Source organism: Stomoxys calcitrans, chromosome 3, assembly GCF_963082655.1.
Source record: "Stomoxys calcitrans chromosome 3, idStoCalc2.1, whole genome shotgun sequence".
Lineage (NCBI taxonomy): Eukaryota > Metazoa > Arthropoda > Insecta > Diptera > Muscidae > Stomoxys > Stomoxys calcitrans.
Genome location: NC_081554.1, coordinates 190231407 through 190293789, shown reverse-complemented (window position 1 = coordinate 190293789; position 62383 = coordinate 190231407). Strand labels below are relative to the sequence as shown.

General features: G+C 38.7%; 1 protein-coding gene across 1 annotated transcript; it reads right to left on the bottom strand.

Annotated features, from left to right (window-relative positions):
- Positions 1-1885: 1885 nt before the first annotated feature.
- On the bottom strand, positions 1886-55057 carry LOC106085077 (uncharacterized). The gene is made up of 5 exons (XM_013249108.2): positions 54205-55057; positions 11367-11541; positions 9822-9939; positions 2653-3566; positions 1886-2539 (listed from the first exon to the last, which is right to left on the bottom strand). The coding sequence occupies exons 1-5, from the start codon at positions 54589-54591 to the stop codon at positions 1983-1985; spliced, it is 2151 nt and encodes a 716-aa protein (XP_013104562.2). The 5' UTR covers positions 54592-55057; the 3' UTR covers positions 1886-1982.
- Positions 55058-62383: the final 7326 nt, after the last annotated feature.

Genomic DNA, 62383 nt, shown 5'->3' with positions numbered 1-62383 from the left:
TTAGAATCAGCTGGTTTCAGGCTAAGAAAATGGGCGTCAAATGACACACGTTTGTTAAAGGATTTAAATGAAGACATGCTTCTTCCAATAGATTGGTTAAATATTTCCGAAGCTTCTTCGACAAAGACCCTAGGAATTCGTTGGAATATATCAGGTGATAATTTCACTTTTACGGCCCCTACAGTTGAAGAAAAGCAAATGAGCACCAAGCGAGAAGTATTATCAACGATAGCAAGGTTTTTCGACCCATGTGGATGGTTAGCGCCAGTAATTGTTGTAGCCAAGTTAATCATGCAGCAGGTTTGGCTAGATAAGGTAGAATGGGATGACTCGTTGAAGCCAGTGACTCAAATGAACTGGAATAACTTTGTGAGAGGCAGCCATTCTATAGACACTGTATCGATACCAAGATGGGTTCGGTTTACACCTGCTAGTATTGTGGAGATACATGGATTCTGCGACGCGTCAGAAAGCGCATATGCAGCCACAATTTATATACGCGTTGAACACATCGATAAAACTGTAGACACTTTTCTTCTAGCAGCCTAAGATCCCTTTCTTTGGCAGATGCTGACCCTAGGGGCAACGAACCAATCGATGTAGAGGTAGGGGCCGATGCCTACGCCCACCTCCGGAGGAGTGGTGTTGTACAACCCGGATTGGGAGCCGTCTTCGCCCAGGAGACAGATTGGGGATACGTGTTCGTCGGCCCAGTCACCTCACAGGCAAGAAACCAAAATTAAAAAGGTAAGATGTCACTTCGTCACTTGGAGGGGGAGAATGTTCAAAGTACGTTTGAACATGAAGTCATGTGCACCCATGTGCAGACATGCGTTCACGTATGCACATGACCCACTGTGCATAACGGTACATTGAAGTAAGTTCTTAATCGCTGATTCCGCCTTGACTTCATATTTGTTTACCTGGAATTGTTGCTTGTAGCTTGGAAAGTTGACCGTTTTCGCGGGGTCCAAGTGACAAGCAACAACCAAAAAAAGATCAGTCTCGTTTTAAATCTCAAACCCGCGCATCGTATTCTCTCCCCCTCAAAGTGAAAACCCAAGTGAAGTGAAAAGTAAAAAGTGAACATACATACAAACATATATAACTAGAGTGAACATTGCAACAATAAACTTTGAAACAGTGAACTAATATATTTAACATTTTAGATACAAAGTGACACAATAACAACCGACTCAAAAACCAAATCTACACTCGACCCACAATTGCAACATCACAACAACCATAAGTGCGGGACACAACATACAACACCAACTAATTCTAATATTGCAAACCCCCCACCTGTTAAATACAATGTCTATCTACTACAATCAACTATACTCATAATTTAAATTTTAATCTACTTACTACTGCTACTTAAATCTATGAATTGTGCTATCTAAACCTAAATATTTGCTACTTAAACACTACGATCTACTTATAACTAATGAATTTAAATAACATAGAAAAGAACATCACAATAAACAATCACCACCACATTTGAATTTTAAACATAAAACTTCCTATGTTTTATTTCGGAAGGCAAAACCCTTAGTTTGACCCCAAACAGGCTGTATCTCATAAACTATGCTTCCTAGAGGGAAATGGGTCTTAATTCGTGATTCGATCCAAAAATTCAAAAATTGATAGAAAATCCATCCAAAATCGAAATTTTTGGCGGTATCTCCTTAACTCTGCGTTCTATTATGAAGCTTAGTATGAAGTACAAGACAGAATTTTAATTTTTTCCATTTTAATATTTATTCTTTTATTGAAGGAAAAATACACCTTTTTTTAATTTAAAATCTATTTTTATTTCTGGAAGAAAAATCTCTTTCAATATACAATATATAAAATATAATTAATATCTAAAATTAGTGTTTTATTTCATAAATATAAACGATTACACAATCTTATTGATCATACAATTATTGCTTATTATTTGCATTATTAGAAAAAAAGGAGTGTTTTATGACAAATTTCTAAATATGGGCGACCTTATGGGATGAATGAGTGAGTTGAGGCACTTGAAGATATTTTGTATTCTGCGGTGGTATTATCAAATGTGAGATATGGTGAGTGGTGCTGCTCGAAGTGGCGGTGGCATTGGTTGGTCCATGAGTGCCCTGACTGGAATTGGAATGACTGGGATTTTGTGTGTGTGCTGGGGACTGTAGCTGCTGCAGCTGCTGTGCTTGTTGATGTTGCATCAAGGTGGGATAATGTGGTTGATGCTGTGGTATATAAACATTGTGCTGAGTGGAGTGATGCTGCATATGTGGTTGCTGCTGCTGCTGCTGGTGGTGGTGACCATGCTGACTCTGATGATGTTGATGATGATGCTGTGAATGGTGATGCTGCATGGCCGTTGGATAACGTATCTCATCATAGAGATGCGAGTCCATGCTGCCTTTGCGTGACTTTGGGGTGACCACTGAGTAAAGGGATTCCTTGCGGGCATAGGCATATGAATTAATGGTGGGTACTGGCGATATGGTGATGGAGGAACTATTACTGGGCGAATCATACAAGTCGGGTCCTAGACACATATACAAAGAAAAACAAGGGGATAAACATTAAAAAAAAATCATTGATACCTAATTTGCTAAAGGATTTTTGTTTTGGTTATCCAGTTAGTAGACACTTACATACCCTCGATTTTATTGCGTACCATCTGCGTAAAGGCCGGCAGATCGGGCAGGGGCTTTAAAAAACTTTTACCCAAGGAACCAGCTGGGCCTACACCACCCCCTCCTCCGCCTACATTGTTCAGATCCTGCAAAAGCTGATCATTCTTATAGGCCTGTAAGGGCGGCGGCGGTGGTGTTATGATAATGGGTGAATTCGGTGTGGGTACCAAACTGACACTACGCGCCGCCAAAGCTGCCTCTACCTGGGCCTTTTGCAGGTGATATCGCCTATAGACATACAGAAAACCCATGCCTATGGCCAACATTATGATAAGCAATATAACCAGCAGAGTGGTTAGCAAACTATTCTCATGTTCTGAATTGTGGGCTTCATTTGTATTGGATATCTCCTCTTTGCTAGCTGGATGTAGTCCAAAACCGGCCAAATTGATTTTCTCCTCTTGGGTTATATTATGGTGTTGCTGCTGTTGACCCGGCCAACCTGTTATGACGTGTATCACCTCTGGTGTCTTGGCTGCTGTATGCAGATTATCCAGCAATCCCTGACCTGGTTGATGTACAATAATCTTGGGAGTATGTGGCACTTCGCCATCTTGTTTGATGACTATAACCTCAGGCACTGTGGGTATGCTGGTGGTGGTCACCTCCATGAGTTGTGGTATATGGGCCATTTCTGTTGTAGTGCTGGTGGCAATACTGACAATATTTTTCGCTATTCGATCCAGATTGTGGGTTATATTTACAATGGTGGAATTTAGAGTGGCTATCATGGCATGGGTGGCATTGGGAGCGAGTGGAGCATTAGTGGCTGGAACTTCACAGGCGCCCGTTTGGGGGTGGCAAAGTTTATTTTCACATTCACAAGCTTTGCGGCACATAACACCATGGGTGCCCATTGGGCAGGGTTTTTCGCAACTGAAAAGGAAAGGAGGAGGAAGAAGAAAAAATTGGAAATTTAAAGAGGTAAAGAAGTATCGAATTTTGCTTTAATTGTGTATGTGGGTTAACTTATGGTTAATTTTCTTTTGATTTAAGCTATGATTCATTTTCGGAAGGGGGACGAAACCTCGTCCGTTGCCTCAAAAACACCACCAAAAATCAAAAGTAGACCGATAGGGACAAAATGGGCATCAAGTTACAGGTAATGGAGAGTAGAATACGAATATGGTATTAAAAATTGAAGCAAAGTACCCAGCAGGCCATCCTAACCCCAAAACTCCCCTTAAATAAACATATACGTCATACATTTCAACATGGATCTCAAATTAAAGACATTCGGGAGTAGATAACGAATTTGGCACACAAAATTGGGTCCAAGTAATGGAGGCGCCAATTGTGGCTATATTGAACTCCAATGAAAGTTAGTTGGTATTGGATTACAAATATGACATTAGGTTAGGTTAAAAAGGGGGTGCGGAAAGTCTAACATAAATCAAATTTCAGCGAAATCGGGTATTAAATGCTCCTCTTATGGGCCCAAGACCCTAAATCGGTATTTCAGTCTATATAGCAGCTATATCTAAATAAAAACCGATCTCAACCATATAGAGCAAGAATATCGAAAAGCCTAACATAGGTCAATATGCCAGATTTCTGCGAAATAGGATAACAAATGCGCTTTTTATGGGCTCAGGATCTTAGATCGGCACATATGGCAGCTATGTCGAAATATTGGCCGATAGGGGACATTTCGATGTGTTGGAATGACAAGGGGTAGGGGGTATAAAAAGCCAATAAAGCCATAAGCCAAAATCTGACGAACATATATGAGGGAGCTATATCTTATTTTGAACCGATTTCGAGCACATTTCTCACATGATGTGGTAGTCGCCGGAGAAAGCGTTGTGCATAATTTTGGCAAGATTGATCAAAAAATGCTCTTGCAGTGTCTCTTGGAGTGGAAATCTGGCGATATACATATATGACAGCTTCATTTAAATCTGAGCCGACTTGTATGAATTTCACCAGTAATATCTAGAGTCATAAGAAAATCCTTCCTGCCAAATTTCGAGAGAATCGGTTAACAAATGAGCATTTTATTGCAATATTTCCTAAAATCGGACAAACATATATGTGGGAGCTATATCTAAATCTGAACCGATTTCGAACAAACTTCTTAAATAATGTGGTAGTCGTCGGGAAAAAAGTTGTGTAAAATTTTGGAAAGATTGGTCAATAAATGCGCCTGCAGTGGCTCTAGAAGTAAAAATCGGGCGATATATACATATGGCAGCTATATCTAAATCTGAACCGATTTCTATAAAATTCACGAGTAATGTTGACAGTCAAGAGGAAATCATTCCGGCAAAATTTCGATAACATCGGTTAACAATTGACCATTTTATTGCATTATTACTGCAAATCGGACGAACATATATACGGTACCTATATCCAAATCTGTGGATAAATGTGAAAAATTTAGTAAATACTTTGGCGATTTTGAATTAGTTTGGCACTATGCTGCAAGAAATTCACGGTTTGGAAGAGGAATTGGTGGTTGTTTAATCGGAATAAGGAAGGATCTGAAAAAGTTTGGGGTTCAACATACACATACAACTGAACAAGGAATAAACGTAATAAAGATTATTATTAATGGCTTAAAATTTAACATCATACCAATGTACATGAGATTACAAACTTGGAAAGAAGAATTCTTAAAAATCGACTCTATACTCAGGGAATGTAGCATTGAAAATCCCATAATAATTGGCGACTTGAACGTGAGAATTGGATCATTGCAAAAAAACATCGATGAAATTTTTAAGGAGACATTTCATGCTGGTCTTGAGGAAAGGAGATCAAAAGATACGGAAATAAATTCAAGAGGAAGAGACTTCTTGAAGCTTTGTTATGACCACGGGCTGGTAATTGCAAATGGAATGACAAATGGCGATGAAATTGGAGAATTCACCTTTGTAAGTACAGTTGGAACGTCGGTCAATGATATATGTGCGATCTCACAAGAACTTTTGTCGAGAGTACACAGATTTACAGTTGGGAATAAAATCTGGTCAGATCACATGCCAATAATTTTATCGATGATATATAGAAGTGAAAATATACCGGAAAAACTCAATACACTGTTACCAAAGCTTAACTGGGATAATCGCAAATATTTTGAATACCAGAATGAAATAAACAAAATCCTTACAACGCGCAGACAACTCTCCCCTTATTCATTCTCCGAAATAGCGGAAATAATACAAGAAGCACATCGATCTATAGCTACGACAACAATGACATTTTCAGGTCGTGAAAAATGGTTCAACGTTACATGTTTTAACGCAAGGAAAAAATCTTTTGAATATTTGGATAAATTTAGAAAGTACGCTAGTCGTGAAAATAGAGAAAAGTATGTATACTTTAACAAACGGTATAAAGAAATTTGTGAAAATGCCAAAGCCCAATATAATAACAGATTGGAAAGAAAGATAGACGAGGTGAAAGATTCTCATGATTGGTGGAAGATCGTTAGGGAGCTGAGAAACGAAGAAAGGTGTGGTAGCATACCCGTGAAAACGGAGGACTTAAAGAATTATTTCCAACAACTGCTAACCCACACAAAAAATTTTCCAGATATTCATTACGCCTATATACACTGGAGAGATGATGACTTGGATAGGGAAATATGTTTGATGGAAGTTAAAAAGGCCTTAGGCAAAGCAAAGCTAAATAAAGCACCAGGAGAAGATCGTGTGCCATACGAATTTTATAAATACGCAACTGATGAATTGCTACAAGAAATAACATGTACTTGCAACGTTATTTTCGAAAAAGGAGAAGTAGACAAGTCGTTCGTTAGAAGCATTATTTACCAAATATTTAAAAAAGGTGACAAAACTCTTCCCAATAACTACCGTGGAATATCATTCATGAATTGCTTACCAAAAGTGATGATGGGTATTGTCAAAGATCGACTGGCTAATTGGTCAGAAAAACATGGAAAAATAAATGAATATCAAGCTGGATTTCGTAAAAATTACTCTACCGTTGATAATTTGTTCAACTTATCCTCAATAATACACTTAAACTGGCACAAAAACAAAAAAACCTATGCTTTCTTCGTAGATTTTAAAGCTGCGTTTGACCGAGTATCTCGAAAAGCCATGATATACAAACTTCATACCATAGGAGTATCAACAAAAGTAGTTAACTTTATTGAAAAAATATATGAAGAAACTAATTTTTCTGTATGGACAGGCCAGGAACTCTCCAGTGATTTTAATACAACCACAGGTGTTAAACAGGGCTGCTTATTATCTCCTCTCCTATTTGCTTTGTACCTCAATGACCTACATGAATACATTGGTGGTGGTACCACAGTGGATGATCAAAATATTCGACTTCTGATGTATGCCGATGATATCGTCATCCTAGCTGACGAAATAGACGTGATGCAGCGTATGATACAAAAACTGGAGGAATATTGCAAAATATGGAACATGGAGGTTAACATGGAGAAATCAAAAATAATGGTATTTCGGAAGGGAGGAAAGCTTTCGAGTAAGGAAAAGTGGCTGTATAATGGAACAGAGATCTCAATTACATCGGAATATTCTTACCTGGGGTTGACATTTACACCTAAACTCTCACTCCGGAAACAAATACAGGAGAGAAATCAATTAGCCAAAAATAGCATCAACACCACTTGGAATTGTTTCTTATCAAAACCTAATGTGTCCATAAAAACAAAATGGAAACTCTTCTTGGCCATTAGTAGGTCTATACAATCATATGGATCACAAATATGGGGGTTTTCTCACTTTGATGAAGTTGACCAACTGACACTATATTTTTTAAAGAAGGTATTAAAAATGCCAAGTTTTACTCCAACGTACATAATGATGTTAGAGACTGGTGTCGAAAACGGGCATATATACACTTTGAACAACCATCTTAACTATATAACGAGAATTTTGTATGATTACAAAGATGATAGGCTACCTAAAATACTAGCCAAAAAAGTGATGAGACACGAAATATTTTGGAAAACGCATATAAATTCTTTAACTCTGCAAAATAGTACAGAAGCTTTCACGCCAAATCTGTCAAAACAATGTTGGTTACAAAACATTCAAAATCTCCTCCAAAACATACGTGCAAAAAAAACAAATGATGCACTTTCAAACGCAAATAATACACACCGCTTCTACAGTAAGCTCCAACCTACTTTTGGGGGATTATACTTTGTCGAACCCTTGATGCAGGACGAACTGATGTGGATATTAAAAGCTCGAAGTGGGATGTTTTCATTAAATTCCAACAGGTTCCAAACAAATTCAAATCCAATATGTTCAATGTGTAATACAGTTGAAATAGAAAACATTCAACATTTCCTGGGTCGATGCCCAGCTCTCAAAGAATTCCGATTAATGTTCTTCCAAATGCCCATAATTAATGAATCTGATTTAATAAATATTCTCAATGGAAATGTTATACACTGGAAAAGTTTAGCCAGTTATCTAAAAACTTGTATGTTATATAGAAACCAGTTATTGTCTGAATTTAATATATAAAAGAAAGGAAAAACAAACTCGTAAATCTCTAGTATATACTCTATATTTTAATAATGGACAGACGACCGAAGGTCAATGCCAAGAAAATATATACTCAATTTATTCTTTTAGAATGCTATGTTTATATTGCTATATTTATATGAAAACATTAATGAAATTAATAAAGAATACTACTACTACTATCCAAATCTGAACCGATTTTTTTCCAATTTTAATAGGCTTTGTATTTAGACCAAAGAATGTACCTGTACAAAATTTTAAGACGATCGGATAAAATTTGAGACCTGTACTTTGTACGCAAATTAACATGGACAGACAGTATTTCAGTAAAATCGGATTAAAAATACGGCTTTTGTGGAGCCAAGACGTTAAATCGAGATATCGGTCTATATGACAGCTATATCCAAATCTGGACCTATTTGAGCCAAGTTTAGGAAAAATGTCGAAGAGCCTAACACAACTCACTGTTCCAAATTTCGGCGAAATCGGACAATAAATGCGCCTATTATGGACCCAAAACCTTAAATCGAGAGATCGGTCTATATGGCAGCTATATCCAAATCTGGACCGATCTGGGCCAAATTGAAGAAGAATGTCGAAGGGCCAAACGCAACTCACTGTTTCAAATTTCGGCGACATCGGACAATAAATGTGCCTTTTATGGGTCCAAAACCTTAAATCGGGAGCACGGTCTAAATGACAGCTATTTGCAAATCTTCATCGATCTAGGCCAAATTGCAGAAATATGTCGAGGGGCCCAACGTTACTCATTGTCTCAAATTTTAGCAAAATCGGACAATAAATGCATCTTTTATGGGCAAAAAAGCCTTAAGTCGAGAGATCAGTCCATATGGCAGCTATATCCAAATCTGGACCGATCTATGCCATATTGCAGAAGTATGTCGAGGGTCTTAAGTTAATTCACTGTCCCAAATTTCGGCGACATCGAACAATAAATGTGCCTTTTATGGGCAAAAAACCTTAAATCGAGAGATCGGTCTATATGGCAGCTATATCCAAATCTGTACCGATCTGAGCCAAATTGGAGAAGGATGTCGATGGGGCCTAACATAAATAATAAATGTGGTTTTTATGGGCCTAAGACCCTAAATCGGCGGATCACTCTATATGGGGGCTATATCAAGATATAGTCCGATAAAGCCCATCTTCGAACTTAACCTGCTTATGAACAAAAAAAAGAATCTGTGCAAAATTTCTATTTTTAAAGACTGTAGCGTGATTTCAACAGACAGACGGACGGACATGGCTAGATCGTCTTAGATTTTTACTCCGACCAAGAATATATATACTTAATAGGGTCGGAAATGGATATTTCGATGTGTTGCAAACGTGAAGACAAAATGAATATACCCCCATCCTTCGGTGGTCTGTGCAAATTCAATTTCAATTGCATATCTCTAATCCTTCGACCACTATCGAGATTTCGACAGACGGACATAGCTAGTTCGACCATTCTTCAAAATATTTATTCTCGACTCCATAAATTATATGTCGTCGTGGTAAAAACCTAAGACAATCTAGCCAAGTCCTTCCGTCTGTCTGTTGTAATAACGCTACAGTCTCAAAAAATTGTTCATTGTAGTCTAATTTCAATTCGAATAAATTTAAATTAAGTAAAAATTTATCTGCTTACAATTCTCCCGTCCAACCAATGGCACAATGACATGTGCCGGATTTATTATCACAGGCTGCTCCGTTATGGCACTGACAGACATTCTTGCATTCCAAGCCCCAATGGTCGTGGTCACAACCTGAAATAGACAAAGAAATATCAAATAAGTTTAAGCACCACAAAATGTAAACGGCCTATAGAACGTGTTCAATCAGCTTTGATATCTAAGCCAATAGCGAGGTCTGATTACCAGTAATGAGGACTGGACAAAAAAAAATGTCTAACCATCCTACCTTACATAAGAAAAAATGCACTCATTTTCTTCCATTATTTGAATAAAACAGGTGGATATCATGCAACATTAGCATTGGTATTCACAAAACTTACGTAGATATGAAATAGGCTTCATTAACTTTGGGAATAAGGCCCTAGGTATTTTTTCCAATCAAAATTCTACCTTCTTAGCTCAGATCCATCTAAATTTATTAATTCTGTAGCAAAAAGTGTAACATTGAACTGAAAAATTCCCTTCCGAGTTCGAACCCGGGGACTCAGTCTCATAAACTCTCCAAACTAAACCCACCAACATATACTAATCAAGTCATTCCATTTGTAACACCTAGAAATATTGTTCTACGACCCCATACATTCTGAGTGGATCTAGCCATATCCGTCCGTCTGTCGAAATCTTTATAAGAGTCAAAAGCGCAAGGCCAGCTGCTTAAAATTTTGCACAGATACTTCTCATTGATGTAGGTCATTGGAGATTGCAAATGGGTCATACCGGTTCAGATTTGGATATAGCCACCATGTAAACCGATCCCCGATTTGACTTCTTAGAAGCCTCAATTTTCATGCCAAGTATTATCCTAATTGGTCCAAAAACAGATATAGACCCCATATAAACCGATCCCTGGTTTTGACTTCTTGAGCCCCTAAAGCCTAAATTTTCATCCGATTTGGCTGAAATTTGAAACAAAGACTTGTGTTATGACTTCCGGTATCCATGCCAAGTACGATCCTAGTCGATCTATAAACTGATATAACCCCCATATAACCCGATCCCTGGTTTTGATTTCTTGAGCCCCTAGAAACCTAAATTTTCATCTGATTTTGCTGAAATTTGGAACAAAGCGTTTTGTTATGACTTCAAGTATCTACGCCAAGTACGATCATAATCGGTCTATAAACAGATATAGCCCCCATATAAACCGATCCCCAGCTTTGACTTATTGTTCCAAATGAAATCTTAATATTTCCGTATTTGGTTGAAATTTGACCCTAAAACCAATCTTGTGAGTTACAACATCAGTACCAAGTTTTATCGAAATCGGTCAATATGGTGATATAGGTCCCCCAATATCCCGATATGACTTCTTGAGACCATTGAAGCCTCAATCAATTCCCAATTTGATTACTGAAGATAACTCAATTACAAACTTAGTTAATTAGGGTACATTTTTAGCGGTATCCATGGTAGTGGGTACCCAAAGTTCGGGCCGACCGAACTTAGCACGTTCTTACTTATTTGTTCTGACAGTTGGCTTTAATCACCGCTTTACTTACGTTGTGTACAATGCTTTCCCATATAACCCGGTTCACAACTGCAAATATCAGGTTTTAAGCAAAAACCTCGTCCACAACCACTGCGGCAAACAGGCTTGCAAACGGTATCGTTCATCGATAAATTTCCATCATAGCCGGCACAGCAAAATCGTATGGTTCGTGTCTTAGTTACATTCTGAAATAGAAGAAAACAATAAAATTAGATGCCTAGAAGTATGCTATAAATTTATTAAACTATAAGGAAGGTTGTGCTATGATCATATCACTTGAACCATAATTTTTAAACCAATTAATAATATATTTAATTGATACTTTTCTCTAAGATATCAAAAGTAAATGATTAATACCAAATGAGGAACATCCAAGATAATTCCCACATCTTCTTTTATATCACAACTCGTGCCACTGTATTATAAAAGACCACCATCTCCAGAACACCATATCCTTTCTTCTTAATTTGTATTCTTACTCTAAAATTAAACTCTGCAGTTTTTTTTCACCACTCATACTGGCTGGCTGGCCTGTGGGATGAAAGTTCAAGTATCATTTGATCGATATGCAAACAAAGTAATTGAAGTGTATGAAGAAGCAGTGAATTTGAGCAGCAAATCTTCATGCATGGCAATCATTGTCGCTGGTACTTATCATTCCATGGGGAAGTTTTTGCTGTTCGTTAATACAACATTCCATTTATGTTGTATCTGCTTTGCTCTGTTCAGCTCTGCTCTACAAAGGCTGACGATGATGGCCTGTCATTTATTTCTAAGGGAACAAAAAGCATTTAACAGACAGAGAATTCTGAGATTATTTCATGAATTAATAAGCAGGAAATTTCAATGAAGTTGATTTCTGTGGGACTCACTATACGCTGCAATGTTGCAACATTCCTTTGTAGTTTATGCTCCACACATTGGAGTGGACCAAGCACAAGCAAAAATCAAAATTGGATCAAACAAAAGTAGTTAATCTCCACTGATATTCACAATAAAACAAAGAAAATCTAATTGAGCAAAATTTTCCGTATTAGAATTGATGGGGGAGAGGGTGTATGTGCAAGTAGTTAGTGTAGGTAGTGCCTCAAATAAAAGAGGAAATTTTTGAAGGAAAGCGTTTTAAAAATATGGGACTTTTATGAATAAATAAATGACATCATTTTATTAGGGATATATCATGACAAGATCTAACGAATATTGTGAGGATGAACTACAAGCGAATTCAGGGGACGAGGCTAACACAACAGTGGTGAAAGTTCTGAATCCTGACTATGGTCCGGTTTCTACAGATAAATTTCTACCATTGTAAAGCCGCTTCGGAGACACTGAAGGTCCTCCTGATTGCAGGGGGATTTGATGTGGTTCTTATCCAGGAACCATGGGTGTGTGAAGGAATGGTTTGTGGACTTAGAAATCCGGGATTTAAACTACTCAAGGGTACTGCGAATGGAAAACACAGAGCCTGTATTCTTACGAGTATTAATGTAAATGTTTTTCTTCTTCCGTCGCTATGCACTGAAGATTCAGTAGTAGCCAGCCTTGTAGTAAAAAAGTCTCATTACTGTCTGGCTTCCCCATATATGGCACACGATTTAGAGATGCCGCCTTCAAACCTTAAGTTGCTGGTTGAAGCCGCGTCTGTAAGGAAGAAGAGCCTTATTGTGGGAAGTGATGCTAATGCACATCACCAGATATGGGGAAGTTTGGATGCCCCCGAAAGGGGTGGACTGCCTATCGAATATATTTTATGTTGCAATCTGGCGATTTGTACTAAAGGGGATAAATCAACCCTTATTACCAGGAACAGGCAGGAGGTAGTAGATGTTACATTTGTATCAGAAGATCTAAGCCGAAAGATAAGAGACTGGAAAGTGTTGGATGAACACAGCTTCTCTGATCATCGTCATCTTCTCTGATCATCGTCATCTTCTCTGATCATCGTCATCTTCTCTGATCATCGTCATTTTCTCTAATCATCGTCGATCATCATCATATATTAGTTTCAGCCTTGGAGGAAATACTGCAGGAGTGGTCCCTCGGTTAAACAGAAGACAGGCGGATTGGGATAAACTTCGGAAAAAATTCTGCACGTCTATCCTTTCTAGACCAGAAAAGGAAGTGGCAACTGCGCAGAATATAAAAATAATGGTCAAGCGGATCACCAAGGCCCTGAATGACTCGCTTGTGCCAGCATGCCTTGTGCCAAGCTTAGGGGCAAACAGCAACACAGCAACCACCATGTTGTGCCCCAGAGCTGGTTTGTCTAAGGAATAACTGCAGAAACTCTTCAACAGAGCGAAAGCCACAAGAGCACCCCACGATTGGGACATCTATAAGGCTGAGCTAAGAAAATATAAGCGCGAGCTGAGGAAGCCTCAAAACAAATCCTGGGTAGAATTCTGCAACTTCGTGGAGGATACATCTGAGGCTTCTAGGCTAAGTAAGATTTTGTCCTCGAGACCTATTACGGTGGGGTATATTTAGAAGTCAGCGAATGTATGAACAATGTCTAGTGAGGCAACACTAGAACTACTCGTTGATGCACATTTCCTTGGAAATTGTCCAACGTGACGCCAGAAGAGGTTGTCACTGGTATTCATTCGTCGGAGTTTATTAGGGAAATTGTGTCTGAGTCGAAAATCACTTGGGCGATAAGAAGTTTTACCTCCTTTAAGTCGCCAGTTTCTGATGATGTATCACCGGTTGAATTACAAGCTTTGTCTGATAGACTGGTTCCTTGGCTCAGGGAGATATACTTTGATTGTATCAACATGTCATATATACCTGTTTGATGGAGAGACATGAAAGCAGGAAAACCTTACCACACGAAGGCGAAAGATTTTCGTCCTATTTGTCTGTCCTGCTTTATGCTGAAGACTCTTGAGGGGTTGATAGAACCCTATCTTAGGGCAAAGATCACTGGAGATCGCATATAGTTAAGGCAAATCCACTGAAACAACCCTTCAACCCTACATAAGGCGTTCTCTCGCTGTTAAGGAATATGTGATGGTAGCATTTCTTGACATTGAAGGTGCTTTCAATAATGTAAAACCGACGTAAATCATGAAGGAGCTGGAGTTTCTAGCCATCAACTCTACCGTAAGAAAGTTTATTGATTGCTTACTAAAAGAAGCATTACGGCAAGCTTGGAATCTGTGGATCTAAAAAGATGGGTTAGCAGAGGAACACCTCAAGTAGGTGTACTGTCTCCTCTACTCGGGAATATAGCCATTAGCAATATATTATTGTCTCTGAAAGAAAAAGATGTACAAGTGTTCGCGTATGCTGATGAAGTTTCCCGGCACTCTATGAGATAAATTTCAGGATGATCTACGTGCAACAGCAAAATGGGTTACCGAAAGAGGTCTAGGTATAAATTCGTGCAAGACAGAAGTAGTTCTTTTCAGCAGGAGATACAAGTTGTCTACAGTGGAACTTGTCTCCTTGGGTGGAGAGAATGTTCCACTTACAGAAAGCGCAAAATATCCGAGTGTTTTGCTGGACAGAAAATTGAACCTCAAATGCAACATTTTGGAAAGGGCATGAAAGTCAACACTTGCCCTATGCACCTGCAAGAGAGCCTTTTGCAAAAGTTGGGGGTTTAAAACGCGCGTCATGCATTGGATATATACTGCAGTTGTGAGACCTATAATGCTATATGGTGTTGTGGTCTGGTGGACGGCGCTTCAATAGTCTACCTACTGCTCAATACTCAAACGGATCCAAAGGAGCCGCACTGAGGACGACACAATTTGATGCTCTGAATTTCATACTACATCTAATGCCTCTGGACATTGTGGCATTGTGTGCTGCGACCACTGCCGTGAGGTTAAGGGAGCTTTCTCTTTGGCCATGTGGTGACTGCGGATATTGTGTTATCCTTGATCCAATCTCCGATGTTCCAGGCAGTGTGGATTACACTCTACCTGAGCCGCTTTTTGATACAAAGTAGATATCCCTGGTAATAGAAGTTACATAGAATTCTATACAGATGGTTGCAAACTAGATGACCAAGTGGGCTTTGGGGTGTACTCTAAAGATCCACTGCAGTGTGTATCAAGCGGAGTTCCTTGCACTTAAGGAAGTGGTGGAATGACTAAGGGTATATTACTGTATCACTATTCCTGATAGAACCGATTGGAACTAAATACTATATCCCTGGTAATAGAAGTTTCATAGACTTTTTTTTTTTTTTTTTTTTTTTTTATTGTTATTTCTTTTAAACTGTGATAATCTATAACAATTATAATGTTGTCTCAGCGCCATAAAGGCATAGTTGAGACATGCTGGCAGAATAATAACTATTCACAAAATATTCACAAATGTGTAATAATTTAAAGGATTAAATTAAATACTAATAAATAAATAATTTTACAATAAGATACATTAGCTTAGAAGCATCTGTAGTTTAGATTGCAAATATGCTTTCAAGTTTCTCTTGAATATCGGCAATGAGCCTGAGTTTTTTATAGTACTTGGTAAGTTATTATACATATAACTTCCCATATAGTTAATTCTCTGCTTTGTGGTTTCCAACCTGCATCGTACTACTTTCAAATTATCTCGGTTCCTAGTATTAATAACTGTAAGATTTTGCGAAAACTGTATAGTGCGATAGCCAATATTATTCAAAGACTTATACACGTAGATTAATGTCTGATATTGGTACAAAGCATGCACCGGAAGTACTGTTTTACAAATATCACTGTACAGATTTATTGTTGGGTAAGCTAGCGGTAAGTTAAAAGTTGCCTTTAAAGCCTTGTTTTGCATGCGTTGTAACGTTTTTAATACATTTGAATTTTTTGATCCATATAAAGCTGTCAAGTAATTGATATGACTTTGAACAAGTGATTGATATATCAATGATTTAGTCTTAGTGTCAAGGACGTACCTCATCTTATATAATATTCCAATAGCAGGAGCAATTTTATTCTTGACACAATTTATCTGCGCATCCCACGTGAGACTGTTTTGAAGGTTAACACCCAGATACCTCACATTATTAACCTCACTGACCTCGTTCCCATCAAAAAGAATGCTGAAAGAATTGTCGTTATGATACGAATGTGGTCTAAATCTAACCAATTTTGTTTTAGACACATTAAAACATAACTTATTAATGCGAACAAATTCAACAAGCAGCGATAAGTCATGTTCAATTGCAATTTTTAACGGTAGTGCCTGCCTATAAGGATACAAAATACAAATATCATCCGCAAACATATAAACTCTACCAGCTAAATTCAAATTAACTATATCATTCAGGTATATCACGAATAGTAGAGGTCCTAAACAACTTCCTTGAGGCACACCACATTCAACTCTAGCCATATTACTTTCCTCTCCAGAAACAACTACATATCGCATCCTGTTGGTCAAATAGCTCTTAAAAAGAGCAAGTTCTTTTCCACAAACACCGTAATATTGCAATTTCTTTAACAATATTTCGTGATCTACTACATCAAAAGCCTTGGAGAAATCCAAAAACAATCCTGCAACTCCATTATAACCTTGATCCAAAGCACCATATATATAATTCATAACGTTTAGAACTGCCTCTTCTGTCCCACATCCTTGCTTGAAACCAAATTGGTATTTATAGATAAACTTATTATCATCAAAGTATTGAGACAATCGCTGATGAAGAACTTTCTCAAAAACTTTGTCTATTACAGACAATAGAGAGATTGGACGAAAATGTTCTACAGATGATGCATTCCTAATCTTTGGAATAGGTACAACTTTGCTAATCTTAAGGCTATCAGGATATCTAGCTGTTTGCAGCATTTTATTAAATATCTTTACTAACGTTGGTATTACATAATCCTTAATTTCAATCAATGTCCGAGCGTCTATATTATCATACCCTGGAGAGACGTTATATTTTAAGCCCAACACTATCCCCCTTACTTCCAATTCATTCACTAAGTCAAGAACAAATCTATTCTGAGTTTGACATAAAGTACATAAGTCATTACATGAATCCATTGGATAAGTTACAATCTGACTTCTAATTTCTCTTACTGAACTCCCAAAATAGTCATTCAAAATCCCAGCTTTATCTCGGGGGTCCTGAACTTTACTTCCCCTACAGGAAATTATATCAATGTCTGGCTTTCTCTTGCGTCCCAATACTGTGTTTATAAAATTCCAAGTTTTCTGTGAATCGCCATTTAATTTGACCAAGTTATCATGATAGTAATCACGCCGCGACCGTCTCAATGCTATCCGTATAATTCTACTTACCCTTTTTAATAAAATGTGATATTTCTCCTTTTTAGATCTTCTTCTTTTCAAAAGTAGCTTCTCCTTATAAAGAATTAGACGTTGGAGATTCGTGTTAACCCAAGGTGTAATCTCAAACCTCAAAAGTTTGTTAAATCTTATTTCCGTTGTTCCAAATGAGATGGCATTTGACAATCTATCTAAAAACTCCGCCGCATAGTCACTACTATCCTCCAATCTTATGTCAGATACAGGATACTCTTCTAAGTACCTCTTTACTTTCAGAACATCACACACCTTTTTAACTTTCTCAACATACTTAACCTGAGTATGCTCCATTTCAATTTTACAACAGATTAAGTTATGGTCAGTAATATTGCACTCAACAGAATCGATGCAAATATTGCCAAAAATATTACCTAGTACGTAATCAATTGAAGCATCTGAACTTGGTCTAGTTATCAACTCGTGAAAGCTATGCACATCATAATTAAAACATAGTTGCTTAAAATCCTCACAATGGCCACATCTCAGCTGATCAATATTCGTATCCCCAAACAGTACAACGGACTTACTACCGATTCTATCCAAGATATCTTCAAATGCTGTCAAAAAGTCGTGTACCGGACACTTTTGGGAACGATAGAATGATACAATTTTTAAAGGCTTTTTATCGATTCTCACACTATCAAAGGTTATTTCAATAAAGTCCAAAAAGTTCAAACTTTGACAACGTTCAACTGAATATTTTAACTTATTACTAATATATAACGACGTACCCCCATACCCATCAGATCTACAGCAGTGAACATTTGTAAAACCAGGTATTGAATACATATGAGCTAAACCTTCCAACAACCATGTCTCCTGCACTGCAATTACATCTGGAACTTTCGCAAAACCAGAAATTAAATTTTTAAACTTATTGAACTTTGCAATAGACGAGATGCTTCTAATATTTACACTTATAATATTTAAAAAAGCATAATTCAAATTCAAAAGATGTGTATTAAAATTGGAAAAAATTTTAAAATAATGATTTTCATACATAATTTTATAGTAGGAAAGCAAATAGACATACAAAAATAAATCCTTTAGAGTTTATTTATTATTTGGAGATGCATATATTTGATCATCTTCATCTGCACTAGGCCCATCATCGTCTTCGACTGGTATTATCTTTTTCTGCATACGGGTACTATGAGAGTAACGCTTATTTGTTGTTGCATTTAAAATAATTTCATCAACTTCTTGCTCTGAACGAATCACTTGAGGTCTGGAAATTGCACTTCTTTTATACATGACCCTTCCATTTTTCACAAAAACAAATTGATATCCAACTTCTTTAATTGATTTTGCATAATTAAATAACTCCAATGTCTCTTTACTGAGAAAATCATTGACAAAGACAGATTTCGTTGATTCATTCTCTTTTAACTTAGGTTTAACCGCCATTAATTTGTTTTTGCTTGCCCTGTCTGAGAATTTAACAACAGCTGTTTTCTTTCGGTTGTCCCCATTTTGCATGCCACCAACAAAGTATGCTTCTTCAATATTTTCTGCCTTAATATCAGGTGCGACACTCTTAGTAAATTCAAGAACACACTCAACAGCTGACGCATTCTCCACAGCATTTAATCCTCTCACAATACAGTCATTTTTCACGCGTACATCGTTCAATAATTTAACAGATGTTTTCAAACTATCAACTTCTTTTCTTAACATTGAATTCTCTTTCTCAATTTCTCTTAATTTCTTTCCATTCTCAGCTACACCCTTCAAAATCTCATCATATTGCTGAGACATAAACTTTACTGCCTCTTGAATGTTATTGTTTGTTACGTGTGCCTTACGCAGCAGGAAATTAGCTATGCTTCGGCCAGCTCGAACCGGTCTCTCTGGGAAGGTCCCAACCCGCTATTTCCGCCCGAGGCCCGTATCAATAAAAAAAAAATGTAACTTAGCAACGTTATCAGCTTCAAACAAAAAACCCCAGGTTCGCCTAAGTGGGAGGAAGATGTTGCCCTCCAGCCGCCCTGCCCTACCGTGGTCATGAAGGTGTCCCTTCTTTCTATACATGACCCCACAAAAAAAAAACTCACTCACACTTACCTGCCTTACTCACATCAAAACCCCCTCAGATTCAAATTAGCACATCATTCTCTTTTCATCTTATACCTTCATATTACAAAAAGCACATTTTTATTAATATAAATGAAATCGAACCAGTTAGATTTTTTCAAAAAAAAAAAAAAAAACGAGCCAAATTGACAAAAAAAAAACTTAAACATGTAAACATGTTCCATACGGATGTTTCCAAACTAGACGACCAGGTGGGCTTTGGGGTGTACTCTAAAGATCTAAAACTGGTCATATCGAAAAGATAATCCGACCACTGTAGTGTGTATCAAACGGAGATTCTTGCAATTAAGGAAGTGGTGGAATGGCTAAGATATAATCTCTTGACGACAACTGGCATAAATATCTTCTCAGACAGCCATTAAATCCCTGGAAAACGTATTTCTGAACACAAAAACCTCCATCGACTGTCACAGATCTCTCAACAAGATGGCTGAACAGTTCAAAATTCACCTGTTCTGGGTGCCGGGACACGGAGATATCCCTGGGATTTGTAAAGCGGACAAACTTGCAAGACTAGGAACTACCATATACATTCCAGGGAAACTGCGGGCATGCCTCTAACGACAGTTTTAGCTAAGCTAAGTTTTCAGATCCAGACCCAAAGGACAACGAATGATAGATGGTCACAAAGAAAGGCTGTGAGCATTCCAAAACTATGTGGCCTAATCTAGACTTTAAGAGGTCTACTGCTTTGCTGTCACTGGCTAGAACTGACATATAAGTCATTGTGTTTGTCATGGCAGGTCACTGTCTAATCGGAAAACATGCTGACAGACTGAAGGTTGCCAGCAACGACTTTTGCAGAAGCTGTGAGGACATCGAAGAAGATGAGACTATTATAGAACACCTTCTCTGTGTGTGTGTCCCTCACTAGCAGTCAGGAGGAGTTCCACTTTAGGTTCTCATTTCATTGAGAAACTGTCTGATATAGCGGATGTGAACATTCGCAAGTTTTTGGGCTTTTTAAAGCGAGCTGAATGGTTCAACGGTAGGAACTAGAAGGCATCTTTCTTCTTCTGTTCCTGAGGTATCACAATGAACGAAATCGTCTAAGTGAGTCTAATGGCAGAATGCCACTTAACCCTAACCTAACCTAGGGACAAATAGCAATCTGACAAGTGACAAATTTCGCCATTATCAATGCGAGCTGCCCGATTCAAGTTTTAAGCTCAACGATAAGGAGCCTCCTTCTTATAGCCGAGTCCGAACGTTGTGGCGCATTGCGACACCACTCTGGGGAGAAGTTTCCCCCTTGTTCCTTAATGGAATGTTCTTTGGCAATTTCGCGTTCTGGTCTTTCTTCATGTCCTGTGTATGTAGGAATACTCCTATATACCGAAGGCTAGAGCTTACCTGACTTATAATGTAATGAAGACTATTCCTTTGACGTGACACTAGCATTACATGGTTATGATATGACTTTGACACCACATGACTATGACATGGAACTGACATAACTACAATATGACTCTGACATAACAATGACATGCACCTCCGTTTATTTGCCAAATCCAAACGCCGCAGAGCGACACGACTTTAGTAGAAACGGGACGTGACTATGACATGAATTTGACACGACTATGATATTGCATGACTATGATTATGATATAACTATGGCATGATTACGACATGACATGGTATGACTATGACATGATTATGACAAAACAATTAAAAGCGTGCTAAGTTCGGCCGGGCCAAATCTTTTATACCCTCCATCATGGATCGCTTTTGTCAAGTTCTTTGAATGACTTTTTCAATTAGAACAAGTAAAAGCGTGCTAAGTTCTGCCGGGCCGAATCTTATATACCCTCCACCATGGATCGCATTTGTCGAGTTCTTTTCCCGGCATCTCTTATTAGGCAAAAAAAAGGATATAAGAAAAGATTGCTATAAGAGCGATATTAAGATATGATCCGGTTTGGACCACAATTAAATTATATTTATGTTGGAGACCTGTGTAAAATGTCAGCCAATTCGAATAAGAATTGCGCTCTTTGTGGGCTCAAGAAGTAAAATAGAGAGATCGATTTATATGGGAGCTGTATCGGGCTATAGACCGATTCAGACCATAATAAACACTGTTATGTTAATGGACATGAGAGAATACGTCGTACAAAATTTCAGGCAAATCGGATAATAATTGCGACCTATTGAGGCTCAAGAAGTCAAGATCCCAGATCGGTTTATATGGCAGCTAAATCAGGTTATGAACCGATTTGAACCATATTTGGCACAGTTGTTGGATATCATAACAAAATACTACGCGTTAAAATTCATTCAAATTGGGTAAGAATTGCGCCCTCTAGAGCTCAAGAAGTCAAGACCCAAGATCGGTTTATATGACAGCTATATAAGGTTATGGACCGATTTTAACCATACTTGGCACAGTTGTTGGATATCATAACAAAACACGTAGTGCAAAATTTCATTCCAATCGGATAAGAATTGCGCACTCTAGAGGCTCAAAAAGACAAAACCCCACATCGGTTTATATGGCAGCTATATCAGGTTATAGACCGATTTAAACCATACTTGGCACAGTTGTTGGATATCAGAACAAAATACGTCGTGCAAAATTTCATTCCAATCGGATAAGAATTGCGCACTCTAGAGGCTCAAGAAGTCAAGACCCAAGATCGGTTTATATGGGAGCTATATCAGGTTATAAACCGATTTAAACTATACTTGGCACAGTTGTTGGATATCAGAACAAAATACGTCGTGCAAAATTTCATCCCAATCGGATAATAATTGCGCCTTATAGTGGCTCAAGAAGTCAAGACCCCAGATCGGTTTATATGGCAGCTATATCAAAACGTGGACCGATATAGCCCATTTACAATCTCAACCGACCTACACTAATAAGAAGTATTTGTGCAAAATTTCAAGCGGCTAGCTTTACTCCTTCGAAAGTTTGCGTGCTTTCGACAGACAGACGGACGGACGGACATGTTTAGTTCGACAAAAAAAGTCATGAAGATCAAGAATATATATACTTTATGGGGTCTTAGACGAATATTTCGAGGAGTTACAAACAAAATGACGAAATTAGTATATCCCTATCCTATGGTGGAGGGTATAAAAACTAGTCGCAGGAAAATACCGCCTAAAATTTCAGGCAAATCGAGTAATAAATGCGCCATCCAGAGGCTAAAAAAGTCAAACTGGGAGATGGGTTTATATGGCAGTTATTTCAGGTTATATACCGAATTAGACCGTACTTTGAACAGTTGTTGGAAGTCAAAACGATATATCCAAAATTTCAACCATATTGGATAACAATTGCGACCTCTAGAAGGCCAAGAAGTCTATTCGAGAGATCGATTAATATAGCGGCTATATCAGGATATGGGCTGATTTAGATCATACTTAACACAGTTGTTGGAAGTCATAACGAAACATTTCATGCAAAATTTCGGCCAAACCGGATGAGAATTTCGCCCTCTAGTAGTTCAAGAAGTCAAGACCCAAGTTCGGTTTATATGACAGCTATATCAGTTTATGAACCGATTTGAACCGTACTTAGCACAGTCGTTGGAAGTCATAACGAAATACGTCGTGCACAATTTCAGCCAAATCGAATAGGAATTAGGCCCTCTAGATGTTCAAGAAGGCTAATCGGGAGATCGGTTTATATGGCGGCTATATCAGGTTATGGACTGATTTAGACCATACTTAGCACAGTTATTGGGAGTTATACCTTTATGCAAAATTTCGGTCAAATCGGATAAGAATTTCGCCCTCTAGAAGTTCAAGAAATCAAGACCCAAGGTATGTTTATATGGCAGCTTTACCAACTTATCAACCGATTTTGACCATACCTGGCACAGTTGTCGGAAGTGATACCAAAACACCACGTGCAAGATTGGTTTATATGAACGCTATATCAAGAACATGAACCGATTTCGCCCATTTATAATCCAACTTGACCTACGCTAGTATGAAGGATTTGTGCAAAATTTCAAGGCCTAGCTTTACTCCTTCAAAAATTTGTGTGCTTTCGATAGACGGACGGACGGACATGGCTAGATATATACTTTATTCGGGGTCTTAGACGCATATTTCGAGGTGTTACAAACGGAATGATGAAATAAGCAAACCCCCAATCCTATGGTGGAGGGTATAATTATGGCAGGACTATGATTTTTATAAGAGCCCTATGAACATTTTATGAAGGCTTGCTTCGAAAATCCATTTAAGCAAGGGCAGGGTAACGCCAAAAGATTCTTGCAATAATGTCGGAAGGATTCCTCCTGGCAGATGTGTAACACCAAACACTTTCTTATCCTCTTGGCAATGTCAGTAATGAGATCATCTGCAGAAGCAGCTTCTGCGCGTAGTTTGATATTACTATTGCTGACCTCAATCGCACAGTCCACTCTTCTTAAGGCGCTAGGAGTATTGAAATCATCAGAGAGTACTTTTCGCAACCTAGATACCTCACTATTGCCTTCTATTGCCCCACAAAATTTGGGCCTAGAAACTCCATCATCATAGTCGAAGAAACTTCCATTTAAATTTAACAAATTATCCAATCATATCACCATACAACAACTCAAGTCCACAGATTACTCTTAACACTGTCTTCAATCATCATTCGTACTATTTAAAAAAACAGTTCCTTTCTATTTTATATGTCATTCCTCATTGTGGGTTTCCTTAATTCCCCCATATCAAATATCCTTTCCAGCTCATTTATGTCAGTTGTCATACTCCATAACCACACAAGTCCTCCAGGAGTCTAAAAACCCCAGCACACACTTTCCATATATTGTCAAGTTTATTATCACTTTCAATTTGTCTAAAATTTACAACAATGGCTTAAAAGTGCTGCTTTTGGCCATAAAGGAGTCTAAGCAATTCTCCTGGGTTGCCTCTGACACACATATTTCGCTTGCAGCAGCAGCAGTAGCATGGACTCACAAAGACTCATTTCAAGATATGCATCGAACATTACATAATGGACAAATATTGGATGGGTTGTTGTAGGTAGACAGACAGTAGGCACCGTTGATGTTGCTGCTGCTGCTGCTGTTGCATGTGTGCCTTGGTCCAGGTGCTCCGCTATACTGCACATTTCTTTGTGTAAAACAAACCACATCGGCAGATATTCACAGCCGACTTACCGCAGAATGACTGGCCAAGAGTCAGCAAACATTTGAGCAGCTATCTAATGCCCGCATTTTAAATGGACATCATATGGAGCGGCTAGTTGATATTGCCCCAAAAATGAACATCAACAACCATAGCCAATTCATACAAATAATAAAAATAAATAATTCACGAAAAAAAACCCAAACACCAATTTTAGAGGGTATACCACACAAGCCAAAGAGGAATCTCCCGTGGATGTGAAAAGAATTTTCAATGATTTCGATTAGGTAGAAAATTATGACTATTTTGGGGGATTTTTTGATGCTTAAGATTTTTAGATTGGAATTTTAGGATTTTAATCATTTTATTTTATTTAAGATTTTAAATAATAAATTTCAGTTTTCGAATTCGATAACCTAAAATCGATAGTAAAAAAAACTGAAGTCAACGATTTCAAGCCCAAAATCGAAAACCTAATATCGATATTCAAATCGATACCAACTTCTTGAAGATCGATACTAGGTTTTCGATTTTGGACTTGAAATCGTTGACTTCAGTTTTTTTATTATCGATTTTAGGTTATCGGATAGATTATGCAAAAGTAATTTATTATATATAGATTATCGATTGAACATGGGTTATCGTAGGATAGGAGGCCACCGTAACGCAGAACTGACCATTCCCGCCTTTGACACTGAACGCCTGGGTTCGAATCCTGGCGAGAACATCAGAAAATAATTATCAGCGGTGGTTATCCCCTCCTAATGCTGGCGACATTTGTGAGGTACTTTGCCATGTAAAAACTTCTATCGAAAGAGGTGTCGCTCTGCGACATTTGTATCGATTACATATAAGCTATCGATTATGCATATTTTATCGACTAACTGCTATACTAGTGTCAGTCGATATAAAATTTTTAAATACCGATATTAGGTTTTCGGCTTGGACTTCAAATTGTTGACTTCAGATATTTGGCTATCGATTAAATTATACACAAGTAACTGATTATTCTTAGGGTAAAATGTTACAGATTAGATTATATATAAGTTATGGATTATACGTATTCTATCGACTTTAGGTTATCGATTTGAGTTTAAAGGTTTACGATACTACATTTCTAGATCAAGGGTTTACATTTTGGATTCAAGCTCCACACAATCCTCAAAGTATCTGCAGTGAATGCGGAATAAATTGTTAGAAGGAACTAAATAACAAATTTAAGATATTAAAGTACGTTTAAATTGACCGCTTAATCCGGATTTAGGGCCTTTTCGAGATTTAAGTGCCATATCCTGTAAACGATAAAAATACCAAAATATGCAACTCTTATCAAGAGTTGTGTATGGATGTGTGTGATATGCACATTCATGTATACGCATGAAGGCTTGTGTATGCCGCTTAAATTTCCAAAAACGCAGTGTAAACGGATAGGATTTGTTTTTGTATTTAGTTAAAAAATTTCAATGTAAACGTGCTGAAAGATAGTAAATTTTGGATATCGAATATTATAATTTGACGATTTCAAATTCATTTTAATTTTTTTGTAGTATATTTTCGGCTTTAAATTGTTAACTTTAGATTCTTAATTATCGATAAGGGGTAATCGATTACAAGTTAGCAATAACATCTTACCGATTATATATATATATATATATATATACGGCTTTAGGATATTGACTTTAGGTTTTCGACTTAAGGTTAAAGACTTGATTCTCGATTACACATAAATGAGTTTATTTATATGGGTTATCGGTTATATTTTATCGATTATGTGTTCTCGATTATAGTGACCAATTATGGATTAACGGTTATATGTAATCGATTATTTTTTTGCTTTATGGGTGGTCGATTATAGATGATCGATGTTGCTTTATCGATAATTGATGAAAAGCTATTGATTTGGGTTTATTGATTTCTTGGGGTCTGATTCAAGGGTCCAAATGTTGGATTCTAGACTTTTAAATGTCGGAGTTTACGTCTTTAATTTTTGATTTCTGGAATTCAGACTGTGGAGAATCGATTCAAGCTAATAAATGCTAGTTTGTCATTTGAGGTAACCTATTACAAATAGAGCTGGCAAACTATCGATAATCACAATCACAATCGATTACTATTTATTGATTATTGGTAATCGATTTTAGTTTATCGATTATAGGTTATCAATTAAAGTTTATCGATTACAAGTTATTAATTTTTGTTTATCGATGACAGGTTATCGGTTTTAGTTTATCCATTTAAAGTAATCGATTTTAGTCCGTCGATTATAGCTAATCGATTTTAGTCCGTTGATTATAGGTAATCGATTTCAGTCCATCATTTATTGGTAATCGATTGTGGTGCATCGATTATAGGTAATAGATTTTAGTTTATCAACTATAGGTTATTTTCACTGGTGTTTTTATTTTGGTTTTCTATTATAAATAGGAACAGCGAAGGTACATTGGAATCAACTCCAACAAAAAAATTAAATATTTTTGTGATAACAAATAAAAAAAAGAGCAAACACAAATTATCGATATTAGTTTATCAAGTTTTGGTTTCCGATTCAAAATACCAAAAAAGGAGTTAGTAAATCAGAGAATTTTTATTCAGATCCTTGATTTATGGTTTCTAGACTTGTCGATATTATCTCATCTATTTAGAGCTATCGATTTTAGGTTATTAGTTGTGGGTTTTCATCTCAGCTTATCGGTTATAGGTTGTCAAGCTTGGTTTCTTTAGTTAAGTTAATCGATTTTGTGCTATCGACTTTAAATTGTCAACGATTTTATGCTATCGATTTTAAATTATCGGCTAAAGCTTTTGGACTTTAGGTTATCGATTTTAGATTACCTATTATAGTATCGATTATAGTTTATAGATTTTGGATTATGGTCTAGACTTTCTCGATTATTGCTTATCTAGTTCATTTCATATAGTTTTTTTATTTCGATTCCAAGTTTTAGTGTTTTCAAAGCTTAGATTTAAGATTTTTTATTCTAGATTTTTGATTTCTAGTTTTCAGATTTTAGGTTACCGATTATGAGTTATTTGTACTAGTTAATCGGCTATAGGTTTCCGATTCCAAGTTATTCATTTCTAGATTTAAGATTTTTGTTTCTGGATTTTAGATTTTTTATTCGAAAGTTTCAATAACCGATGTTAGGTTATCGATTTCTGAATTTACATTGTTGATATCATGTTTTTGGTTATCTATTTAAGGTTTTTAATTTGAGACTTTAATTTTCGATTTTAGATTGATGAGTTTTATTTTCAGATATATTATCTTTGATTGATTTTTATTTATATCTTGCATTTTTAATTTTTTTTTTTTCATTTAATTTTACTTAAAACCTTTTCCTGTTTGGGTAGTATTTCCATTCACTCCCATTCACAATGTTATTATTCTTTTTTTTATCCCATTGGAATTAAATAAAGTTAAATTATGATACGCATAACAAATTGTAAGTACCAATTGATTAGAGTTGTAGGAAAATGTTTTCTATTTCCATAACTTTCAAATTTTATGCTCAAATGCCTAGCATGGACTGTTGAGAGCTTTTCGTCTGACATGGTGACATAAATAAAAAGTTTGGATGTGGTCGACCAGACGTTTGACAGATTTAATGGCCAGACATCACATACACTTTGTTTGGCTTACAAAAGAGCAATGGAATGCCTATGATTAACGAGGCTCAATGAGGAACTTGTTAAATCCTATTTCGAGTTTTAGATTTAGCAAGTAAATGGGCAAATGGGTGTTAATTATCGGCAAAATCTTACCTGGGGTGAAGTGAAAAATAGTAGACAGTGGAACATGATAAATAAATTAAGGAGAGGCTTTGAAAGCCACTCAAGGTTCGTAGTTGTGTAATGACTTTACATAATTTTATGAGAGGGTGTGCACCAAAAGTGATTTGGCTTAAATGGGGTAAATGAAGTACACCTATTGCTTGCAACGCCCACACGGAATACTATACGGAAAGGTCCATGAGTAGATGTATCCCTTGTATAGACAAATTCCCTGGATACCTGATCCCCAAGTTTAACTACATAAGCCTCAAGAAAAAATCATGGTTGTGGGTTCCACTGTTAACCTATTTTCTGCAGATCACTTACAACGCAGCATAGTAAGCACATAATTTGACAAATCATTCGAGCACCATACATTGAAAATGAGACCAAAACCCCAAAATGCAACCAAGAATGTTGTTAAATATTTAAAATTTAATTAAGACCTTAACATGTGGCTGTGTGAACGCTGATTTGAAATGAAAATTAAAAGTTTGGTGACCAACTACCATTTGGCCATTGTGGCCATATAATTTCCTCAGATGTGCTCCATATTGGAGGATGAGAAATCACTCGGATCGTCTCAATTAGGTAACAGCTGGTAATTAATAGTGTTGACTTACTATTTCAGCTATTGGCCAACAATGCTTACCAAGAGGATTTAATTACTGAAAGGGTACCGCACGCAGTCAGTGCGCAGCGTTTGCCCAGCTCCACCTTACTGCAATTATGTGTGGTGATGCAGTGGTGGTGTTGGTGGTGTTGCTGTTGGTGGCTACTGCTAGTGGTTCGCCACAAACATGGAACGCATGCGTAACCCATATGGCTTGAATATGAAATTCGAGATCTGTATTTCCTGATGTATAAGGTTTTCACTATTATCTAACGCATAAACTATATTAACCGCTCACCCGCCTATCGTGTAATTTTGCACAAAGCCAAGAAATGATGTTTGCTCAACACACCAGAAAGAAAAAAAAAAGGGAGAAGATTGCAACACATGTTTGTGACATATTTGTGTATTTTATTGCAAACAATGGAGGAATAATTGCAAAGCATTTAGCTACCACCAAACATGATGTATGAAAAAAAAAATGAAAAACTGAAGCCTTGCAAGAAAAAGCTTGGGTTACACAGTAATTATTGAGAAATACACCTAAACATGGAGGAACATATAAAAATATAGTTTTGTACTCCCACCATAGGATGAGGGGTATAAAAATTTCGCCATTCTGTTTGTAGCCCTACGAAATGTTGATCAAAGGTCCCTTAAAGTAGAAATTTTCTTGGTCATTATATAATTACAAGAGGATGTGGCAATCTGCTATTAAGCTGAGACATGAGACTGAGACAGTCCGTCCGTCTGTCCGTTCGTCCGTCCGTCCGTCTGACCGTCCGTCTGTCCGTCCGTCTGTCTGTCCGTCCGTCTGTCTGTCCGTCCCTCTGTCCGTTTGTCCGTCCGTCTGTCTGTCCGTCCGTCTGTCTGTCCGTCCGTCCGTCCGTCTGTCTGTCCGTCCGTCCGTCCGTCTGTCGGTCCGTCCGTCTATCCGTCCGTCTGTCCGTCCGTCCATCCGTCCGTCCATCCGTCCGTCCATCCGTCCGTCCATCCGTCCGTCCATCCGTTCGTCTGTCCGTCCGTCTGTCTGTCGAAAGCACGCTAATTTTCGAAGGAATAAAGCTAGACGCATGAAATTTTGCACAAATACTTCTTATTAGTGTAGGTCGGTTGGTATTGTAAATGGGCCATATTGGTACATGTTTTGATATAGCTGCCATATAAACCGATCTTGGGTCTTGACTTCTTGACCCACAATGCAAATTGCAAATTTTACCCATGAACATTCCTCTAAGGAACAGGGGCAAACTTCTCACATATCAATGAGTGCAGTCCGATTCAAGTTTTTAAGCTCAATGATAAGGGGCCTTCCGTTTATAGCCGAGTCCGAACGGCGTGCCGCAGTGCGACACCTCTTTGGAGAGAAGTTTTACATGGCAACAAATGTTGGCAGCATTAGGAGGGGAAAACCACCGCTGAAATTTTTTTTCTGTTGGTCTCGCCAGGATTCGAACCCAGGCTTTTAGCGTCATAGGTGGACATGCTAACCTCTGCGCTACGATGGCCTCCTGGCCATCCTGACCAACAATAGGGCGCAACTTTTATCCAATTCGGCTGAAATTTTGCATAAGGTGCTTTTTTATGATTTACAACAACTGTGCTAAGTATGGTTGAAATCGGCTCATAACCTGATATAGCTGTCATATAAACCGATCTGTTGTTTTGATTTTTGAGCCTCTAGAGGGCGCAATTCCTATCCGATTTGGCTGAAATTTAGCACGACGTGTTTTGTTATGATATCCAACAGCTGTGCCAAGTATGGTTCAAATCGGTCCATACCCTGATAAAGCTGTCATATAAACCGATCTTGGGTCTTGACTTCTTGAGCCTCTAGAGTGCGCAATTCTTATCCGATTTGATTGAATTCTTGCACGACGTGTTTTGTTATGATATCCAACAACTGTGCCAAGTATGACTGATATAGCTGCCATATAAACCGATTTTGAATCTTGACTTCTTGGGGCCAATAGAGGACGCAATTCTTATCCGATTTGGTTGAAATTTTCCGTGAGGTGTTTTGTTATGATTTCCAACAACTGTGCCAAGTACGGGTGAAATCGATGCATAACCTAATATAGCTGTGATATAAACCGATCTGGGGTCTTGACTTCTTGAGCCTTTAGAGGGTCCGAATCGGACCATAACTTGATATAGCTCCAATAGCAAATGCCATTGATGTCTGTTGAAATCACGCCACAATATTTAATAAAATATAGAGATATTGAGCTGAAAATTCGCACAGGTTCTGGTTTTGTCCACAGGCAGGTTAAGTTCAAAGATGGGCTATATCGGACTATATCTTGATATAGCCCCCATATATACCGATCCGCCTATTTAAGATCTTAGGCACATAAAAGCTACATTTACTATCCGATTTTGCTGACATTGAGTTGTGGTAGGCCTCACGACATCCTTGTTCAACACGGCCCAGAACGGTCTCCATTAGGATATAGATGCCACATAGACCGTTCTTTTGATTTTGGGTCTTGGGTCCAAAAAAGGCGCATTTATTATTCGATTTCGCTGAAATTCGGTACAGTAAGTTATGTAAGACCCCTCGTTATCATTGTTTTATTTGACGCAGATCGGTCTAGATTTGGATATGAGGTCTTGGACCCGTAAAAGGCGTATTTTTGACCCGATTTCGCTGGAATTTAGGACAGTGTTAGGGCTCTCGATATCCTTCTTGAAAATGGCCCAGATTGGTACAAATTTGGATATAGCTGTGAAAAAGACCAATATTGAATCAAACTTGAAGAGTATGTTGTACTTGATAGACCACTCAATGTCCGTGCCGAATTTGGTCAAAATTTTACCATATTTGGGTATAGCTGCTATGGGTGCATGACTTTTTCACTGGATTATGACGAATGGTGGTTTACATATATACTGGTACTCGAGGTTGTGGATATCCAAAGTTCGACCCGACCGAATTTAATGCCTTTTTAAACCCACCACCATAGGCAGGGGGTATTTTAATCCAGTCACTCCGTTTGAAACACCTCGAAATAAAGTATATATCCATGATCGTCTCGACATTCTGAGTCGAACTAGCCATGTCCGTCCGCCCGTCCGTCTGTCCGTCTGTCGAAATCACGATAGTGGTCGAAATCGTAAAGCTAGCTGATTAAAATTTTGCAGAGATATTAATATTTATGTAGGTCACAGAGGATTGCAAATGGGCCATATCGGTTAAAATTCGGATATAGCTCCCACATAAACCGATCTCCCGATTTGACTACTTTAGCCCCTGGAAGCCCCAATTTTCGTCCGATATGATTGAACATATTGTTGTGTTATGACTTTCAACAATTTAGTGAAGTACGGTCCGAATCGGTCTATAACCTGATATAGCACCCATATAAACCGATCTCCCGATTTGATTTCTCGAGCCCCTGGAAAACGCAATTTTTGTCCGATTTGGCTGAAATTTTGTACGCAATGTTCTGTTTTGACTTACAACAACTGTGGCAAGTTCGGTCCAAATCGGTCTATAACCTGATATAGCTCCCATATAAACCTATCTCTCGATTTGACTTCTAGAACCTTTAAGTAAGTTTATTGACGGCAGTCCTCTGACCTCTGAAGCGCAGAGGTTATCATGTCCGCCTATGACGCTGAACGCCTGGGTTCGAATCCTGGCGAGACCATCAGAAAAAATTTTCAGCCATGGTTTTCCTCTCCTAATGGTGGCAACATTTGTGAGTTACTATGCCATGTAAAACTCGGCTATAAAAAGGAGGCCCTTTATCATTGAGTTTAAAAACTTGAATCGGACTGCACTCAATGATATGTGAGAAGTTTGCCCCTGTTGCTTAGTGGAATGTTCATAGGTAAAAATTGCATTTGCCTCTGGCCTTCATTGCCAAATCATATTTCCTTTCATTCCCCCTTACTACGAAACGATGCGGATTTTGCCATCCTTAGAGAAGGCGTTACTCCCCTTCTCACACTGCAAAACTGTTCGTGACCTTATTGTCCTAGTTGTTATTGTCCTCGTGGCCAGTTTACTGTCCGTAAAGATATTCACACTCGACGTCTTCGCGTTAGCACCACACCACTTCACGCCTTCCGTGATCACCCGGATCTCCGCCTGCAGGACCGTTTTATGTTCAGGTAGTCTCAAACAGATCTCAATCCCTGGGTTCTCAATGTATGCCCCCAGGCATAGCAGTCCACCAAACTACTGGGGCGTAACTAAGTATTGGTCTAATCACGCTCCTGTAGAGCCAGGTGACTATCCTAGGATTCAGGCCCCATTTCTAGCCTACGGCCCGTTAACATAACAAATATATTTAACGGATAAACAATTTTTAACAATAATTACGCATTTTTTAAAAAAGAATTAAGTATCATTAGTTATGAAAATTTAAACTTTTCATTCACTGTAGGATATGTTAATTATTCAGTTTAGCACCGGTATATTTGAGGCAATTGAGTACACATTTCCCGTAGGTCATTGACATTGACTTTTCGAAAAACGTTCTTTGCTTCTTCAATTGTCCACTGTCCACTGTCCACCCATCCTTCCACCTTTCATTTCTTTTTGTCCCGCTAAAATGCTTTCCCCCATTCATCCGGTAGTTCGTTTGTGAAAACTACATGCCTTCGTTCCTTCCTTCTCTTAGTATATGCATTGTAATGCTGTTCGTTCTTCTGTCTGTCCGTCTGCTCGTTCTCCCATCCATCCATCTGGCAGTTAGTTCATCCAACCCCATTCTATCTTTTTGCTGGTTTTGTTTTCCCGTTCGCCATTATGTCTGACGGGACATCCTTTCGTGCCCTGTTTTCTTAGTTTTTCCTTCGTAAATACTACTAAATTGCCCATGAACATTCCATTAAGGAACAGGGGATACTTCTCTCTTATCAATGAGTGCAGTCCGATCAAAGTTTAAGCTCAATGATAAGGGGCCTCCCTTTTTATGCCTAGTCCGAACGGAGTTTAACATGCCAGGATACCTTACAAAAGTAGCCAGCATTAGAAAGGGGATAACCACCGCCGCCAATTTTATTGATTTTCACGCCGGGATTTTAAACCAGGCATTCGGTGTCATAGGCGGATATGCTTACCTCTGTACCACGGTGGCCTCCGAGGCCTCCTCCATCCATTTGGTCTTGATCTTTGGGATCGATCTTCAGATCGTTTTCCCACTCTGGCTCTCTAAGGTCAACTTTTTCAACTATTTACCTACTTCCAGCTCGTTCAATTTCCGTCCGTCAGCTTTTATTTTTCTCATCAGAGATTGACAAAAGGCGTTTTTTTTTTTGGTTGGAAGTTTCCAGTCTTGCTAAAAACGCTATGTTGACAAAATTTTCTAAAAATAAAATTTAAATCTCCCACATTTGTCTGTTTGTTTTAATTAGACGGAAAACACTCAAAATATTTCAAATATTTTTCCAAAGCTTTGCTACGACATAATGACAAAAAGTGACGTTGCTCTTGATCCTGTTTTACCGCACAGGTTTGCGACCGAAATAATTGATCATAAATCACCGTTCAGACTTCGACGTGATTGTTGCTCCAGTTTTGCCCGCATCATAACTGACACTGGAACTTGAAATTGTAGACCGAATTTGATGCACATAGTTTGTATTAGAGCTCATGTTGCAACACCAGCCTCCTCATCACGGATGCCGCAGATATCAAACACACAGCAAACCCTCCAGCTCCCTGGTCCCAAACACCTGATAACTACAAATTCAAGTGTAATTGGAGTGGTTGGTCGATCGGTTGGTTGCTTGGTAGGTTGCTCTATGATTTAATATTAGCTACACCGAATGCGGATTTTGTAATAGATTTTATGATGTTGTTGTTTTATCACAAAAACAAACAAATTTAGCTTCTGCATCATCGGCAGCATCGACTTTGAAACGGAAGTAACAAGTGGTTGCCGGTTGCACCAACTGTGCAATCGTTGCCTAGTAAATTGTGGCATATTATCCCCCATACACGAATACATAGCCAATGTCGGGTTTAGTGTTTGCCCCCAACTGACCGCAGTTGATGCGGTTAGACGCTTTCGATTTTCTAAAACTTAAGAAGACAGAATTAGGTTTTCCATGCACAGAGACACATAAGACCTTATCCCACGCTCTTTTGTAAGAATAACAAGAACAGTGGTTTGTTGGATGGAAGGATGAATGAAACATGTGGAAGTATGGGGAACTTGTAAGCTTAAACAACACAATAGGACGGGCTAATTTCGTCATTCCATTAGCAATACTTTTGCTGAAATTTAAAAATAGGATACTACATTTTTTGATATCCGAAAGGGGGGCGGACCCTCCCCCCTTACCACAATTATCAAAAACGCCAGATCTCGGAGTTGGGTGCACCGACTAAGCCAAATTTTGTATGCCACCTTATGATACCCCAAAATCACGAACCTGGTATAAAATTTGAGAGCGATATAACCTGGGGGGACGCCCCATCCCAAAACCCAAAAATTAAAGGTATTTCAGAGTAGAGTACAAACTTGGTATTAAAATTTCACCCAAAGTGGTTCTTGGGGTCCCCCACCCCAAAAACAAAAAACCCCAAGAGGACACTTTCACCGCTTTGGGCAATATGGATATCAAATGAAAGGTATTTAAGAGTAGTGCACCAACTTGGTATAAAAATTTCACCATAAGTGTTCGTGGGGACCCCCATCCCCGAAAAACCCCCCAACAGGACACTTCATCGCCTTGGGCAATATGGGTATCAAATGAAAGGTGTTTAGAAGTTGAGTACACATCTGCTATAAGAATTGGTTCGAGGTGTCTACGGGGCCTCCCCAACCCAAAAAAACCCCCAAACAGGCATGAATGTCCAACATCATAATAGGGGTATCAAATGAAAGGTTTTAGGGAGTTGACTACGAATCTGGTATACACATTTAGGATAGAATCGGACAGCAATAAAAGGTATTAAAGTACACTTTTTGACCTCAAATTGGGATAGATACAGTTACACCTGCGGCTCTTTAGAAATGTGGTATCCCAAATGGTATCTTTAAAATATGATCTTGAATGTAAATAACCAATACAAAACAAATTTATTAGTTTGGATCTAAACGAGACCCGTAGAGACCCGTCTTGATCGCCACCTTCAAAATGCGTGATATTATGGGGCTCAAACAAAATCGCGTTCCCTTATCATTGAGCTTAAAAATAATCGGACAGCACTCATTGATTTGTGAGAGGTTTGCCCCAGTTCCTTAATGGAACGTTCATGGGCAAATTTGTATCAACCGAAGCCTGCCTATGCCAGGCTATGATGGTTGTTGTTGTTATAGCCACATTTTCATGTGGAGGTGGCTATCCTCGTCATTCTCTTGTAGGTGAGCAAGCTCGTTGCGGTCCAAAAGATCGATCGCCGAAGAAACTGGTTGGCCATTGTTTATTTAAAGGTGCCAATAACTCGGTATGTTATATCGAGCACCAGTCATAGGCACTCAGTATTTGTGCAGGAGCTCGTGCCGCCCGACCTCTCACTGAGACTCTCCGCTCGTTACCGCTGATTGTCCGCGACTGCCGTTGCAGCTACTCCATATGAAGCATACTACTATCCGCAACCTATGGACGCGTCCGGGAGCTCGCAGCTAAGCTTCTTGTCACAGCATTGAACCCCACACAGATCGGACCTCAATATTCCAGCCTATTTGGAGCTCACAGCTATCCCGTGCCTGGTCATCGTTATGTGCGTAACCCATTTTCTCACCTTAAGTAATAACAAAATCACCTATATTTCCCCTTCTAAGCTCGAAACCACCATAAGGACCATAGTGGAATCTGTGCCATTACCTCAATCTGATTCCGATTTCCCCAATTACCCCCATAATAGCTCTTACACAAATCTAGTATAACTTGCTTCAATTCCACACCCCTTTTAATATTGACTTACATTTTAGAGATAATGAATATGAAAACAAACACGCAAAATTTCACCTACAATTCCTTTTTGAAACAATGGACCCATAGGCAAGCAAAGAGCAGCGGTTAATAAACTTTAAGCTCCCCACACAAATCAGGTCGCTTTAAGTCCACGCATGTAAACATTAAGACTTGATTTAAAAAATGTGTTTTTTTTTTTTTTTTTGAGAAAAGTTTAAACAGAAAATAAAATGTTGTTGAATATTTGTTGCGGCAAACACACTATGGACTGGGCCACACACTGGATTTGGAGAGGCAATCATCATCGCCAAGAAACTATTGACCAGTCGACATCCTGCCCCAGCTAATCAAGTCAAACGAGCTGGGCGCGCATACACATAACATAGTCAATGAAAATAATGCAACTAATCGAACTACTTTTCCATTTGGGAAATGAGACAGTGGGTTAAAATAAGAGATTTTATAAAAAATAAAAGCTAACAAGTAAAAGTGTGCTAAGTTCGGCCGGGCCGAATCTTATATACCCTCCTCCATGGATCGCATTTTTCGAGTTCTTTTCCCGGCATCTCTTTTTAGGCAAAAAAGGATATAAGAAAAGATTTGCTCCGCTATTAGAGCGATATCAAGATATGGTCGGGTTCGGACCACAATTTAATTATATGTTGGAGACCTGTGTAAAATTTCAGCCAATTCGAATAAGAATTGCGCCCTTTGGGAGCTCAAGAAGTAAAATAGAAAGATCGATTTATATGGGAGCTGTATCGGGCTATAGACCGATTCAGATCATAATAAACACGTATGTTGATGGTCATGAGAGAATCCGTCGTACAAAATTTCAGGCAAATCGGATAATAATTGTGACCTCAAGAGGCTCAAGAAGTCAAGACCCCAGATCGGTTTATATGGCAGCTATATCAGGTTATGAACCGATTTGAATCATACTTGGCACAGTTGTTGGATACCAAAAAAAAACACGTCGTGAAAAATTTCATTCCAATCGGATGAGAATTGCGTTCTCTAGAGGCTCAAGAAGTCAAGACCCAAGATAGGTTTATATGGCAGCTATATCAGGTTATAGACCGATTTGAACCATAATTAGCACAGTTGTTGGATATCATAAGAAAACGCGTGGTGCAAAATTTCATTCTAATTGGATAAGAATTGCGCACTCTAGAGGCTCAAGAAGTCAAGACCCAAGATCGGTTTATATGGCAGCTATATCAGGTTATGGACCAATTTGAACCATACTTAGCACAGTAGTTCGAAGTGATACTAAAACACTATGTGCAAAACTTCAGTCAAATCGGATGAGAATGGCGCCCACTGGAGGCTCAAGAATTCAAGACCCATGATCGGTTCATATGGCAGCTATATCAAAACATGGACCGATATGGCCCATTTACAATACCAACCGACCTACACTAATAAAAAGTATTTGTGCAAAATTTCAAGCGGCTAGCTTTACTCCTTCGGAAGTTAGCGTGCTTTCGACAGACAGACGGACGGACGACGGACGGACGGACGACGGACGGACGGACGGACGACGGACGGACGGACGACGGACGGACGGACGGACGGACATGGCTAGATCGACATAAAATTTCACGACCATCAAGAATATATATACTTTATGGGGTCTCAGACGAATATTTCAAGTAGTTACAAACAGAATGACGAAATTAGTATACACCTCCCCATCCTATGGTGGAGGGTATAAAAAGCTAAAAACAGAAAAATGTATAAAACTTAAATACCAACTTTGAGTTTTAAATGAGGATGCCCCTACTAGGATTACGAGATGCAGTAGATCGCTAGACATTTCCATTGTATCCCCTGATCTAAATGAGGATGCCCCTACTAGGATTACGAGATGCAGTAGATCGCCAGACATTTCCATTGCATCCCCTGATCTCCTGAGTGATGTATCCTGGCAAGTCGTCATTTCTATGGGATCAGATCACCTTTCCATATTCTCAGCATCGACCGACCACCCGACTTCATAACCTTTGAGCGCCGGGCGTTTATCAATCAGTAGAAGTCCGACTGGGTCGGCTTCAGAGAGTACACTAATCGCCGCTTCAGTGAAATGACACCCCCTTCGATTGTGCTAGTTGCCGAGGGGAAATTCCGAGACATCATTAACGCAGCAGCCACTCGCTTTATACCAGCTGGTCGAATATCCCAAGTGCGGCCTAATTTCCCGACGAAGGCAATGGTACTCGCAAACGAGCGTGATGGGATTCGTTGTAAGGACCCCGCTAACCCCAGAATCAGCGAGCTGAATCTAGAAAACAGGGTAGTCAACAAACATAATTGAAATTTGTGGCTGGAACACTTGGAGCAATGTAACTTAGGCATCGGTTTAGGCAAGCTGTAGTCTACTGTTAAGTCTCTATCGAACCCCGGTAGACGGGATGACAGGACCTCAGTCACTTTTGGCGACGTCACTGTGACTGATTCGAAGAAATGCGCCAGGTTGTTCAACCGTAAATTTATTGTGCATTCCGAGAGTGACTGTGCAGGGAGTAGAGCCATACGTCGTATGCGTGGTCTCCGAGCAGAATAAAATCCATCACAATTTACAGTGGACGAAGTTACGAATGTCATCCGCGGCGCCAAGTCATACAAGGCATTGGGTCCCAATGGAAGCTCTACTCTGATGCTGAAGAATCTGGATCAACCTGGATTCGAGCACCTTACGACTGTCCTCAACATGTCTTTGAACGAGGTCTGGCAGAGTGATCCTACTACTGAAGCCTGGAAAGGTCCCGAGTTTGGGGGAGTCGTTCAAACCGATCTCCCTTCTATCAACAGTAGCAAAGATACTTCAGGCATTACTCCTCCCGAGCCTCTAAGGAGAATTTCCATTCGCCAAGCATCAGCATGGATTTCGAAGACTGCATAGCACAACAACTGCTTTGCAAGGCATCACCGAACACTTTTGCCATGGCTTCAATCAGCCCAGACCATGTTATAGGATGGTCCTCGTGGCATTGTCGAAGGCATTAGACACGGACCGATTTGGCTGAAATTTTGCACAAAGTGTTTTATTTTGACTCCTAATAACTGTGCTAAGTATGGCGCAAATTGGTTCATAACCTGATATAGCTGTCATATAAACCGACCTTGGGTCTTGATTTTTTGAGCCAATAGAGGGCACAATTCTTATCCGATTGGAATGAAATTTTGCACGACGTGTTTTGTTATGATATCCAATAACTAACCAAGTATGGTTCAAATTGGTCCATAACCTGATATAGCTGCCATATAAACCGACCTTGGGTCTTGACTTCTTGGGCCTCTAGAGAGCGCAATTCTTATCCTATTTGAATGAATTTTTGCACGAAGTTTTTTTGTTATGATATCCAACAACTGTGTCAAATAGGGTTCAAATCGGTTCATAACCTGATATAGCTGTCATATAAACAGATCTGGGGACTTGACTTCTTGTGCTTCTAGTGGGCGCAATTCCTATCCGATTTGGCTGAAATTTTGCATGACATATTTTATTTGTACTGTCAATAACTGTGTCAAATAAAGTTCAAATCGGTCCATAACCTGATATAGCTGCCATATAAACCGATCTTGGATCTTGACTTCTTGAGCCACTAGAGGTCGCAATTATTATTCGATTTGCCTGAAATTTTGTACGACGGATCCTCTCATGACCATTAACATACGTGTTTATTATGGTCTGAATCGGTCTATAGCCCGATACAGCTAACATATAAATCGATCTCTCTATTTTACTTCTTGAGCCCCCATAGGGCGCAATTCTTATTCGAATTGGCTGACATTTTACACAGGTCTCCAACATATATTGGGTTGCCCAAAAAGTTATTGCGGATTTTTCATATAGTCGGCGTTGACAAATTTTTTCACAGTTTGTGACTCTGTAATTGCATTCTTTCTTCTGTCAGTTATCAGCTGTTACTTTTAGCTTGCTTTAGAAAAAAAGTGTGAAAAAAAGTATATTTGATTAAAGTTCATTCTAAGTTTTATCAAAAATGCATTTACTTTCTTTTAAAAAATCCGCAATTACTTTTTGGGCAACCCAATAATTTGAGTGAAATTTTGTACAACGGCATCTCCCATGACCTTAAACATACGTGTCAAATATGGTCTGAATCGGTCTATAACCTAATACAGTTCCCCTTTAAAACGATCTCCTATTTTACCTTTTGAGCCCCTAAAGGGCGAAATCCTTATTCGATTTGGCTGAAATTTTACACAATGACTTTTACTGTGGTCTCCAACATTCACTCCATTATGGTCATTTCCTTGTTTGCTTAAAAGGAGACACCGGGAAAAGAACTTGACAAATGCGATCCATGGTGGAGACTATGTAGAATTCGGCCTGGCCGAACTTAGCAGCTCTTACTTGTTTTAATTTTTTTTTTTAAATTTGATTTTTCCAAAATTCAGTTTTAGTTTTAACCCAGAGTGCATTTTTATTTTAAATTGCCACAATAAATTTTCGTGTTTTTGGCGGCAAACTTGTTTCATTTCGAAAATTTGAAAAGCGTAAACAAAAGCCCACAACAACATCAAGTGAGCGTTCAGGCATGCACTCATATATATTGAAAAACGAAATCAAAATGGTAGAAAACACCCGGAAATGTAGTGCCAGCCAGTCGGTGAGTGAGTGGAGAACCAGTCGCACTATTTGCGTGGCAAAAATGTGTAATTGTAGAGCAAGTTTCGATTTTAGTATTAATGTTGAGTTTTTTTTTTTTTTCAAATAAGCGCTAATTTTAAAGCTCTTTCAACATTTTAAGGCAATTATAAATGAAGGGGTGGGAAAATAAGGCTCCTAGCTTTGTCCGCTTCTATTGGGCTTAGAAATCCCCCACTACTCCTATAAACAAATGAGCCTTCAATTGTTTCTAATGACTTGCATTAGGAAAATTTATTTATCTAACTGTGATACTTAATTTTTTTTTGGAATTTAGTTTTTCTTTAATTAATGACCATATGTGTTTCTGCTAAGTGTTGAGATATTTTTTGTTAAAGCCATGTGTTTTCCTTCTCTACATGTCTGTCCGTCCGTCCTTCTCTCTTTAACGGTCTGCCTCTCTAACGTTTGGTTGCCCCTCGCTTTTAAAGATTTCACATTTTTGCTTAGATTTTTTAGAGCTTGTGGCAGAAACGACTCAGATTTTTAGGATTTATTTGGCGCTGAACCAGTTTTCATTTACCAGCCCAAGTTGCGCATTGTTTATCGTTCGATTTTGTTCATTTTCAAATGCTATTGGGACACTTCGTTTCGTTTCGTATGTTTATTTAAGGCAGGTGGTTTTTATTATATAATTATAGAGAGTAGATATTTTAGGGGAGCATAAGAAAAGCTAGGATAACAACTGTTAATACAATTTTAAAAATGTTGACACAGAGAAACTTCTCAAAGCTAAGGATTGACTTTATAAGATGGGATTTAAATTGGCACATTAGAGAAAATTATGATTCGATTTGAAAATCTATGAGAAAAGCTTAAGACCCTTGATGGGAAGATCGCTCTATATGACATGCATATCTAAATATAGTCTGATCTGAACCTTATGGTAGTCGGGTGACGAAAGGCTTCATACAAGCCAAATTGCAAATTTGCCCATGAACATTCCATTAAGGATCTGAGGCCAATCCCTCACATATCAATAAGTGCTGCCCGATTCAAATTTAAGCTCAATGATAAGGGGCTTCTTTTTTATAGGCGAGTCCGAACGGTGTGAAGCAGTGCGACATTCATTTTTGGGAGAACTTTCAATATGGCAAAGTACCTCACAAATGTCGCCAGCATTTGGAGTGGCCAACCACCGCTGATGAAGCGCCATAGGCGAACATGCTAAACTTTGCGCTACGGTGGTACGCTACTGTGTCAAATTGACACTATGTCAGATGGCACTGACTCTTACTCAAATACTGACTGCCAATGATACTCGAAATGTCAATGGGAGTAAGGCTCCAATTACTCTAATTGTCATGTCAAGTAACCAAAAGACTACATCAGCGTTCTCATTTTCCAGGTTAGGGGTGGCCGCAAACGAGCGTCGGATCATGGAGCAAGCGGCGCGCGACATCGAGGGATACATATGCTATCTCACATAATCCATGCGAGTGGGTTGCTGGACCAGTAACCCGCCTCCTGGAAATTATAAGGATAACTTTGAGAAACAAAACAATGGTAACAAGTAGTTCGGCCGGGCCGAACTTTGGATACCCACCACCTCGGGTATATATGTAAACCAGCTTTCATCAAAATTCGGTGAAAATGTATACCTTATGCCCCATATCAGTTATATCAAAATATGTTCCGATTTGGACCAAATACAAATAAGTACACTAGCTATATCTAAAAATAAACCGATCTGAGCCATATACTACACGGATGTCGAAAAGCCTTACATAAGTCACTGTGTCAAATTGGATTATAAATGCGCCGTTTATGGGGCCAAGACTTTAAATCGAGATAATGGTCTACATGGCAGCTATATCCAAATCTGGACCCATTTGACCCAAGTTGAATCATAATGTCGAAGAGCCTAACACTAAGCACTGTCCCAAATTTCGGCGAAATCGGACAATAGATGCCTCTTTAATGGGCCCAAAACCTTAAATCGAGAGATCGGTCTCTATGGCAGCTATATTCAAATCTGGACCGATCTAGGCAAAATTGAAGAAGGACGTCGAAGAGCCTAACCAAACTCACTGTCTCAAATCTCAGCGACATCGGGCAATATATGCGCCTTTTATGGCCCCAAAACCTAAATATCGGTCTATATGGCAGTTATATTCAAATCTGGACCGATCTGTGCGATATTGCAGAAGTATGTTAAGGGGCCTAACTTAACTCACTGTCCCAAATTTTGGCGACATCGGACAATAAATAAACATTTTATGAGCCCAAAACCATAAATCAAGAAATCGGTCTATATGGCAGCTTTATCCAAATCTGGATCTCGACCAAATTGACGAAAGATGTCAAAGGGCCTAACACAACTCATTGTCCAAAATTTCAGCAAAATCAGATAATATATGTGGCTTTTATGGGCCTTAGACCCTAAATCGGAGGATCAGTCTATATGGCAGATATATCCAAATCTGAATCGATCAGAGCCAAGTTGAAGAAAGATATAGAAGGGCCTAAGACAACTCAATGTCCCAAATTTCAGCAAAATGGGATAATAAATGTGGCATTTATGGGCCTAAGACCCTAAATTGGCGTATCGGTCTATATGGGGGCTATATCAAGATATAGTCCAATATAGCCCATCTTCGAACTTAACCTGCTTATAGACAAAAAAAGAATCTGTGCAAAATTTCAGCCCAATATCTCCATTTTTAAAGACTGTAGCGTGATTTTAACAGACAGACGGACAGACATATTGAGGCTTTTAATGAAAACGCATTTTCCACAGGATTCGACGGAACCTTGGAACAATAAGGTTGGTCGAAGACTTATCCTTAGGGAAGCCTCCGATATCCTTAGGAAGCCTCCAACCATTTAAGTCACCTGGACCTGATGGAATATTCCCGGCGTTACAACAGACTGAGGCTGACTATATGGCGCCAGATGGGACTCCGAAAGCATGGCAACAGGCAAGGATGGTATTTATACCCAAGCCCGACTAGGCTTACGTCCTTTCTACTCAAAACTAAGGGACGTATTGTGGATAACATCATATAGAGTACGAAATCCAGTGAACTGCTCAAATACAAACAGCATGCCTATTTCAAGGAAAGATCCTCTATTTTATGCACGATTTTGTGCACAAAATAGAGGAATCCTTCAATACCGGGTGGAGCGGGTTCGTAGAGACTAGGTAAACCATATGGTAAGGAACAGTGCGGGTGAATGAGAAAATGGCATAAAGCACACAACAGGTGGTGTTCATCCACAGGATAAATAACCTATTACAGATACTAACTGAGGAGGAATTTGAACCTGTTTGCTATGCAGACGATGTTAAAATACTTCTAATGGCTAAGGATCCTAATCAGCTATGCCGAAGGGGCGATAGGGTCTTGTTAATGGCATACGACAGGGCTAGACCTAAGGGTCTCAATGTTAACCCAGAGAACACGGAAATCTGCCTGTTCACAAGGAAAAAGAAGGTGGACCAATTTGACGCACCACGTTTCTTCAATAGAACGATTCCGATATCTGACAAGGTCAAATACTTTGGGTTGATCTTGGACAGGTAACTGAATTGAAAGTGTCACAATCAAGAGCGTATTAAAAATGCTTACAGACGTTAAGTACTAAGCAGATGGGCAGTAGACACGAAATGTGGCCTGAATCTAAGGGTAGTCCCTTGCCCTACAATACCGTGATTAGAGCAATACTTACTTACGCCTCAGTAAGCGGAGCGATGAGGACTCGACCACTAGGGAGACTATTCTAGATATTCGACTCAAAGACATACGTGTGTGAGGCAGCCACTGCGGCTATGAGATTTAAGGCGATGGGAGAATGGATAGAAGATAACAGCACGTCATACTATCGTGGTATAATCGTGGCAACGATAGGAAACCTGGATGGAATAGAAAATGTTTCGGATCGGATACATAAGGTTACTTGGATTGAAGGAATTCTGGTATCGCCATCTGGAAGATCATGCTACATAGTTGGATCATAGCTAGAGGACAGAATGTGCCTGGGGGTCTACATTGAGAATTCAAGGACTAAGAACTGTTTCCGATGGCTTGACTATAATACGGTTCTGCAGGTGGAAACACGAGCGATCACAAAATGTGAGAGGCGGCATGGTGTTAACGCGAGGACGTCGAGTGTGAACATCTTTATGGACAGTAAACTGGACATCAGGGCAATAACAACCAAAACGATGAGGTCACAAACAGTCTTGAAGTGTAAGAAGGAGATTAACGCCTTCTATGGGGATGACACGATCCGCATCGTTTGAGTGCCGGTCCATAGCGGAGTAAGGGGGAATGAAAGAGCAGACGATTTGGCAGTGAAGGGCAGAGAACTGCCGTCAATAAACTTGGTTACACGAAGCCTATCGGGTCCACCCAGTCCGAGTCGATAAACATGCATGTAACACTGTGGAACAGCGAAACAATTGGTAGGACAACGAAAATCCTATGGGGACATACGAATCGTAAAAAGTCAGGTCTATAACAGAAATGAGGTTAGAGGGAGGTCAATGTAGCTTTTGGTGTAATAACACGTGTAGAGAAAAGTTGACTAAATTTTGTCTCTAAAGAAAATCACACTAAAATTTAATCTTTGTATTGAAATAAATTTCACTGATATTGTGTCTTTGGAGAAAGTTTCACAGAATTCCTGTTTTTTAGAGAAAATTGCACTGAAAATTTGTCTTTAGGAAAATTTTTCTAATGTTTTGCCTTTTTAGAAAATTTCACTAAATTTTTTTCTTTACAAAAACTTTCACAAAATTTTTTTTTACTGAAATTTCTCTTAGCGAAAATTTAGTCTTTAGAGAAAATTTCACTAAAACTTTGTCCTAATCGAAAATTTCACTGAAATTTTGTGGTTATAGAAAATTTCACTGAAATTTTTGTCTTTAGAGAAAATTCCACAAAAATTTTGTCTACGAGCTCACTTATGCAAAGTTGGTGCGGGAAGAGATAGCATGCGGGGAAGATGATGAGACGTTGGAGCATTTGGTATGTCATTGCCCTACTTTCTCGGTGTGGGAAGAGACAGCATGCGGGGAAGATGATGAGACGTTGGAGCATTTCCTATGTCATTGCCCTACTTTCTCGGTTAACAGACGCCGGCACTTCGGTGGCGACACAACGCCAGATATGAACCAACATAGGGGCGTGGTAAAGAAAACAATTATGGACTTTGTAACTATGATTTTCTTTTAATCCCCTTCTCCATAAGCAGGTATACTTTATAGAGAGTATAGTTGACATTCTAAGTCTTGACATTCTAAGTCGATTTAATCATGTCCGTCCGTCTGTCGAAAGCACGCTAACAATCAAATGAGTAAAGCCAGCCGCTTGCAATTTTGCACAAATACTCATGCAATGCATATCGGTCCACGTTTAGATATATTGGGTTGCCCAAAAAGTAATTGCGGATTTTTCATATAGTCGGCGTTGACAAATTTTTTCACAGCTTGTGACTCTGTAATTGCATTCTTTCTTCTGTCAGTTATCAGCTGTTACTTTTAGCTTGCTTTAGAAAAAATTCCGCAATTACTTTTTGGGCAACCCAATATAAACCGATTTTGGATCTTGATTATTTGAGCCTCTAGGGAAAAGCAATTCTCATCCGAATTGGCTGAAATTTTGTACGAAGTGGTTGTTATGGCTTCCAACAGCTGTATTAAGTATGGTTCAAATGGGATTCATTCCCTGATATAGCTGCCATATAAACCGATTTTGGATCTTGACTCCTTGAGCCTCTTAGGGGCTCAAGTCTACATCGGTTTACAACCTGATATAGCTGCCATATAAACCCAACTCGGACCTTGACTTGAGCCTCTAGAGTGAGATTTGGCTGACATTTTTTACAGCGACTTCTCTTATGACCTTCAGCACCCGTCAAATATGGTTTCAATCGGACCATAACCTTATATACATAGCTCCCATATAAACCCATTCCAGATTTTACTTCTTAAAGCCCAAAAAGGTGCAATTCTTATTCAATTTAGTTGAAATTTCGCACAAATACTTCTGCTATGATCTCAAAAATCCCAGTCAAGTATCTTCCGAATCGGGCCATAACCTGATATAGCTCCAATAGCATAACAATTCGTATCAATTATCCTTTGTTTGCCTATAAGGAGATATCAGGCAAAGAAATCGACACATGCGATCCATGGTGGAGGGTATATAAGATTCCCGGCCTGCTTTTATTTGTTTGATTTAACTTTTTTAATATTTAGACCACACAACAAGTCGATTACTGCCTTAGGTATATGTCCATAGTGACATGGGGCGAATTAATATCCGCACTCTCTTTTTATACCCTCCACCATAGGATGGGGGGTATACTAATTTCGTCATTCTGTTTGTAACTACTCGAAATATTCGTCTGAGACCCCATAAAGTATATATATTTTTGATCGTCGTTACATTTTATGTCGATCTAGCCATGTCCGTCCGTCTGTCCGTCCGTCCGTCCTTCTGTCGAAACCACGCTAACTTTCGAAGGAGTAGAGCTAGCCTCTTGAAATTTTGCACAAATACTTCTTATTGGTGTAGGTCGGTTGGGATTGTAAATGGGCCATATCGGTCCATGTTTTGATATAGCTGCCATATAAACCGATCTTGGGTCTTGACTTCTTGAGTCTCTAGAGGGTGCAATTCTTATCCGATTTGCCTGAAATTTTGTACGACTGATCCTCTCATGATCATCAATATACGTGTTTATTATGGTCTGAATCGGTCTATAGTCTGATACAGTTTCCATATAAATTGATCTCTCTATTTTACTACTTGAGCCCCCAAAGGGCTCAATTCTTATTCGAATTGGATGACATTTTACACAGGTCTCCAACATATAATTTAATTGTGGTCCAAACCGGACCATATCTTGATATCGCTCTAATAGCAGAGCAAATCTTTTCTTATATCCTTTTTTTGCCTAAGAAGAGATGCCGGGAAAAGAACTCGACAAATGCGATCCATGGTGGAGGGTATATAAGATTCGGCCCGGCCGAACTTAGCACGCTATTACTTGTTTGAACCTAACCTAATCTTACCTAGCCATGTCCGTCCGAATGTTGAAATCATGATTGCGATCGAACGATATAGATATCCGCTTGAAATTCCGTACTGATACCTCTTATTGATATAAGGCATTGAAGATTGCATATGGCCCATATCAGTGCAAATTTAGAGGTAGCTCCATATCAACAGGTCTCCCGATTTTAGATCTTGAGCCCTTGGAAGCCACAATTGTTAGACGATTTGGCTGAAGTTTGGCACGTTTGACTTTTATCATCCGTGCCAAGTATAGCCGAATCCGGCTATAACCTGATATAGGTCTCATATAAACTGATCTCCGGATTTGATTTCTTGAGCCCCTAAAAACAGCAATTTTTGTCCGCTTGAGCTGATCTACAGTCTACAGCCTGATATAGCTCTCATATAAACCGATCTCCCGATTTGACATTCTGAGCCGTTAGAATCCGCAATTGTTATCCGATTGGGCTGATATTTTGGATGAGTATTTAATTACAACTTCCAAAAGTTGTGCCAAGTATGGTCAAAGTCGGTTTATATTGGTTGCCCAAAAAGTAATTGCGGATTTTTCATATAGTCGGCGTTGACAAATTTTTTCACAGCTTGTGACTCTGTAATTGCATTCTTTCTTCTGTCCGTTATCAGTTGTTACTTTAGCGTGCTTTAGAAAAAAAGTGTAAAAAAGTATATATGATTAAAGTTCATTCTAAGTTTTATTAAAAATGCATTTACTTTCTTTTAAAAAATCCGCAATTACTTTTTGGGCAACCCAATAGTTTAAATTTTCGTCTGATTTGGTAGAAATTTGGTATGTTGAAATTTTAACATAATCCATGATGGTGGGTTCCCAAGATTCAGCCAGGCCGAACTAATCACTTTTTTACTTCTTTATAATAACAAAAGGAAGGGTAAAACCAAGCCCGTTCATATTAGTATATTCTCAAAGTCTCTCCTTTGCTGCTTGTCTCGTTTCATAAATTTGGAAGCGACAGCAATCACTTTGATTGCTTCCAAATAGAGTTTTTTATATGAATTTAATTGAACCCAATACCTGTTATTGTATCAAACGAATTTATGTTATTTCTTTTTAGCTGCCAATAGCACAAGCATTTAAAGAATTATCTAATTTTGCAAATATCCCAATAAGGCCAATATTTTGAAAAAAATGTATAGTCAAACAAAAAATATGTAACACCATTAATTATGGTCAGAACCACATGTTCCGCAATAATGTCTGAGCGAATTTGCTGTTGTGCTGCTAATTTATCGCCTTGGGAACTGTAGAAGGAGTTGTTAACACCCAAAACAAGGTGGAGCGTTTGCTTTGGTCTTTAGGGGGCAAAAATGTGAAACAATGTTGTATGAGAAGTAAGCCAACACACGTGATATCTGTTCAATTAAAAATTTAATTGAATCTCTGGGGAGACACAATAGATTTTTTTATACCCTCCACCATAGTATGGGGGTATACTTATTTCGTCTTTCTGTTTGCAACACCTTGAAATATTCGTTTAAGATCCCATAAAGTTTATATATTCTTGATCGTCCTTACACTTTAAGTCGATCTAGCCATGTCCGCCCGGCTGTCCAAAGCTCGCTAACTTTCGAAGGAGTAAAGATAAGCGCTTAAAATACTTGTAGTATGGGTAGGTCGGTTAGGATTGTAAATGGGGCAAATCGATCCATGTTTTGATATAGCTCCCATATAAACCGATCTAGGGTCTTGACTTCTTGAGCCACTAGAGGGCGCTATTCTTATTCGATTTGGCTAAAATTTTGTATGAGGTATTTCCTTTTAACTTTCAACAACTATTCCAAGTATGGTTCAAATCTGTCTATAACCTGATATAGCTCCCACATAAACCGGTCTCGAATCTTGGCTTCTTGAGCCGCTAGAGGGCGCAATAATTATCCGATTTGGCTGAAATTGCATGCAGGGTTTTGTTTTTACTTTCAACAACTATTCCAAGTATGGTCCAAATAGGTTCACTACCTCATGTAGCTGCCATATAAACCGGTCTCGGATCTTGGCTTCTTGAGCCGCTAGAGGGGGCAGTAATTATCCGATTGGGTTGAAATTTTGCATGAAGTGTGTTGTTTTAACTCTCAACAACTATTCCACTTATGGTTCAAATCTGTCTATAACCTGATATAGCTCCCATATAGACCGATCTACGGTCTTGAGTTCTTGAGCCACTAGAGGGCGCTATTTTCATTCGATTTGGCTGAAATGTTGCATGAGGTATTTCCTTTTAACTTTCAACAACTATTTCTAGTATGGTCCAAATAGGTTCACTACCTGATGTAGCTGCCATATAAACCGGTCTGGGATCTTGATTTCTTCAGCCGCTAGAGGGGGCAGTAATTATCCGATGTGGCTCAAATTTGGCATGATGTGTTCTGTTTTAACTTTCAACATCTGTGACAGGAATGGTCTGAATCGGTTCATTACTTGATATAGCTTCCATATAAACCGAACTCGAATCCTGACTTCTACACCACTATTGTGGTACTGGGTATTATAACTTAGTGAATTTGTTTGTAACTCCCAAAAGGAAGAGAGATAGACCAATTGTCTGTCTGTCTGTCCGTCTGTCTGTCCGTCCGTCTATCTGTCCGGCTGTCCATGTTAATTTGTGTACAAGGTACAGGTCGCAGTTTTCATCCGATCGTCTTCAATTTTGGTACAGGCATGTTTTTCAGCCTAAAGACGAAGTCTATTGAAAGTGGAAGATATCGTTTTAGATCTGGATATAGCTCCCATATATATGTTCGTCCGATTTTCCGTAATAATGCAATAAAATGGTCTTTTGTTAACCTATTCTCTCGAAATTTGGCAGGAAGAATTTTTTTACGTCTCTTAACATTGCTGGTGAATTTCATGGAAATCGGTTCAGATTTAGATATAGCTCTTATATATATCGCCCGGTTTTCATTCCAAGACCCACTGCAAGCACATTTATTGACCAATCTTGCCAAAATATTGCACAACGCTTTCCTCAATGACTAGCACAATATACAGAGAGTTTGGTCAACATCGGTTCAGATTTTGATATAGCTCCCATATATATGTTCGTCCGATTTGCAGTAATACTGCAATAAAATGGTATTTTGTTAACCGATTTTCTCCAAATTTGGCAGGAGGGATTTTCTCCTGACTCTCAATATTACTGTTGAATTTCATGGAAATCGGTGGAGATTTAGATATTGCTCTCATGTATATATATCGCCCGATTTTAACTTCTATAGTCACAGCAAGCGCATTTATTGACCCCTTTTGGCAAAATTTTGCAAAACGCTTTCCTCGATGACTGCCACAATATCTGAGGAGTTTGCTCGACATCGGTTCAGATTTTGATATAGCTCCCATATATATGTTCCTCCGATTTTGAGAAATATTGCAAAAAGTGCTTATTTGTTAACCGATTCTGTCGAAATTTTGCAGAAAGGATTTTCTTATGACTCTCAATATTACTGGTGAATTTCATAGAAATCGGTCCAGATTTAGATATAGCTGTCATATATGTATATCGCTAGATTTTCACCCCAAGAGCCACTGGAAGCGCATTGTTTGACCCATTTTGCCAAAATTTTGCACAACGTTTTTCTCGACAACTATCACATTCTCTGAGAAGTTTGCTCGAAATCGGTTCAGAATTAGATATAGCTCCCATATATATACTCGTAAAATTTTGGGTAATTTGCAAAATGTTGTCATTTCTCCACCGTAGTTTTTACAGTTTGAACATATTTGCTCGCCGAGGTCCATTAAAATTGGTTCAGAATTGGATAAAGGTCCCACATTGTACTTATAGGGTAGGTGCAGGGTATTATACAGTCGGCACCGCCCGACTTTTGCCTTTCCATACTGGTTTTTATATATATTTCACAAGAGTTTAAAAAAGAAAAATTTGTCCTAAGAGTCAACTTGTGTTTTCACTGTTGTCAGAGATGAAATAATTTTAAGAATTTTTTGAATTTTTATACCCACCACCGAAGGATGGGGGTATATTCATTTTGTCATTCCGTTTGCAACACATCGAAATATCCATTTCCGACCCTATAAAGTATATATATTCTTGATCAGCGTGAAAATCTAAGACGATCTAGACATGTCCGTCCGTCTGTCCGTCTGTCTGTTAAAATCACGCTACAGCCTTTAAAAATAGAGATATTGAGCTGAAATTTTGCACAGATTCTTTTTTTGTCCATAAGCAGGTTAAGTTCGAAGATGGGCTATATCGGACTATATCTTGATATAGCCCCCATATAGACCGATCCTCCGATTTAGGGTCTTAGGCCCATAAAAGCCACATTTATTATCCGATTTTGCTGAAATTTGGGACAGTGAGTTGTGTTAGGCCTTTCGACTTCCTCTGTTAATTTGGCCCAGATCGGTTCAGATTTGGATATAGCTGCCATATAGGCCGATCCTCCGATTTAGGGTCTAAGGCCCATAAAAGCCTCATTTATTATTCGATTTTGCTGAAATTTGGGACAGTGAGTTGTGTTAGACCTTTCGACTTCGTCTGTTAATTTGGCCCAGATCGGTTCAGATTTGGATATAGCTGCCATATAGACCGATTTCTTGATTTATGGTTTTGGGCCCATAAAATGCCCATTTATTGTCCGATGTCGCCGAAATTTAGGACACTGAGTTAAGTTAAGCCCCTTGACATACTTCTGCAATATCGCACAGATCGGTCCAGAGTTGGATATAGCTGCCATATAGACCGATATCTAGATTTTAGGTTTTGGGGCCATAAAAAACGCATTTATTGTCCGTCGCTGAAATTTGAGACAGTGAGTTTGGTTAGGCTCTTCGACGTCCTTCTTCAATTTGGCCCAGATCGGTCCAGATTTCAATATAGCTGTCATATAGACCGATCTCTCGATCTAAGGTTTTGGGCCCATAAATGAGTCATTTACTGTCCGAAATTTGGGACAGTGTTACAGTTACGCTCTTCGACACTTTTATGCAACTTGGCCCAAATCGGTCCAGATTTGGATATAGCTACCATGTAGACCGATATCTCGATTTAAAGTCTTGGGCCCATAAAAGGCGCATTTATAATCCGATTTCACTGAAATTTGACACAGTGACTATGTTAGGCTTTTCGACATCCGTGTCGTATATGGTTCAGATCGGTTTATTTTTAGATATTGCTAGTGTACTTATTAGTATTTGGTCCAAATCGGAACATAATTTGATATAACTGATATGGGACATAAGGTATGAAATTTTCACCGAATTTTGATGAAAGGAGGTTTAAATATATATCCAAGGTGGTGGGTATCCAAAATTCGGCCCGGCCGAACTTAACGCCTTTTTACTTGTTTGTTATTATTTTTAATTTTTAAAACATTTTAATCATCACAAATGTCTTCATCTCAATTTTTCCTCTGTCCTCACACACCCACACACACACACACCTACCTGTACTTTAACAATCTCTCGCATTTCCGTTTGATAATTCGAGCAACGCGGTGGAAATTCCAAACACCAGGTGGAGGTACGTATTTTCACTGGCTGCATTGAGGGCGAACGTATTTGTTCCACATATTCTTCTTCGCGTGTACAAATATGCTTATCTTCCAGCGAAGCACTAGCCAAAATAGAACTTTGGACATTTTGTGTATGATTTGTGGAGGGATTTAAGGAATCGCCTAAAATTTGTTTCGTATTGTCAGCACTCACATCACCGATAATGCCCGCCGTTAGATCGGTATTTATTTTTAAGCCATTATCATGGGCTTTACAATGACATAGCAGCCATAAATTTAAAAAAAGTAAAATTTTTAAATATTTCATTATGGCAGACATATTTTACAAGAATTTTCTTTTTTCACAATTCTCAGATTATTTCCAACTTCCTAATTTCTTACAGAGCCATTTTGAAATTTCACTTTCACTTAAACTTCTTTGGATTTCCGTTTCTCGTTTGTTTTTCTTTCTTTTATATATAAAAAAAAAATGTTTCGTTTTCCAACCGTTACGCACGTTTAAACGTTGTCGTTGTATAGTTCGAACTGATCTCTAGAATGAAAAAATTTTCACTTTGAATTGAAATTGAAATTAAATGTGTATAAATCGCCATCCATATACGTGAGTTTGTGCCTTGTAAATGTTCTACGTACAGTGTCTGCTGCCTTTCCTCAGACAACTGCAGCGTCAGCGGCTGCGAGGCAGCATACTCTCTAAAATGTCTCCAAATTCAATTGGAAAAAAACTCACTAAACGCATTATTTCCAGTTTGGCATCGTTAAATCTGCGCTTTTAATCTGTGCGTCATATTGTCTGCTCACAAATTGCTTGTAATGTGCGATGCCCCGTACGTATGGACAGACAATGAATGCAACAAACGATGACAACAAAAGTCCCCAAATGATCCCAGCAACAACTACTGCAGTGAAAGCAACAACAAGGCAATATTTTCAACAAAAAGCACACACAACACAACAGCAACAACAACAAATCACATTTGATTACATTTAATTAAAATTTGTATACACCCATACCCCCCTCTTGGCCCTACTACATAACACTACCCGCGTTGTGTTTTGAAACTGCCTCCTTCGAATTGCGTTAATGTTGTTATCGCTGTCGTTGTTGTTCTTGATGACGTTGTTGGCAGTTAAAATTGAATCACTGTCGCACTGACAGCATTCCAAGAGCCTGCTCTAGTCGTTGTCCTTAACTCAAATCGTGCAAACTTTAAATCGTGGGGAGATGGAAATCAGTTTTATGATAATTTTCATTAATGAAATTTATAAAAAATAATGTAACACTGGTTTTCTCATTGCATTGTTTATTGGGAGAATGACTGTCACATTTCTCGAGTTTAGACTGTTGAGCATTTTTCTCAAATTAAGAGATTAATGACTGAATGGATTGGAACATAAGCATTGCATGCTGGTTGCTAATTTAAAATCAATAAGCGATAATCATGATTAGTATCAGACAAATATCTGCAAGGTGGTTGATGTCAGATTCGTGGTATACTCCTAAATACCTTTCATTTGAGCCCCATATTTCCATAGTCAGCAAACATAAACGGTTTTGGGGGTGTTTTGGGGGATGGGGCGGCCGTTCAGTGGCTTCGTCCTGCAAAAATATATATCAGAAGACGTGTTCTACTCTAAAATACTTCTTATTACAGCCCCATATCGAAATGGTCAGCAAATACGTCCTATATGGGGGTTGCTATGGGGTTGGGGTAGCCCCATACACACTTTTTCCCGAATGTTGATATCGAATTCGTGCTTTACTCCCAAAGACCTTTCATTTGAGCCCCATATTACTATGCTCGTGAATTTGTGCTCTTTGGGGGTTGTTTTTGGAAGGGGCGGCCCCCTATAAACTTGATCCCACATTTTGATATCAGATTCGTTTTCTACACTTAAATACCTTTTATTTGAGCTCCTTATTGTTATGATCAGTAAATAACCCCCAGAAACTTGGTACCACCCCCAGAAACTTGTTCCCACACTTTGATACCAAATTCGTATTCTACTCGCAAATACCTCTCATTTGAGACCCATATTGCCAAGCTCGGTAAATATATCCGATTTAGAGGTGTTTTGGGGCTTGGGTGGTCCCCTAAACACTTAGGCCGACAAATGGATAGCAGATACGTTTTCTACTCTTAAATACCTTTCATTTGAGTCCCATATTGTTATGATTGGTCTACATAAATATTTGGTAGGTTTTGGTGGTGGGGCTGCCCCCCTAGGTACTCCGTCAGAAATTTGAATAATTAAGAGATCACACAAAATTTCGCTTAAATCGCACCACCCATCACCGAGATCTGGCGTTTCTTAAAATTAGGGTAAGGGGGAGGGTCCGCCCCCCCTTCAGATATCAAAAAGTAAAAAGGCGTTAAGTTCGGCCAGGCCGAACTTTGGATACCCGCCACCTCGGATATATATGTACAGGGTGGCTGATGAATATTGCTACAATGATGAATATTGCTACATTTTTTTTTCGGTGTATGGAATACATTTTTCTTTTATTCATGTTAAATTAAATTATTAAATTAATTATTAAATTATTATTAATTAAATTAATTAATTAATTAATTAAATTAATTATTAAATTATTATTATTAAATAGAAAAAAAGTTATTACATTTTTTTTTGGTAGCGGCTTTCATCAGCCACCCTGTATACCACCTTCCATCAAAATCCGTTGAAAATTGCATACCTTATGTCCCATAGCAGTTATATCGAAATATATACCGATTTGGACTAAATAGTAAAAAGTACAAGTCATTGTTCAATTGTGTATAACAAAATATTGGTCTTTTTAGTAGCTATATCTAAAAATAAACCGATCTGAACCATATACGACACAGATGTCGAAAAGCCTAACATAAGTTACTGTGTAACATTTCAGCGAAATCGGATTATAAATGCACCTTTAATGGGGCCAAGACTTTAAATCGAGAGATCGGTCTACATGGCGGCTATATCCAAATCTGCACCGATTTGAGTTAAGTTGCAGAAACATGTCGAAGAGTCTAACAAAACGCACTGTCCCAAATATCAGCGAAATCGGACAATAAATGCGCCTTTTATGGCACCAAAACCTAAAATCGAGAGATCGGTCTATATAGCAGCTATATCCAAATCTGGACTGATCTGTAACATATTGCAGAAGTATGTCAAGGGGCATAACTTAACTGTCCTAAACTTCGGCGACATCGGGCAATAAATGCGCCTTTCATGGGCCCAAAACTTTAAATCGAGAGTTCGGTCTATATGGCAGCTATATCCAAATCTGAACCGATCAGGGTCAAATTGAAGAAAAATGTCGAAGGGCCTAACGCAACTCACTGTCCCAAATTTCAGCAAAATCGGATAATAAATGTGGTTTTTATTGGCCAAAGACCCTAAATCGGCGGATCGGTCTATATGGGGGCTATATCAAGATATAGTCCGATATAGCCCATCTTCGAACTTAACCTGCTTACGGAAAAAAAAGAATCTGTGCAAAGTTTCAGCTCACTATCTCTATTTTTGAAGACTGTATCATGATTTCAACAGACAGACGGACGGACATGTCCAGATCGTTTTAGATTTTTAGGCAGATCAAGAATATATTGGGTTGCCCAAAAAGTAATTGCGGGTTTTTCATATAGTCGGCGTTGACAATTTTTTTCACAGCTTGTGACTCTGTAATTGCATTCTTTCTTCTGTCAGTTATCAGCTGTTACTTTTAGCTTGCTTTAGAAAACAAATGTAAAAAAAGTATATTTAATTAAAGTTCATTCTAAGTTTTATTAAAAATGTATTTACTTTCTTTTAAAAAATCCGCAATTACTTTTTGGGCAACCCAATATATACTTTATAGGGTCGCAAATGGATATATCGATGTGTTGCAAACGGAATGACAAAATGAATATACCCCCATCCTCTGCTATTAGAGCGATATCAAGATATTGTCCGGTTGGACCACAATTAAATTATATGTTGGGGACCTGTGTAAAATGTCAGCCAATTCGAATAATAACTGTGCCCTTTGGGGGCTCAAGAAGTAAAATAGAGAGATCGATTTATACGGGAGCTGCATCAGGCTATAGACCGATTCAGACCATAATAAACACGCATGTTGATGGTCATGAGAGGATCCGTCGTACAAAATTTCAGGCAAATCGGATTATAATTGCGACCTCTAGAGGCTCAAAAAGTCAAGATCCCAGATCGGTTTATATGACAGCTATATCAAGTTATGAACCGATTTGAACCATACTTGGCACAGTTGTTGGATATCATAACAAAAAACGTCGTACAAATTTTCATTCTAATCGGAAGAGAATTGCGCCCTCTAGAGGCTCACGAAATCAAGACCCAAGATCGATGTATATGGCAGCTATATCAGGTTATAAACCGATTTGAACCATACTTGGCACAGTTGTTGGAAGTTATAGCGAAACACGTCGTACAAAATTGCATTATAACCGGAAAAAAATTGCGCCCTTTAGAGGCTCAAGAAGTCAAGACCCAAAAACACAACCAAAATCAAAAGTGGCCCGATTGGGATAATATAGGTATCAAATGAAAGGTATTGGAGAGTAGAATACGAATATTGTTTTAAAATTTTAATCTAAGTACCCATCGGGCCGTCCAGCCCCAAATATGGGGCTCAAATGAAAGGTATTCGGAAGTAGATTTCGAATCTGGCATAAAAAATCAGATCGATGTATAGGGGCTCATACCACCCCCCAAAAACGCCATTGGGCCCCTTATGACTATATGATATTTGGCTGAGCCGATTTTACCCAGCAGGTAGTAGAAAACGAGTTGGATATCCAATTTTGGAGCCAAATGTTTTGGGGTACGCCCTAAGCACCACATATACATCATTTCCGTTGGGAATGAAAAACGAATTTGAAATCTAATTTCAGTAATTTCAAAGTTCCGGTGGCCGCCCGATTCCGATTCAAGTTTAAAATCAAAGATAAGGGACCTTTTTTTATAGCCGAGTCCGAACTGCGCCCCGCAGTGCGACACCTCTTTGCAGAAAATTTTTTAAATTACCATGCATGGCATTGTACTTCTCAAATGTCGCCAACATAAAGAGGGAATAAACACCGCTTTGTCCGATGTTCTCGCCGGAATTTGAATGCGTTTATAGTTTATAGCATAGCAACACGGTGAAGTGTTCCCACCCTAAAAATATATTCGAGAGTTAAAGACGGCGCAGCGGAGCGGGACCGCCAAACATTTTTTTTTTTAATTTTATATCAAAACCTGATACGGAGCGGGCCCGGTTCGGCTGGTTGTAATATAAAATTGTCCACATTTACCGCTAAACACTTTTTTTTTAATCAAAGCCAGGTACTCCAATCCATTCTTTGTATACTAGTTCTTAATGGTACTTAGTTTGCTGGCGGTCTTTAAATCATCAACCTACTCAAACGTTAATAAAAAACGAACATTCCAATTTACAGAATTTGACTGGTACCAAAATTGCACGGATTCGAATATGACTTACAAATTGTATTCAATTTCCTAAAACAATTCACATTTATTTATGCGTAGCTACTATTCATGCGTAGCTATAGGCGACAGTTAATTGAATTAAAACGAACTAAACCATAGAAAATAACTATCGCAAGATCACTCTATAGACTAGTGAACTGCTTAAGCATTAAGGCATCTATGATCAAGTGGTGTAAATATACAAATGAAAACAATCGTCACTAGACGCCTTATGAAGGGAGTGAGTGAACCACGAGAAAATAAGATGAGGCGGTAAAAATTTATGCAAACTGAGGTTAATTGAAATATACAAGTGCGTGTGGGAGGACTAAACAACACTTGGGTGATGGATACGCATGAGATACTAGAGATTCTATTCTAATTGAAGGAGGCATCATAAGAAATTCAAATTTTGCCTTGGATAATATTTAAGAATTGTGTAGCAGGCCAGTAAATGCAAAGAAAGAATTTTATTGTTTGTTAAGGTAAAAGGTTAAATTGAGCAAGTAAAAACCCTTAATGTGGTACGTCACATGTCAGTCGTATATTGTTCAATTTCTAATCACCAACCATCTAGAATAAAAACAAGTAAAAGCGTGCTAAGTTCGGCCGGGCCGAATCTTATATACCCTCCACCATGGATCGCATATGTCGAGTTCTTTTCCCGGCATCTCTTCTTAGGCAAAAAAAGGATATAAGAAAAGATTTGCTCTGCTATTAGAACGATATCAAGATATGGTCCGGTTTGGACCACAATTAAATTACATGTTGGAGACCTGTGTAAAATATCAGCCAATTCGAATAAGAATTGCGACATCTAGAGGCTCAAGAAGTAAAATAGAGAGATCGATTTATATGGGAGCTATATCAGGCTATAAACCGATTCAGACCATAATAAACACGTATGTTAATGGTCATGAGAGAATCCGTCGTACAAAATTTCAGGCAAATCGGATAATAATTGCGACCTCTAGAGGCTCAAGAAGTCAAGATCCCAGATCGGTTTATATGGCAGCTGTATCAGGTTATGAACCGATTTCAAACATATTAAGCACATTTGTTGGATATCATAACAAAATACTACGTGCCAAAATTCATTCAAATTGGATAAGAATTGCGCCCTCTAGAGGCTCAAGAAGTCAAGACCCAAGATCGGTTTATATGACAGCTATATCAGGTTATGAACCGATTTGAACCATACTTGGCACAGTTGTTGGATATCGTAACAAAACACGTCGTGCAAAATTTCATTCAAATCGGATAAGAATTGCGCACTCTAGAGGCTCAAGAAGTCAAGACCCAAGATCTGTTTATATGGCAGCTATATCAGGTTATGGACCGATTTGAACCATACTTATCACAGTTGTTGGATGTCATAACAAAACACGTCGTGCAAAATTTCATCCCAATCGGATAAGAATTGCGCACTCTAGAGGCTCAAGAAGTCAAGACCCAAGATCGGTTTATATGGCAGCTATATCAAAACATGGACCGATATGGCCCATTTACAATACCAACCGACCTACACTAATAAGAAGTATTTGTGCAAAATTTCAAGCGCCTAGCTTAACTCCTTCGGAAGTTAGCGTGCTTTCGACAGACAGACGGACGGACGGACGGACGGACGGACGGACGGACAGACGGACGGACGGCGGACGGACGGACGGACGGACAGACGGACGGACATGGCTAGATCGACATAAAATTTCACGACGATCAAGAATATATATACTTTATGGGGTCTCAGACGAATATTTCGAGTAGTTACAAACAGAATGTCGAAATTAGTATACCCCCCATCTTATGGTGGAGGGTATAAAAAATGCTGACTTCATTTGGGGCAGACGAATTCATTATTGGGAAAAATATCGTAATTTTATCAGACAGACAGACATTTGAGGATTTGTCACATTAACGCACAAAGCTTGAATAACAAGATTGATGAGCTTCGATTTATTTTTGAGAGTTCTGGTTAGGATGCTATTTGTGTATCGGAGATGTGGCTGAAAGAGACTACTCCTGACTCTACCATTAATCTTGAAGGGTGTACGGTCTTCAGCGCTGATAGACTACGCAGAGGAGGAGGCACAGCGAATTATGTCCGCAGTAATTTAAGAAATCGCATTGTGTGCCAGATCGGAAGGTGATGATAGCATTGAGTATGTGTTCAACGAAATATCTGCTGTGGAAACGAAGCTCTTACTTGGTTGTGTCTATAGGCTAAACAACAACAATCATGGAAGTATTGGAACACCTCACTATTACCTACTCCGATGTCATGATAGCAGATGATTTTAATTCCAAAATTTTTTTGGACACAGGTCTCACCGTGCTGATGTCTTCAATGGGCTTATTACCGACCAACACATCCATGCCGACCCAATTTTCGTCCAGTTCCAGCACACTTCTAGATCTGTTCTTTGTCAGTGAGATTTCAAATGTTTCGTTGTATGACCAACTCTCCGCACGTGCTTCTCTAATAATGATTTAATTTTTCTGTCCTACAGGAGTTTTATTCATATAGAGATTTCAGTAGTCTCGACCACGAAGCCTTGCCTTCTTTAATTTCTGATATCGATTGGAGTCAATTGTACCATATGGAATCGGTAGACGATCAGGTGAACTTTTTATCT

Coding starts and splice junctions, on each gene's coding strand:
- LOC106085077 (XM_013249108.2), bottom strand. CDS start 54,591: ATGTCTGCCATAATGAAATATTTAAAAATTTTACTTTTTTTAAATTTA. Junction 9,940..11,366: donor GGGAAAGCATTGTACACAAC/GTAAGTAAAGCG, acceptor TGTCTATTTCAG/GTTGTGACCACGACCATTGG. Junction 3,567..9,821: donor ATTGGTTGGACGGGAGAATT/GTAAGCAGATAA, acceptor TTTCCTTTTCAG/TTGCGAAAAACCCTGCCCAA.